The sequence below is a fragment of the Rissa tridactyla genome, chromosome 14 (assembly GCF_028500815.1).
Source record: "Rissa tridactyla isolate bRisTri1 chromosome 14, bRisTri1.patW.cur.20221130, whole genome shotgun sequence".
Classification (NCBI taxonomy): domain Eukaryota; kingdom Metazoa; phylum Chordata; class Aves; order Charadriiformes; family Laridae; genus Rissa; species Rissa tridactyla.
In genome coordinates this window covers 14,923,759-14,995,255 of record NC_071479.1, presented here as the reverse complement: position 1 = coordinate 14,995,255, position 71,497 = coordinate 14,923,759, and the positions used below count along the sequence as shown (strand labels likewise).

At 52.1% G+C, this 71,497-nt stretch overlaps 1 protein-coding gene across 1 annotated transcript; it reads right to left on the bottom strand.

Annotated features, from left to right (window-relative positions):
- Nucleotides 1-22,033: 22,033 nt before the first annotated feature.
- LOC128917660 (adenylate cyclase type 10-like) lies at nt 22,034-39,032 on the bottom strand (the record flags this gene model as incomplete). Its single annotated transcript, XM_054221008.1, has 8 exons — nt 38,999-39,032; nt 27,292-27,429; nt 26,897-27,001; nt 25,980-26,011; nt 23,209-23,238; nt 22,974-23,095; nt 22,306-22,382; nt 22,034-22,215 (listed from the first exon to the last, which is right to left on the bottom strand). Coding segments are annotated over exons 1-8 (720 nt in total), but the record flags the coding sequence as incomplete, so codon positions are not given.
- Between the last annotated feature and the right edge of the window lie 32,465 nt (nt 39,033-71,497).

The following is a 71,497-nucleotide window of genomic DNA, read 5'->3' as shown; positions in this document are numbered from 1 at the left end:
TGTGGTTTGGCCTCAGACGGCAACAAAGAACCATGTGCCGCTCGCTCGGGCCTTCCCAATACAGGACTCTTGGGTTGAGACAAAGGCAGTTTAACAGAACGGCAAAGGGAACAAACAAACAACAATCACACGGACAGAGGAATATACAAACACGATTACAGAACCGCCGCTCCCCGCCGCTCACCGACCGGACCCGGGACGCCCCAGCCTGCTCCAAACGGTGACTTCCTGCCCCCTCCGCCAGCAGCTCAGGGTGGGCATGGCTCACATGGCATGGAATACCAGGAAAAATTAACCCTATCCCCGCCGGAACCAGGGCATTATCCACCCCTTATTCCATACCATCTATGCCATGCCCGGATCTTACAGGTTCCAATGAATTGCCACCACTTTCCCCTGTCATATATATATATATACACATGTATATTCATGCGGATATAATGCCCTTAGTTTATGGGCCATCCCTCCAAAGCGTCCGTTGAGTTCTTTTAATCCATGGCTTTGGGCTCCACCTGTTAGAACAGTCTCTCAGGGCAGGTGAGATGCTGGGTGGTGCTGGTCTGTTGCATGCTGTATTTTCGGAGGTTGTGACTGGTGCACCCGGTGTGGCTCATGCACACAATCCGTGGGCTGAAGACGTAGATCTTGAGGAAGTTGCTGGGCGCCAGCTGCTGAGGTCAGTTCTTATCCCATCACCCCTGTGCCTTACTCATAGTACAACTGATAGCAATTATAGTAATGAGCACATACAGTGAGAGTGTTACTTAGCAATTAACAGCACACAATTTGATTCATTGGCTATTCTCACCCAAAATCAGATCCCCATGAGGTATACGTCGGACTTCCCCATGCTGCCACATCACGCACCAAGTGCACCCAGGTCCTTGGGCAAAAGCAATCCCACGGATGGGTTTGCCTTTGCCCGAGGCAGGACTAACCCAGACTGTCTTCCCTAGCGTATTCTTCATGTGCACTACGGGGACTTTATCCCCTTCTACGGTACGTGGAAGTTTTGATTGGGCAGGGCCAGCCCCATTGGTAGATCCCCTGGTGTTAACTAGCCAGGTAGCTTTTGCTAGATGTGTATCCCAATGTTTTAAAGTCCCACCACCCATTGCTCTCAGTGTAGTTTTTAACGATCCATTGTATCATTCTAGCTTCCCGGTGGCTGGTGTGTGACAGGGGATGTGATATACCCACTCAGTGCCATGCTCTTTGGCCCAGGTGTCTATGAGGCTGTTTCGGAAATGAGTCCCGTTGTCCGACTCGATTCTCTCTGGGGTACCATGTCACCACAGGAATTGCTTTTCAAGGCCCAGGATAGTGTTCCGGGCAGTGGCATGGGGCACAGGGTGTGTTTCCAGCCATCCAGTGGTTGCTTCCACCATTGTGAGCACATAGCTTATTTGTTAGCTAGGCCTCTTCTAACTCTCTGAAATTAACAGCATGTTGTGTCTGAAACGGTTCGTTCAGAGTGATAAGACAGTTTGTGCCACGGAATGGTGTGCACAGAGACTCTTGATTATACTTATTGCTATAACAACCAAGGTCAGCCGGCTGCAGAGTGTGCCTTCGCCTCTCGGGGCTGGTGGGTGGTAGAAGAGGTGACAGCTGTGTGAGATGCCACCAGGGGGATGATCTACTCAGCCTCAGTGCTTATTTTCAAACTTCAGTACCAATGTACCTTGAGAGAAGAGGCTTGAAACAGTGCCTTCCTTCCCCGATTATTTCCCCGATTATGCAGCACCCTCAGGGGGAAGAGATGGAAACCAGACCGGCAGACACTGCGGCTACTGCAACCCCTGTGACAGCCACTGCGACTACTCCAACCCCCGTAGCAGCCACTGCCACTGAACCAGGGAATGAACCCGTGCCAGTATCAGTTGCCCCCATACAGAAGAAGTACACGAAGAAATCAGTTCGCTTAGTAAGAGATGATGATGAACCAGGGTCATCACGAGAGCAGGAGGAAGAGGCAGAACCAGAGATAATTACTCGATCCCTATCCTTGAGTGATCTGCAGGATATGCAAAAAAATTTTAGCCAACTTTCAGGTGAGCACATTTTCACCTGGCTGCTCCGGTGCTGGGATAACGGGGCCAGTAGCCTGGAATTAGAAGGTAGGGAGGCCAGGCAGCTGGGATCCCTGTCTAGGGAAGGCGGCATTGACAAGGCAATTGGGAAGAAGACCCAAGCCCTCAGCCTCTGGAAACGACTCCTGTCAGGCGTGAGGGAGAGGTACCCCTTCACTGAAGATGTTGTATGTCAACCAAGCAAGTGGACTACCATGGAAAGAGGTATCCAGTAACTGAGAGAATTAGCCGTGCGGGAGATGATTTATTATGACTTGGACAATGCAGACTTACCCACAGACCCCGATGAGGTGCAATGCACAAGGCCCATGTGGCGGAAGTTTGTACGGAGCGCACCATCATCATATGCCAACTCCCTGGCAGTAATGGAATGGAAAGGTGAAGAGGGACCAACGGTGGATGAGGTGCCTGGCCGGCTCCGGCAATATGAAGAAAGTCTCTCTTCTTGTCTCAGCTGTGGAGAAACTGTCGCGGAAGGTCCAGCAACTTGAAGAGAATATCTCCTACTCCCCACCTGTACAGGCCAGTGTCTCAGCTATTAGAAGCAGGCATTTCCCCACTCAAGAGAGAGAGTACGGAGGGTACACACCACGAGGCACCCTGTGGTTCTACCTGCGTGACCACGGAGAGGACATGAGGAAGTGGGATGGACAACCTACTTCGATCCTGCGGACATGGGTAGAGGAGTTGCAAGGAAGGACAACCACAAAAGGGGATCCCTCCAGGAAAAGTGCTGTCCTAGTTTCCAGTGGGCCGTTCCCCAGACAGAGCAGAAGGCCTGATGTTGCTTCTGATCCTCTTGAAGGAAGTTCCAAGTCATTTATGCAAGAAGTGAGTAATGGATACTATGACCAGTATTAGAGGGGCCCTGCCTCCGGCCAGGTGGAGGAAAGGGACAACCGGGTTTATTGGACGGTGCGGATTCGATGGCCTGGCACATCAGACCCACAGGAGTATAAGGCTCTAGTGGACACGGGTGCGCAGTGTACTTTAATACCATCAAGCTATAGAGGGGCAGAACCCATTTGTATTTCTGGGGTGACAGGGGGATCCCAAGAGTTGACTGTACTGGAGGCGGAAGTGAGCCTAACTGGGAATGAGTGGCAAAAACATCCCATTGTGCCTGGCCCAGAGGCTCCATGCGTCCTTGGTATAGATTACCTCAGGAGAGGGTATTTTAAGGACCCAAAAGGGTACCGTTGGGCCTTTGGCATAGCTGCCTTGGAGACGGAGGAAGTTAAACAGTTGTCTGCCTTGCCTGGTCTCTCGGAGGATTCTTCTGTTGTGGGGTTGTTGAGGGTCAAAGAACAACAGGTGCCGATTGCTACCACAACGGTGCATTGGCGGCAATATCGCACTAACCGAGACTCTCTGATTCCCATCCATGAGCTGATTCGTCAACTAGAGGTTCAAGGAGTGATCAGCAAGACTCGCTCACCCTTTAACAGTCCCATGTGGCCGGTGAGAAAATCTAATGGAGAGTGGAGGCTAACTGTAGACTATCGTGGTCTGAATGAAGTCACACCACCGCTGAGTGCTGCCATGCCGGACATGGTACAACTCCAGTACGAACTGGAGTCCAAGGCAGCCAAGCGGTATGCTACGACTGATATAGTGAATGCATTCTTCTCAATCCCTTTGGCAGCAGAGTGCAGGCCACAGTTTGCTTTCACTTGGAGGGGCGTCCAATACACCTGGAATCGACTGCCCCAGGGGTGGAAACACAGCCCCACCGTTTGCCATGGGCTGATCCAGACTGCACTGGAACAGGATGAAGCTCCAGAACATCTGCAGTACATTGATGACATCATTGTATGGGGAAACACAGCAGAAGAAGTTTTTGAGAAAGGGGGTAAAATAGTCTGAATCCTCCTGAAAGCTGGTTTTGCCATAACACGAAGTAAGGTCAAGGGACCTGCGCAGGAGATCCAGTTTTTAGGAATAAAATGGCAAGATGGACGCCGTCAGATTCCAATGGATGTGATCAACAAAATAGCAGCTATGTCTCCACCAACGAGTAAAAAGGAAACACAAGCTTTCTTAGGTATTGTGGGTTTTTGGAGAATGCATATCCCAGATTACAGTCTAATTGTGAGCCCTCTGTATCAAGTAACCCGGAAGAAGAATGACTTTAAATGGGGTCCTGAGCAACGACAAGCTTTTGAACAAATCAAACAGGAAATAGTCCATGCAGTGGCCCTGGGGCCAGTCCGGGCAGGACAAGACGTTAAAAATGCGCTCTACAACGCATCCGGGGAGAACGGCCCTACCTGGAGCCTCTGGCAGAAAGCACCAGGGGAGACCCGAGGTCAGCCCCTGGGGTTTTGGAGTCGGGGATACAGAGGATCCAAAGCCTGCTACACTCCAACAGAAAAAGAGATATTGGCAGCATATGAAGGGGTTCGAGCTGCTTCGGAAGTGGTTGGCACAGAAGCGCAGCTCCTCCCAGCACCTCGACTGCCGGTGCTGCGCTGGGTGTTCAAAGAAAGGGTCCCCACCACACATCATGCAACTGATGCTACATGGAGTAAGTGGATTGCACTGGTCACACAGCGAACTCGAATGGGAAACCCCAGTTGCCCAGGAATTCTGGAAGTGACCATGGACTGGCCAGAAGGCAAGGATTTCGGAATGTCACCAGAGGAGGAGGTGACGCGTGCAGAAGAGGCCCCACCATATAATAAACTGACAGAAAATTAGAAGAAATATGCCCTGTTCACTGACGGGTCCTGCCAGATTGTGGGAAAGCATCGAAAGTGGAAGGCTGCTGTGTGGAGTCTTACACGAAAAGTTGCAGAAGCCAGTGAAGGAGAGGGTGAATCGAGCCAGTTTGCAGAGGTGAAAGCCATTCAGCTGGCTTTGGACATTGCCGAGCGAGAAAAATGGCCAGTACTTTATCTCTACACTGACTCATGGATGGTGGCAAATGCTCTGTGGGGGTGGTTACAGCAGTGGAAGGCAACTGGCGGCACAGAGGCAAACCCATCTGGGCTGCTGACCTATGGCAAGATATTTCTGCCCGGACAGAGAATCTGGTTGTGAAAGTACGCCATGTAGATGCCCATGTACCGAAGAATCGGGCCACGGAGGAACATCAGAACAACCAGCAGGTGGATCGGGCTGCTAGGATTGAAGTGGCTCAGGTGGATCTGGACTGGCAACATAAGGGTGAACTATTCACAGCTCGATGGGCCCGTGACTCCTCAGGCCATCAAGGAAGAGACGCGACATACAGATGGGATCGTGACCAAGGGGTGGACTTGACCATGGACACTATTGCACAGGTCATCCGTGAATGTGAGACATGCGCTGCAATCAAGCAAGTGGAGCGTTTGAAGCCTTTTTGGTACAGAGGACGATGGCTGAAATATAAATATGGGGAGGCCTGGCAGATTGATTATATCACACTGCCACAAACCCGTCAAGGCAAGTGCCATGTGCTCACAATGGTGGAAGCAACCACTGGATGGCTGGAAACACACCCTGTGCCCCATGCCACTGCCCGGAACACTATCCTGGGCCTTGAAAAGCAAGTCCTGTGGCGACATGGTACCCCAGAGAGAATCGAGTCGGACAACGGGACTCATTTCCGAAACAGCCTCATAGACACCTGGGCCAAAGAGCATGGCACTGAGTGGGTATATCACATCCCCTGTCACACACCAGCCACCGGGAAGCTAGAACGATACAATGGATCGTTAAAAACTACACTGAAAGCAATGGGTGGTGGGACTTTAAAACATTGGGATATACATCTAGCAAAAGCTACCTGGCTAGTTAACACCAGGGGATCTACCAATGGGGCTGGCCCTGCCCAATCAAAACTTCCACGTACCGTAGAAGGGGATAAAGTCCCCGTAGTGCACATGAAGAATACGCTAGGGAAGACAGTCTGGGTTAGTCCTGCCTCGGGCAAAGGCAAACCCATCCGTGGGATTGCTTTTGCCCAAGGACCTGGGTGCACTTGGTGCATGATGTGGCAGCATGGGGAAGTCCGACGTATACCTCATGGGGATCTGATTTTGGGTGAGAATAGCCAATGAATCAAATTGTGTGCTGTTAATTGCTAAGTAACACTCTCACTGTATGTGCTCATTACTATAATTGCTATCAGTTGTACTATGAGTAAGGCACAGGGGTGATGGGATAAGAACTGACCTCAGCAGCTGGCGCCCAGCAACTTCCTCAAGATCTACGTCTTCAGCCCACGGATTGTGTGCATGAGCCACACCGGGTGCACCAGTCACAACCTCCGAAAATACAGCATGCAACAGACCAGCGCCACCCAGCATCTCACCTGCCCTGAGAGACTGTTCTAACAGGTGGAGCCCAAAGCCATGGATTAAAAGAACTCAACGGACGCTTTGGAGGGATGGCCCATAAACTAAGGGCATTATATCCGCATGAATATACATGTGTATATATATATATATGACAGGGGAAAGTGGTGGCAATTCATTGGAACCTGTAAGATCCGGGCATGGCATAGATGGTATGGAATAAGGGGTGGATGATGTCCTGGTTCCGGCGGGGATAGGGTTAATTTTTCCTGGCATTCCATGCCATGTGAGCCATGCCCACCCTGAGCTGCTGGCGGAGGGGGCAGGAAGTCACCGTTTGGAGCAGGCTGGGGCGTCCCGGGTCCGGTCGGTGAGCGGCGGGGAGCGGCGGTTCCGTAATCGTGTTTGTATATTCCTCTGTCCGTGTGATTGTTGTTGTTTGTTTGTTCCCTTTGCCGTTCTGTTAAACTGCCTTTGTCTCAACCCAAGAGTCCTGTATTGGGAAGGCCCGAGCGAGCGGCACATGGTTCTTTGTTGCCGTCTGAGGCCAAACCACAACATTCAGGTTTCATCACTACTGTGTTATCCTGAAGAACACTTCTAGAACACTGTTAGTATCATATAACGGTTAATATCACGCAGCTCGGAATTAAGTCTTCTCACCCAGGGTCGAATTTCCTTGGGGTACACATTGAGCTTCCCCATTCTCCAGCATCACCCACCAAGTACCTCCAGGTCCTTGAGCAAAAACAGTCCCACGAATGGGTTTGCCCTTGCCTGAGGCAGGAAAAACCCAAACAGTTTTCCCTAACCTATTCCTTTCATGCTGTTCTCCTGTCCCGTAGGGATAGAAGAGACTCTTTAGAGACCCAATTCAACAGTCCCATAAAAACAAAGAATGTTTCCACATTAATTGAGATATATATATACTTTTATATGTATATATATCTATACCTTGGTAGATCACAATTTCTCTTGGGAGTTATACCGTTCTCTTCTTTATACCTTATTATATTCTTACCATAGGTAAGAATGCCTTACCTATGATCCTAAGTAACAAACCAAAACCCGCTACTTATTGACTGCCCTCTGTGTTGTGCTCTGGTTCTGTAATGAAACGGTTGGTACTAACTACGAATTCCTGTGGAGGAGGAGAACGTAGTGTGCGGCAAACAAACCATCCAGCACTGTGCCGAGAATCAGAAAGCCCAAACCCGAGGGCTGAAGGATGAGTATGTGATGATACATGCATAAATACGCGTGTTGTGTTCCTTGGGTTTTTTTTCTTCATTACTTCATTGGTAAGTAATGAAGTACTCTCCTCTACCTGTCCCCGAATGTCAACAGAGGAGACTGTATTTCTTTCTTGCTAATTGCCTTTGGCGTGAAGTCGGCAACCTTGTATTTGAGATTCTGTGTGGGATGTTCCGGGTCAGTCTCACCTCGAGGACAAAAAGCCCAATGTTTGTATCTAGGACCAAAAACAACGGAGAAGATACTCTCCTCGTCATGTCGCGTTTTTAAAAAATGAGTGTTTTTCCTTCAGAAGCCAAACAGGTGGGGATGGGTCAGCTGAGACCCATTTTTTGAAATGTCAAGTCACCAAGCATGTGGTAGCTACAAATTGGAACCACAGAGAGCTTCTCATCATTGCTTTGAGCAATGCAGTAACTTTCACAGCTTCACAGGGAGACGCTCAAGAGTACTTGAAATACTGGAAATTTAATTTCACTTGGTGCAGTGGAGGCTCAGTAAAATGAAAAACAGGGTTTAAGCCAGCAAATCTACAAGCACAGGTCACTCGCCGAGGCAAACAGCTCCGGTGCTGGCACGTCGGCAGCAGAGCCGGGCAATGGTGGCGAAAAGGGGCTTTTTCCGAGTTTTTCTGAGGCCGGGAGAAGACCGGGCAGTGGCAGGGACCCGCAGGGAGCCCGCAGCTGACAGCTGATGCGAGAGCGTCTGACGAGGCCGGGGCGGAGCCTGCAGCAGCAGCGGCAGGTTTAAAGGAGGCGTAACCGCCACCAACGGTCACTGGCTGAGGCAAGTGAGCCTGCAGCAGCAGCGGCCAGCCCCCAGCCCCTTCAAAGGCGGCCCAAGGGAGTGCGGGGAACAGGGCGGGCAGACAGGGCATGGCGCGTCAGTTCGCGTGGAAGGGCGCAGGACGCTCGGGGGGGAAGGTCAGCCATGGTCTCCAACTGAAGGACGCAGCTTCCCGCATCTGCTGCACCTGCCAGAGCAGACGTGGCCGTACCAACTGAGCTCCCCTGGAAGCACGCAGCCCCCCAGGTCGCCGGCTGCAGAGAGTGCCTTAATCTCCCAGGGCTGGTGGGTGGTAGAAGAGGTGACAGCTGCGTGAGGTGCCACCAGGGGGATGATCTGCTCAGCCTGGCAGCAGAGCTGAAAGAGGAAACAGAAGGGCTGCGGAGCATCAGGGAGAGTGAGAAAGGAATGGATTGGTGGAAGCAGACTCTGACCTCCCTGAGTCAAAAACCAGAAGAGCCCCCAAAAAAACCCCGAGCTGAAGGAGATCTGGTCCCTTCGCCCTGCCACTGAAGGCAGTGGCCAAAAGGAGGCCAGTGAATGGAGGCTAGTCCCTACGAGGGGAGGGAAGCGAACTCCCTCCTTGCCCACATCCCCCGACCAGGTGCCTCTGCACAACAGGTATGAGGCTCTTGAGGAGGGAGGCCAGCCCATGGATGGCATGGAAGATGGTTTGGCTACACCAGAAGAGATGCCGGGACCAGCAAGGCCTACCCCCAGTTTAAAAACTGCCTCTGCAAGGGAGAAGAGGCGGGTTATAGTAGTAGGCCCAATATGCCGCGCAGACCCTCTTGACAGGGAGGTATGCTGCCTCCCCGGGGCCGGGGTCAGGGACGTCACTTGAAAACTTCCCAGCCTGGTTAAATCTGGCTAGGGGCATCAAGGATAACAAGAAAAACTCCTATGAGTACGTCACGGGTACAGGCAAGACTAGGGAAGGTGTGGGCCCTCTCAGGAAGGACACAGGAGACCTGGTCACCCAGGACACGGAGAAGGCTGAGATGCTGAATGACTTTCTCGCCTCGGCCTTCACCAGCAAGGGCTCCACCCACACCACCCAAGTTGCAGGATGCAAAAGCAGGGTCTATGAGAATGAAGCAGCGCCCACTGTAGGAGAAGATCAGGTTCAGAACCATCTGAGGAACCTGAAGGTGCATAAGTCCATGGGACCAGATGAAATCCATCCACGGGTCCTGAGGGAGCTGTCAGATGAAGTCGCCAAGCCTCTTTCCATTATATTTGAGAAGTCGTGGCAGCCTGGTGAAGTTCCTGCTGATTGGAAAAGGGGAAACAGAACGCCCATTTTCAAAAAGGGAAAAAAGGAAGACCCAGGGAACTACAGGCCGGTCAGTCTCACCTCTGTGCCTGGCAAGGTCATGGAGCAGATCCTCCTGGAAACGCTACTAAGGCACATGGGAAATAGGGAGGTGATTGGTGACAGCTTCACCAGTTTGGCTTCACCAAAGGCAAACTCTGCCTGACATTGACAAATGTCTTACTCTTTGGTGTCTTTGGTGAAATTACAATAGAAACTGTGGCGGCTCTCTGTCAGTGAACGGACTTATTTCAGAGATAACTCACATAATACGTGTGCTTATTTTTGAACTTCAGTACCAATGTACCTTGACAGAAGAGGCTTGAAACACAAGGAAGCGCCTTCCTTCCCCGATTCTTTCAAAACACGCGGGATTCTTTCAAAACTGCTTGGGATGGGAAGTGGCTAATTGTACTAATATTGACTCCTCCATCCAACAAAGAAGGAACTGCAACATGCCATTACAAATTCTACTTTTGTAGCCCTCCAAAACACTGTCAAGTTGCTTTACAAATGCTAATCAATGTCTCCTGAAGTCTAGTAGGTTGAAACGCTCTGGCGATACCACTTGACTTGGTCATTGCAGAGTTGTATGGCGGAGAACAGAACTCCTGAGTTTTAATAAGAACCATTTTATTTGGAAAACAAATATACAGCTCTGGTGACAGAAGAAGTCGGTAAAGTTGTCCTGAATGGTCCCTGTTTAAGAAAAACATCTGCCACGCTAACTGCACCTGCAACAGCACCTGCAACGTGGTCTCCATCTGCGTTTCCATCTTCAATTTTATCTGCATCCGCACCGGCATCCCCAAAGATGCCTTCCTCTGAAATGGTACCTGCATCAGCAACGCTCCCTCTGTCTGCAAGGGCATCTGCAATGCTCTCTGCACTCCGGTTGTGTCTACATCTGCAGTGGCGCACGAAAGGGTATCTGGTGTGGCATCTGTCTCTCCCATGGCATCTCCGTCTGCAGTTGCATCTGAAAGACTACCTGGTTTCTGCAAGGGCGTCTGCAGCGGTATCTGTGTCTGCCACGGCCTCTACAACGGCATCTGCACCTGCAACGGAATGGGCGGTGGTATCTCTGATGGTATCAGTACGGGTGTCCCTGCCTGTATTGGTGCCGGCGTCTGTGAAGGTCTCTGTACGGTGCCTGTGTGCCCAATTGTACCTGTGTCTGCGTCTGTGCTGGCATCTGTCTGTGTCCTAAGTCTGTGCGTGGCGGGAGTTCTGCTGTCCAACAGGAGTCCAACGCCCTGTCCGTGTTGGCCTTCATGCGCGCTGCCAGGCGGGAGAACCTCCGTCCGCTGGAAGTGCCCTCCAGGCTGAAGAGGCGCTCCAGTAAGGAAAGGCAGCAGCTCTGCTGCAGCAGCCAGGCCAGCCTCTTCATCCTGCTGCACGAGAGAAACTGCTGGGCCCAGAGGCTCTCGCTGTACAGCGCTAAATCAGCCAGGGCTGGGGGAAAGCAGGGCGGCGGACAAGCCAGTCGCACCTCCTGGGAGGAAAGGGAGCTGATGGAGAGGAAGGGGGCAAACAAAGCAGTGCCGCCAGGGGAAGCTGACCGCTCGAGAGGGCGCGTTGGCGCTACAGCGCCCGGGGGCCCAAGCAAAGCTGGGAACCGGCAAGAAAAGGGTTATCGCCCTCTGAGCTTCCTCGCTCTCACACCTCACCCCCACCCACTGCTCCTTCCCAGGCTCCTGAGCCCTGCCCCTCGTCAGCCTCTACTCCCTGTTTGCAGCTCTCTGTCCCCAGCCACCACCAAGGCCCTGCCGCCGTCGACGCGTGCCGGCAGGCACAGCCCCGGCTGTGAGCTGCTTTTTACCCAGGGGGGAAGGAGCGTGCAGGGGGGAGGGAGTGTGGGGCTCTGTCGTTCCCCATTCCACCCGCATATCGCTCCTTAACCCCTCGGTCCTGTAAGGGCCGTGCGTCAGGTCACGTGTGGCCTCAAGCCCAGGCAGGTCTGGGACCAGGTAGGAAATGGCTCTTCCTCCCCTAGGTTCTCAGTTCTGCTCCTTACCGGCCCTTCTGCAGAAGGCAGGCTGCTCTTCTGACGTAAGCGACACAAGGCAACTTTTCCACCTGAGCCTTGACAAAGGCGCCAAGGAAGGTCTCGGGGAAGTTCCTTCTGAGCAAGCTCAAAGCCTGCCTCATCATTTTCTCTGCCAGCTGAAGGCGTTGCATACACCAGCAAACCTGCAGAGGAAAAGGGAAACACCCTGATCTGCTCGAGTCGGCCAAGAGACTGCCGGAGTCTGCCGGTGGCTTGTGATGCCAGGGATAGCCCCTGCAGCCGGGGAAAGCATCCAGCTCCATCCCCCAGGACACCCCTCCAGACCTCCCCATCTCTTTACCTCCCCTTTGAGGCTGAAGAAGGTGGCCTCTTCAAAGCAGGCTATCGCAGTGGCTTTCATCTTCCTCAGGACCTCCGCTTCGTTCAGCTTCATGAGGGCCTTTGCGCAAGCACAGAGAGAGCAGGCGAGCGTGATGCAGAGCCCATGGCCGGCCTCGTCCTCCCCTGTTGCCTCTGGCATCTGTCTTAAGAGGGCCCGTTTCTCCCCCTGCTGATGCCCGCCCCAACACAGTCACGCCGGCTCAGAGCACAGGCACCAGTGCTCCTTCAGATCCCCTCCCTGCTAATTCCCCTCCTGCTATGGGCACGGTGGCCTGTGTCTCCGTCCACAGAAGAGGCAAGCCGGAGGAAGAAGTCAGGCTCTGACCCCAGCATGTCCCTTCCAAGGCCCCGTCAAGGCACGCCCTATTGCAGCGGTGAAGTTGTCCTGCCCAGAGCCAGCTGACTGAGAGGACTCCGTGCACGGTGGGCACTGGCGAGCGAGGCAACTCACCATGTAGCTGTTGGAGACGTGCAGGTAGGCAGCAGCACACTCCAGAAGGTAGTAAAAGGCTCGGTCGGCATCGCCCATTGCCACGTAGTGGCGAGCCAAAGGCACAAGCACCGATTCCACGATGGCTCGGCATTCACACCAGTGTGTGCCGTTGTGCTGCCTGTCGGTCTCGTCGGGCAGCTCAGTTGTCTCTTCGCCCTCTGGCAGAAGCCGCTCCGCCACACTAGTCAGAGCACCGTTCCCAGGGGAAGAAGAGAGCAAAGAATGCACAGGCATCACCTACACTGGTCTTTTGCCCCACAGAGAGGCCATCAAAAGCCCTTTGTTCAAAAGAGAGCGCGAGCCCACGGGCAGGCATGACTCCTACAGCTGCTTTGTAGCCAGGGAGAAGAAGACAAGCTGGGCTTTCTGTCACCTCCCCCAGGCAAACCACCCGGCTCCCTGTGGTGGCTTTTCGCCTGCAGATCTTGTAGCGCTCCTCTCGAGGAACTGGAAAGCAAGGCCTGCTCCAGGGTAGTGTGACCATCACTAGGAGCCCACGGGCTTCCTCCAGCACTGTCTCACCTCCGTGGCCATCTCTTCCCCGCTCCCACCTCACAGAAAGCCTCTTCCTTAAGCTAGAGTCACAACCGGCAGGCAAATGCCAGCGCTTCCTTGGTCTCCTCTGGAGACCCCTGAGGCCCCTGCCTTTACAGAGAATCAAACCCTTGTCTGCTCACCCAGTTTCCTCCTCCATGAAAGCCTGCTGCTCTGCGGCATCTGCAAAGAAAACAGGGGGTTAGACACCTCCTCGCCTGCCCCAGGGGAAGAGCTGCTCTCGCTCTCCCACTGGGCTTCAAGGACCCTTGCGAGGGTGCCGACACGCTGAGCAAAGTCTGCGGTGGTTGTCCTCAGCTCCTGGGCTCGTCCCCGGCAGACCTCCTCCCAGCCGATCCCCAGCATACACCCCTGGGCTCCTGGAGGGCCCGGGCTGTGGAGCACGGTGCACAGCGTACCCCCAGTGGCGTGGGTCCTATCCTGCTTCAGCTCTTCTCCAGCCAGCACCAAGGCCTCCCAGCTGCATGAGTCGCCTCCGTCGGCAGGGTCCCGACAGCTGCCTCCGTCCTGGCTGCTGGTGACGGCGAAGTGGTGGAAGGCGACAAACTCCCCTTGGCCGCAGCTCCTGCATTTGTGCGCGTGCTGCTCCAGGAAGGCGGCACACTTGCCGTGCAAGGCGACTCGCTGCCTCTCGGGCCACAGCTCGTACGCAGCCTTCTGCAGCAGTGGGACGCAGAAGGCCAAGACGCCAGGCTGCTGCTCCTCGGTCCTCGTGCTGGGAGAGGGCCTCTGCACACCTGCAAGGCAAAGGGCCTTGGCATCAGCCCCAGCTCAGGGCCGTCGCAGCCGGGGCACGAGAGTCATGCCTTGGCGTGCACCCTTGCCAGCCAACCAGCACTGCTGCACACCGAGCCTTGCAGCACGGGGCAAAAGGGCCCAGCTTGCCTTGCTGACGCTAGCCCAGCCCCGCGGACACAGCGCTCAGCTGCGCTCCAGGCAGGAGCTGGGCATGTCACCACCAGCCCAAGCAAGCCCCGTCCAGCACTTTCTCCCTGCTCTTGGCAAGGCAGTCCCCAGCCTCCTGAGCTTCCTCCTGCGCCACAGGGGAGTCAAAGCTGAATAAAAGCCCGTCAAGGGCCCCGGGGCAACCTGGAGAGCATCTTTGATCAGGTGGCTGGGAGAGGATGTCAGGGACTCCACACGCCCTCCCGTGCCTGCGCTACGAGCAGCACTCGGGATGGCACTTGGTGGGAACCTCCCTCCAGCGCAAAGCTAGCGGGCTTTGAGACTGACCCGTAAGGTCTTTGAACAACCCATCGCAAAGAGCCGTGCCTGCCTGAGCCCCAGCCACCCCTCACGGCAGGGGAAGCGCACCATGCCCTGGGGAGCCCTGCCGGGACACAGCTGGGAGCTCCCTTGTCCACCTGCCCGCTACCACTTACTGCTCTCCACCTGCGAAGAGGTGGCTGGCCCCTCGGTAGGATCTTGCACATCTTCTGGCACCTCTGTGTTTTTCAGCCACCTCAGGATGTTGTCGCTCACCAGCTCGTCCAAGGAGGAATTCATATGGGTCCTGAGGCCAGTGGGAAGGATGTGCAACAGGAGCTGGGTGGTAAACACCGGCCCGATGATGGCTGCAAACTTCACAACCATCCGCGTCAGCGGCTGCATCCGATCCAGCTGAGTCAGCGCAATCTCTGTCAAGAAGAAACAACACGTCTCTCTTGCCTCTTCCCCATGCTGAGGCTGGAGAGGCTGGAAAGTTTCAACCCATGAGATGGGGTAGACTTTGGCCTCCTCTGCTTGCGGCTGCACCTACTGGGCAATCGCAACCCAGGGTAGGCATCTTCAAACTGGCTCCGCTCCTGATGGAATCGCAGGCCATGAGGCCTGGGGAAAAGCCAGATGCTCAAACAAATGCTCCCCCACCGAGGGCAGGGAGGGCAGGACCCAGCAGGTATGCGCATCCCATGATGTGCCCTACCAGATCTGGAGTAGGCTTTTGCCCAACAGCGCACACAGAGAACTTTCCCCACATCACAGGTGGACACAGAGCTCCCCACAACGCTTGCCTTAACTTGGCCAGACAATACTATTCCTTTCTCTTGGTTTTCTTTTTTTTTTTTTTTTGGACAAAGCCACTTCACAGCAGGAATACTTTAGCATGATGTTTCTTCACAATTCATAACAAATGTCTATGGCCAGAGAGGTTTGGTTTGGATTAAGTGCCTTGAGACCAGCATTAGCTGGGGAACTTAAAAAGAGAACAGCAACACAGATGCTGCGTCAAAGTTGGGACAGAGGCAAGTCAAAGCCTTTTCCCAGCAAAGTATTTGTTTTGGTGAGAAAAGGGAGCCATTTCAGTGTTGCACGGATAACCTTTTCTCTCCTACCTGCTGACGGAGAGCAGCCAGCAGGCTCACAGGAGGGGAAAGCGGCTGCCTGCAGCCCCAGGCCTGTTTCTGGTGGGACCGGAGCCCCCTTCCCAGCAGAGCCCCCACGCTGAGAGGGTGACTCTGCAGCACACGGATGCCCGGCCTCCCTCCAGCCCCTGCCCCGGGAAGGAGCCCCAGCACAGCCGACAGCCGGCAGAGCGGCGCTCGGCTCCTTACCTTTCAAGGGGATGGGCAGCGCGGTGTTCTCCAGGGTCACGCCTGGCCTGAGGAGGCAGACCCTCCCGTCATTCCCCGCCTCGGAGCTCCAGGTTGCTGCGAGGGATGAAGCCTCGGCTGCAGATGCTGGGCGGAGCAAGAGAGCACCGATAAGGCAGTTCGCAAAGCGACTCGCAGCTCGCGAGCGCTTCACGATTCACTTGGGATGGGACAAGTCGCCCCCGACATGGTCCAGTGCCTGCCCTGAATGTGGTGGTCATGAAGCAGAGCAAAACAGTTCCCACCAGTTCCCAGCCAGGGAAACTGCTGGTGCTAATGCAAGACGTGGCCTCAGTCCTGGCTCTTCCCAAGGCCGCGGCACTCTGGCTGGCATTGCTCTCTCGGATGGCATTACCACCGTTTTCTTCCGTTACCGGCACTCTTGTGGGGATTTATGGTTTGGCATTCAAGTTTCCTGGGCTCGTCCCTCACCTCAAGCTGGGGTTTGTTCTCAAGTGAGCTAGCCTTTGGCCAAGTTAAACTGCATGCCCATTGGAATGCCTAAGAAACACCACAAGCACATGTGCTTCGGAAGGATTTCCCCTGTGTTTTAGCCCCACAACCCCCGCCCCAAGAATGTAGGTCCCTCCGAGCCACCAGAACTCACTGCCCCTGCTTTGCCTGTCCCAACAGCAAGGCGCACAGGAGCCCGCACCTCCGCCAGACCAAGATCTGACTCTGCCCAGAGCCACGGGGGAACAACGGGGCAAGACTCTGCTGTGGAGAACACGCCACAGCAACTCGCTAGTCGCAGCCAAGGTGCTTACTGATCAGGCTCTCCCAGTTGTCCTTTGCTTTTCCAGACTGCCTCCGGGTGCAGAACTGGAGCATGTCGTTGGCACGAAGGCAGCGCAGCAGCTCCTCGCAGTAATATGGGATCCCTGAGCTGGTTCGGATCAGGAACCTGCACAGGAGCAGACCCGTCGGGGACCAGCACAAGGAAAGTAAGGTGAAACACAGTCCAGGTGGGCGGCCAGTCACTCAGGCATACCAGGGTAGCCAGCATCTTCATCACAGCTACACCTCACTTTGGAAAGGGATCGTCCTCCCACTGCCTTGGGATTTTGTGCCCCCTGAACCCTCCAGCCTTTGCCGAAGTCCACGGGAAAAGAATTGCGGACAATGCCCAAAGCGCAGAGCAGCGAGCCCTGCCTTTCTTCTCCTCAGGAGCCTGGAGAGGATGGACCTCTGCCCCGGGGAATCTCCCCCACAGCCCAGCCACCCAGACCAAGGCCTTTTCTGTTCACACCCAGACACAGCTGGGCTCAGGACTCTTCCTCCCTTCCTCCCTGTGCGGCAGCCAAGGCTGACACCTCCCAGGCTGGGTGTCTCGGGAGTTGCCCGCTCTCAGCGCACACCCACCAGGGTGAGGCATAACAAGCCGCCCACGCCTGGCACTCGCTAGAGTCCGGGATGCTTCTAGCGGCCCTGCGCTCCCTTGCCTGGGGGGCTGATTCCCTACCACGGTCAGCAGAGGTTCAGGCCCTCAGGAAGAGCTCCCCTGCCTCCAACTTACCTCACCAGATCCCTGGGGATGCTGACCACTCCGAGCTCCTTGCAGACTTTCTGCATCACAACTGAAGCTTTCAGCTTGTCCAGATGAAGATAAGTGATTTTCTGGGACGTGGCGTTGTCTGCTGCGGCTTTGCGAAAGCTCTCTGTTATCTCGTAGCCTGGGGCTAAGCTCATGACCATGAAGAGGGAGACCTTTTGGAGCACGGGTGACATGATGAACCAGGAGTCAGGGTCGATGAAATGGGCATTGTCGATGACAAATATGCCAAAATCTCCTGTAAGGGTCTGAAAAAAAGCAGGTTGCTCTGAGGGGAATCCAGTGGATTCTCAGCTGTCTTGCAGGGGACGAGATTTAGCCTCCGTCTCTTGAGAGGATGCTCTGAAGTCTCTCCCCAGCCACTTTCCCGCTCGGAAGCTTACTGACTCTTTGAGACTGGAGGGTCATACCTAACATCACTTGCCCTGCAGAAGGAGGGAGCTCGGGCAAGGGAACCCAGAAGACATTGTTCCTCCTCCAGGGCACACTTTACGGGAGGAAAGTCCTCGGGTGTGTTTGTGGGGCTGCGGGGGGAAGTGGGGGGGCGAGGGCTTTCTCGGGCTCTGACGGGCCATGACCCAGGTGCGCAGTCATCCCGCCTGCTCACACCTCAGTGGTACAGAGCCCGCAGACGGCAGGGTTTTTCCTTCTCTGACCCAGGGGGAAGGAAGGAGAAATGCTCACCTTCTCCAGCACTTTCAGCCGAGTCGAGTGCAATTCCAGTTTTCTTTGAGTTTCATCCATCTCGCGAACATTGTCCGAAATGGGGAACTGGCCAGAAAAGCAGAGTCAGGGAGAAACACGGCTCCGGGGCTCGGCACACCTACCCAGCACGCAAGACCGCAGAGCCCACCGTCTCTGACAGCCTCAGCACCTCACCTCTGCCCAGCACAGGGGCAGGGAGCCGCAGCGGGGACTCCACCCAGAGCCTAAAGCAAAGGCCCTCTGCTGAGGGTCTCTGCAGAGCTGGGGCTTGGGCTGAGCCGGTTCTCTGGCTGTGGGAATCATGGGCTGGCTGGGGCAGACCCCTCGCACAGCGGTGACCTCGGCACGAGGTCAGGAACAGCCTCTCTCCAGTGCCACTTCCAGGGTGCCGAACAAGGCACCGGGCACTGCGGATGCGGCGCAGGACACCAGCCCCACAGACAGGGAGCCCCCCGGGCCCAGGCATGGCAAATGCACACTGTGACCCCCGCAATGCCCACCCCGGAGCTAAGGCACTCCCAGCAGCGTGCCCACTCAAGGTCAGACCCAGACAAGCTCAGGAGAAGGCCTTCTCAACGTCCACAGGGGCCTCTGGCTCTCACCTTGACACCGAAAATGTCATTGAGGAGGCAGTAGCTGCTCTCTTCGATTGTCCCTTGCAGCTTTGTCTTCAGCACGCGCTGCCTGTCGCCGCGCGATTCACAGTCCTGGAGGCCCAGGGCCCTGGCCATCAGCATGCGGATGGCAGAGAAGGGCTGCCTCATGTCGATCTCCAGCAGTTCCAGGGCAACCACCCTGCGGTGCAAAAGCAAAAGGCACTGAGATTCCCCACAGCCCCAGCCTTCTAAGACAAGAGGGGCGGAGGTGCCCTTTGGGGGGAGCTCTTCAGCCCCCCATCTCCAAGCGCTTCCCACAGAAGGCCAAGCCTTTCCCTCCTCGTACGAGAAAGGGCACAGAGGGGCAGTTGCTGCCAAGCCAGCGGGAGAGCCGGGTCCAGAGCCTGTGTCTCTGCAGCGCCGGCCTAGGTCTCCCTACGTGCCCCCTGCAGAGGAACTCACGGGGCTGAGAGGCAAGAACGGAGCAAGTGGTGGGTTTGCCTTTGGGCTCCAGACCTTATCGGTCTGCCTGCCAGAGCACAGGCCCCCGTGCTCCTCCTGGGAAACACGCCGAGGGCGAGCAGGGCTTCTGAGACAGGCAGCCCTGCTGTCTCTGGGGTCTGGAGTGGGATGAAAAGCACTGAGCTTGGGCTCTTTCCTTCTATCTGCGCCTGACCCAGGGGGGAAGGAGGAAAGGCCGTGGCTCCAGAAGCCACCTCCAACTCCCCAAAGAGGCAGAGGCGGGAGCGGAGCACGCAGGTGCTCCCAGGCAGTGTCTCCAGGAGGCTCTGTCGGGAGGCTGCAGTCCAAGGGCCAGGTACCCTGGCAGAGGGGCTGGAGCGTTCCACAGCTGTCAGGGGATGGGCAGGGGCAGCGTCGCAAAGCTACAGGTGGAAAACCTGTACCTGTGGCCAGCATCCTGGCCTAGAGAGGCCAGTTCAGCAAGTAAGTGGCTCTTTCCACAGCCCATCGTGCCCTCAACCGCCAGGATGTTCCTTTGGCCTGAATCCCTATAGGCGTTCAAGCAGCTGACAAAGAGGTCAGTCTCCTGCTTCCGACCTGCGAAGACAAACCAGAGAACGAGCTGCTGGGGGCGTGCTGAAAAGCAAAGAGCCGTCCCTTTTGCGGGCACCCTCCACCGCAGCTTCCCTCCCCGCTACCACATCGGCCAGCCTGCCGGCACCCAGGCCTCCTTCCCACCTCCTCGTCCACGCTTGGGCACCTCTGCCTTCCTCAGAGCAGTCACGGGGCCACCTGCTTGCCTGCCCCACAGCGCAGCCCCCTCGCCCTCTCCCCTATCCCACAGGCACGGAGATTCTGCCGGCCCCATGCGACTCCCCGCAGCGATCCAGCACGAGACTGTAAGGGATGACTGCAGCCAGTTCAGGCAGCTGCGTCCCAAACAGACTCAAAGCATCTCCTCGCTGTGCCGTGAGCTGCACAGCACCTCCCAGTAGCTAAGGCAGCGTCGTCAGTCCCGTTCTGGTTTGGTCCGGGCTAGAGTTAATTTTATTCAGCAATAGCCTGTACAGGTCTATGTTTTGTATTTGTGACCAAACATCGCTGTTGATAACACAACCAGGTTTTAGTTATGGCTGAAGAGCGCCTGCGCAGCGTCGAGGCCTTTTCCATTGCTCACGCTGCCCCGCTGGCGAACAGTCTGGGGGTGCACAAGAAGCTGGGAGGCGGCACAGCCGCCACAGCCGCCACAGCTGACCCCAACTGCCCAAAGGCCTATTCCAGACCATACAACGCCGTGCTCAGCAAGAAAATCCGGCGGAAAGGAGGAAGGGGGGACATTCGGAGTGATGGCATTTGTCTTCCCAAGTCACCGTCACACGTGATGAAACCTTGCTTTCCTCGAAATGGCAAGACGCCTGCCCGCCCATGGGAAGCAGTGGATGAATGCCTGATTTTGCTTTGGGCGTGTGTGCAGCTTTTGCTTTCCCTATTAAGCTGTCTGTATCTCAGCGCACCAGTGCTCTCACTTTAACCCTTCCGATTCTCTTCCCCATCCCACTGTGGGGAGCAAGTGGCTCTGTGGGGCTGAGCTGCCAAGCGGGGTTAACCCACAACAGGGCCCAAAACATTCGGCAAGACCCCGAGTGAATACAGGCATCCCCTGCCTCCTGACATTTCCGTGTCTTCGCCCAGATGCTGCCAAGAAAGCAGCTCTGAGGAGTAGAAGGAGGAGAACCCACCGTCAAAACTCTCCATCGATTTGGCAGAAGGAATCTCTTTCCTGACCCCAAAGACAGGGATCAGTTTAGCCCCCAGGCTGTGAGCAGCTCCACAGTTGAAAGCAACCTTCCTACCAGCTCTGGAAGACAGCAGGGAGCAGCAGGCGCCCCACCTCGTTTTCCACCCAAAGATATCAAGCAAGCAGAGACCAAGACAGGCGGCGCTTTCTTAGGGCTGCTGCAGGCAACACCATCCCTGGTAAAAGCCTCTCCCTTCCCAGCAAGGCACTAAAAGTTACCAAGGGGAAGAACCTGGGCTTCAGAAGAGCAAGGCGTTCTCCACCTACCCAGCAAGGGGACGTACTCCGACCTCTTCTTGGTAAGACCCACGCCAAAGATGCTAGAAGCAGGGGAAAAGACAACACAAGTCAATGAGATGGTGAGAAGCCAGGGGACCTAGAGAAGCAGCCTGGCGTGGTAGGGAAGGAGGTGCTCCTCGGGTACCGGCTTTTCTCTGGAGCAGGCTGTTATCCCCTGCACGCTTTCCCAGCCAAAGTTCAAGCTGACACGCTACGACAGCTTCAAGCGTAAAGAAGCCCAGCGGCCACGGTGGGACAGAAGAACATATCAAGAGTCCATCCCCAGAGGCCAAACCCAGAGAAACAGGAGAAGACACGTGAAAGAAGCCAGGGCGTGCTGTTGGCTGGGAGACAGCTTTACCACTTTGGCCAAGAACACCAAGCGTCTTTGAAAGGGGGACTTGTGTCCCTGAAGGGCTTGGGACGCCAAGCACCTGGCACCTTTGGCTCAAGTCTTCCCGCAGTCTCAAAGAGACGGCAGTGGTAACCTTCAAACCGTCCTCTAAAGGGAAGGTGAAATCCTGGCCCAGAAGAGCTGAGATTTCTGCAGGAAGACCTGAGGAAGAGTGTCCCGATGGTCCACGTTTCCCCATGGGGACTAGACTGGCCCAAAGCTTCCTGCTCGGAGCAGCTGGGACAGAAAACTCCTTGGGTCAGCATTCCCAGGGCACGTGGTGGAGCAAGCACAGCCCGGAAAGCACAGCCCAAAGCCCTTTAGACCCAGCCCACAAGGCCAGGTTGTGTCTACCAAGACAGACAAACCTTCCCCATCCCTGTGGTTTCACTCCTGCTCTCTCAGCAGCTGGAGACAGCAGGGGAGAGGGGCAAAAAGCCTGCCACGCCAGGGCTTCCGACCGTCTCAGAGGACACTCACCTCTCCTCGGTGACCCCCACGTATTGATAGACAGGGCCAGGCTGCCTGAGGCCTTTCATCTCTCTCTCCGGCAGCTCCTTGAAGTAGGAAGCGGGCAGCCGGGAGGCGGCGTAGGTCACTGCATCACAGGACACCAGCCCAGGGTAGTGCACCATCATCCGGGCAGCCAAGTTCACCTTCTGGCCAAGGACTGCCAGAGGGAGAGCACGCGTTAGAGAGAGAGAGCATGCGTCGGTGTGGCCCGTGCCGCCAGCCCCGCGGCACCCTTCCAGGCCAATACCTGTGTATTCGTGTCTCAGCAGGTGGCCAGTGACTCCGCAGAACATCGTCCCTCTGGTAACTGCCACAGACATTGTCCTGGCACACAGAGAAACAGCAGGGCTTGAGCAGCGCCCCAGGCGCAGTCCTGCCCGCCTGGCTTCATCCCTTCCCACACCTCCCCTCGGTGCCAGCCTGGGCCACCGGCTGTGCTGCCCTGCCAGCGTGGGTCTCGGGGACGTGGAGAGCTCAGGGGTGCAACATCTGCAGGTTGCAAGGGACAAGGGGCAGGGGCAGAGCACGGGCAGGGCCACAGCCCTCTTGTGAGCAAAGAGAGAGGGAAGAAGGCGCCCGCCATGTCACCGCCTGGCGATGACAGCCACTTGGGATCAGGTGGCTGGGCCCCATCCCCGTTCATGGGGCAGTGGCCCAGAAGGGCCTGCCTCTGGCCGCAGCGGCCTCTGGCCCTCACGAGGGCTCTTTCCAGCACGGTGGCCAGCAGAGTGTGCTTGGAGGGACTCCGTCTGGCTGCCGTGGGCTGAGCCCAGGGGTTGCCTGCACCTCGCAGGGCACTGCCTCCTTCCTGCCAGGGACAAGGGAGAGCAAGCTAGAAGGCACATCTCTTTCTGGGAAGCCCCCTTGCGCCGTCCCAGGCAGCATGCACCCCGCCGACCCCCGCCACACACTCACTCTGTTTCCTTGAGCATGGTGGAGCACGAGTTGAAGATCTCCAGAGCACTCTGCAGGGCGTGAAGGCTCTCGCAGGGCAGCTTGTTTCCAGGGAGTCCCAGCACGCAGAGGAACGTGCAGCCCTGCCCAGGACAGATGTGGAACATGTTGCTACAGCGCCTAAGAGGGAGTCTCTCCCTCGCGCTCACTGCCCACCCTCTGGCGCTGGGGGAGGCCACCGTTCCCCCCCACTCACTTTATCACACAGGAGGACTTTGTTGATGTGGCCCTTGTGAGGAGAGAGGATTTCTAGCATCACCCTGCTGGCCTCCTTGAGGACGGTGCTGAGATGCTCTGAGCTGGTACCTGCAGCAAGCTGCAGCTGGACAAAGATGCAGGTGACTGGCCGTAGCTCAGAGAGGAGGTCCATGGGCAGTCCTGCATCGAGCTGGAAGACAAGAGCACGACGGCTTCACCAGCCTGCTCTCCCGGGCTCTTACTGCCCACACCAGTACCGAGGGAGAGCAGGCGTGCTGGCGATAGCGGGTAATAGCAGAGGAAGGGATAAATCCTCCTCTCAGTGCAAAAGGGCGGGCAGGCCGCCCAGCCTGCGGCAGGCAGACGCCGAGTCATAACACAAATGACAAAGGAGAGAAGGCTGCTCCGCTAACACGCCATCTGGGGACCGGTACGGACATGAGGGGAGACCCTCAGGGATGCTCCAGGGACTTCAGGGGAATCTCCCCTTTATCCCACCATCGTGTCCACGGCACACCCAGAACCATAGCCACGGAAAAGACAGAGGGACAGGAGTCCTCCTCCTGCCACCCATGTCTCTCTGAGGACAACGCAGACAATGGTGCAGCACCGGTGCCCCCGGGCTCAGTTTCCCTGCGTTGTCATCGCAGGGCGCATTTTCTTTGATTGGTCTGTTCCCATAAGAGCTCCATCTCTGCAAGGCACCACTTCTTCTGCCCTCCGAAAATGCAGCCCCCAGCAGCGGTGGCCTTGCCGTACCTTCCCGAGAGCAGCGACTGGTATGTACTTCCTAAGCACATCCTTGGCGTTCAGGTCACTGGGCAAGAGAAGAGCAGGCCTCATGGCACCTGAGGAGAGAAAAGGCAGGTGGTCGCTGGGTGGACGGGACTACGAGCCGTTGCAAAGCAGGGCCTGGCCCTGGAACCGGGGGAGAAAGAGTCTTCTGCGCTTGCTCATGTTGCCACCTCCAGATGCTGAGGGCAGAGCTCTCCCCTGGAAGGAGGAGGCGGCAGCAGCCACCGCCCTGGGAGGCCCAACAGCCTGAGTGCTAACGGACAGAGGGAAGAGGGAGGAGGTGGTTCCTCTCTGGCCCCTGAAGCAGCAAAGCCCCACCTTTCGGGACAATCACAGAGCAAGGGGAAGTGGGCACTCACCTTCCCTTTTTGAGCGGTGTCTCACTGGGTCTTGTACGAGCTTGCGTAAGGCGTCTTGGCATTCGGACCAAGGCATCGGATCCATGCCCATCACCTGAAGACACACAGAATGAAAGCACTGCCACTGGCCTCCCCAGGACTCCCAGGGGACAGAGCCTGCCCTCCACCGTCACTGCCCAGAGAAGGGGAGAAGTAGCCCACCTGGCTGGATGGGACAGCAGTGCTTCCTCAGAAGCACCGGAGCTGGACAGCCATTCTCCAAGCATGCCCATCTCCAAGCAACCACAGCTCCATGGCCCACAGAGGACATTGCTGCTGGGGCTCAAACCCTCCCAGCGCCTCCTGACCCCTCAAAGCAAGAAAGCCCAGCCCACGGTTACCCTTGAGATGGAAGGACAAGACCTTCCCCTGCCTGCCCGCTTTCCCACCTACAACTCTCTCCACATTCATCTCCTCAGCCTTCCGACACCTCCCTCCTTCATGGCCAGGCCCAGGCCCTCAGAATGGCTCTCGAGGCCGTCCCATCCACCTGCCTGCACAGCTCTTGTGCCTGCGAGATGCTTGGTCCTCAGCCGGTGCTGCTCACAGAGCTCCCAGCAGGTGGCTGAGAGGACAACTTCACCTGCACCCGCAACCTCTTCGGCGTCACGAACTTCAGCCAGGCACGGGCCAAAAATGCAGAAGTGTTGCCAGCTCTCATCTCCGAAAACCGGGAGGCTCATGGTCCCTGCAGAGATCCCTGGGGAGAAGGAGAAGCAGAACTGACACAGGAACATTTGGAACTCCACAGCCCCCAGCATCTCGGCTGCTCAGAAGCTCCTCTGAAGCCCAGCGGGGAGACGGGCATTACGGAGGGGTAGAGCATCCTCCCTCCTCCTGGGGGAGACGCTGACACGAGTCCCTAAAACAGGCGTCTAGAAATAGACGAACCGAGTTGACATTGAGAATGTGTTGAGTGCGCCAGGCGTCATCCCCAGCTGCCTGCCCCAGAAGCCCAGCAAACCAGAAGCACCCTGTGGCATGGCAGAGTGCCACACAGCTGCGTCTGGCACAGCGCCCGTACCTATCTTCAGTTGGATCTTCTGCCCCACATCTGTGTCACGCCTTCCGTACTTCTTCTGGATCTGCTGGCTACAGTGCAGCACCAGGCTGATGGTCCTGGCCACCTCCTGGGGTGGTGTTCTCCACAGCACCAGCACAGCATCTCCTGGGGAAAGGGAGGGAAAGTAAAGGCTCTGCCGAGACCTGACTCTCCCCGACCTACGGTCTGGTTCTGCAGAGACAGCAGAAACCAGCTGCTGTGCAGAGGAAGATGGGCTTGTGGGAGGCCATCGTCCTGGAGGACCATGTCCTGGGCACCGGGACACCTCTCCTATCCCGGGCCAGCCACAGCAGCAGACGGCTGGCAGCGGTGACACCCCCTGTCCCGAGCGCTCCTCTGCAGCTGCAGCACTGGAGAGAGGGCACTGCTGGAGGGGTGCGTGCGTGGCCAAAGAGCTGGCTCAAGGCGCTGCACAGAGCCTCTTGAGAAGGAGCGCAGAGCAAACGGCCGCCACAGGAGTTAAATGTTACAGCTCAGTGCCCGAGGTCATCGTCCCAAGAACCTACCAGCAAACTTCAAGATGTCTCCTCCAAAAATCAGGAACTCTGTGGACAGAGGGAAGAAAAGGCAGAGTCATGTGGACACCTTCTTCCAGAAGCCACCGAGCAAGGCCCTCTGCCTGAGGGGAGCACCGGGGCAAGGGTGCACTGTGGGGCACAGCTCAGGAAAGCACCGCTCCGGCCTCTCTCCCAGGCTCATGGTGGTCACAGCCCTTGTACCCGCACAGCAGGCAGGGAGGCAGGGCCTCCAGATGCCACCAGACCTCAGAAAGGTGAAGGCTGGAAGGTACCTCTGGGGTCCATCTGGTCCAACCCCGCTGCTCAAGCCCGGCTGCACAGAGCCAGCTGACCAGGACGGTGGCTGATGGTTTCAGAATAGCTCTAAGGAGGGAGACTTCACAAGCTCCCTGGGCAACCTCTGCCAGTGCTAAGTCACCCTCACAGTCGAAAAGTGTTTCCTGATGCACAGAGGGAACCTCCTGTTCCACTCTGGGCACCACTGGGGAGAACCTGGCTCTGTCCTCTTTGCACCCTCTCTTCAGGTTGTAGGCACGTTTCTAAGGTCCCCCCCGCAAGCCTTCTGTTCTCCAGGCAAACCAGGCCCAGCTCTCTCAGACTTTCCTCATAGCACAGACGCTCCAGACCCTGGAGCACTTGCTGGATGCCCTCAGCCTGCTCTGGGCCCTGACGCAGCACTGAGACGGCTGTTCACGCCAGAGGCACTGAGGTGGCTGCTGAGAAAGTGGGTGCCTCCTCGGCCGCAGCGGGGAGCAGAAAGGACCCGTGCTGGTGCTGACCCGCCAGCAGACCCTGGCTGCGCTCACTGTTCCTCACAGAAAGCCCCAGCCCTTCCAAGGAGGCAGGACCAGGCTGCCTCCACCCTCCACCATCACGGCCCGATGCCACACAGTCCTGCAGCACGGCTCCTACCCTCCAAAATGTCGCACAGGTACTCATTGAGCGTTTGCGCCAGCTCATCAGTGCCTCTGTCCACGCCGCTCCTCTGCACGAATTTCTCGGTCAACGCAGTGAAACCTGGAACAGGGACATCCAGAAATCAGGAAATGCCCATGTGGGCCAAAAGACCTGGCAGCTGTTTCCACGATGCCCGGCCCGAGAGCCTGTAGGGGACACCTTCCCGTGCCAGCTCCGCACTGGTGGCAGCCATGATGGACCGCCCAAGGTCACCCATCCCGCTCTCTGTGGGCGTCCCAACAGAAGACCTCAGCAGTGACAAGATGACCACTCTGTCTGAGGGGCTCCAAAGGGCCTGCTGTGTCCCCACATGGCTCATGTCCGTGGCTGCTCCTCCCTGCTCCCCCCACCTGAGATATCCGCAAAGAGCAGCACTCCGTGGACACTCTGAGCGGTGTCGTTGCTCCTGAGGGAGCTATCAGCAAGGAGCGAGGGGAGGAAAGCGACTGCTTTCTGCAGGTCCCCGTAGTGACGATTCCTCTCCCAGGCAGAAGCCATCGTCAGCGCCCTGCGGCACACGGGGTACCTCAGGAGAAGACGGCCGTGCCCAGCCGGGAGGAGGACGAGGACCTCACTGCACAGTGCAAGCTGCACACTGGGCCCGGGGCCTCTGTGCGGGGCGACTAGCCCTCCGCCTTCCCGGGGTGGTCACAGTCACCAGGCGGCGGCCTCCTCTGCAGGTCATCGCTTGCCCGGCAACTCACCTCACGCATCACAATCGGCTCGCAGTGACATCTTCCGTCTGTCACCGCCATTACCCGGTGTCCTGCTGTGAGCGACACAGCACTAACTTCTCTTGTAATGCTGGGGAAAACTGCACTTCTAGAACTCTCTTGTCTGAATTTGGGAAAATATGTACTTCATAGCCAGCTAGCCTATGGGGGATTAGCGGTCTCGGTGCTTTTAAGCCTTCCCAGGTGTAGAAATGAGGACTTGAGGCACTTGACCCAGGCTGGCCCACAGCATTATTTCATACCACGAAATAATTTCATACCATGAAATAATTTCATCCTTAGAGAGAGAGCTTTTTATTTTCGTCTCCTTCTAGATACAGAAATTAATATTATTTTTCAATAGCTATCAAAAGAAGAGCTTGTTCTCTATTTCAGTGCCTCACACCCAGAGTTACAGGTTTGAACGTTTTTTAAACACTGCGACCCCCGCCCAACTTCCAGACATTTTGGGGCTGTGACCCACCTCTTTTGGGGGGAACTCAGCATAACCCGCACTTCCCCCCTCGCCTGCTCCTCCGCCATGTGGGCCGGGGGACGGAGAGACAGGGAGAGACGAGGTGGGCGGAGGGGGAATGGTGGGGGTGGCAGAGCCGGCAGTACCTGGCCATCCCGGCCACCGCCGTCTCGCCCCAGCAGGCCTTTGCCACCGGCCAGAGCGGCCTGGAGCATCTGCGAGCCGTCCTGGCGCCGGAGAACATGGGCCACATTCTCTCGGCACTCGCTTTCCCACCCCGCCTCCAGAGCCAAACTGCTCAAAACTCATCCCTTTCTATGGAATTTAAAAAATCACTCAGTGCTGCAACATCCCACTTCTTTTTCTTTGTTGAAAAGGAAACAGCCTCCAGGTTTTCTGCTGAAAAACTCCCAGTCCTCCCAGCTGGCAGGGCTGCCGCTGACTCCAGCCTTACTGGGAGGCCCGTCTTGGTTTCTGGAAGGCAGCCGGTTTCCCTTTGGAATCGTTAAGGGCTAGATAAAAACGTTCCTTTGAGGTTTATTTTGAAAAATACAAGCCTTGAGAAGCCCAAGGAGAACGTTCCCACACGCCTTCTGCTTTGGGGACAGGAGTTTATCGAGGCCCAGACCTGAGGATTGGTCCTTTCAAGAGAAAAACAGAACCAAAATATAGATTATTTTTCTTTCCACTGGACATGAATATTCAGCAAAAATTAAACAAAGTTATCAAAATCTGGTGGCTCGGAAACAAAAAAATCAGCCTTTTTTATACTGTTGGGAGAGACAAGATGCCTTTCTTTCCATTTCCTTCCTTCAACTAATCAAACCCTCCATGTTCCCTCCCAAATGCCATGTTAATTTATGCAAATAAGCACCAATTAATAAAATAAACATGCAACGGGTGCTTTAAATACGACCGAGATGCCTTGCCCAGAGCAAGGACTAGTCCCTGCAGAGAGCGAGCAACCAGTGCTCCCCCAAACTGACCGTCGAGTCACAAGGTCTCGCTTGTGTCTAGAGATCCAGCCGTGGTTGCTACCCGGTCGAAGGCTGCTGTTAAAAAAACTGTGGGCACCCAGACAGAGGCCCCACGCAAACATATGGGCAGCCAGGCCTCTGGCTGCAAAGAGTGCCGGAGCCTGGCACTCGCCATGGAGGGCAGCAGAGACAACACTTGTGTCAGATGTGAACAGGTAAATGATCTGCTCATTCTGGTGGCTGAGCTGAAGGAAGAAGTGGAGAGGTTGAGGAGTATGAGAGAATGCGAGAGGGAGAGTGACTGGTGGACCCGCTCCCTGAGAGAAAGGGAAGAGGGTGAGGCCCCACACAAGTCAGAGGACCCCCTCCCCTCTCGTCACCAGGCAATAGGAGGGGATCGCAGAGACGAGGGGGAATGGAAACCGGTCCCTGCGCGGGGAAGCAGGAGAATGCCCTCCCGGCCCCTCCCACCTTCCCAGTTACCTTTGCAGAACAGGCATGGAGTCCTGCAGGAGGAACTGGCTGTTGGAGAGGAGGATGATACACCCAGGCCAGGAACGTCAGAAAGACCAAGTCGCCATGGACCCAGCATCACAGCTGGCTCCAAAAGGAAAAGCAGACGGGTCATTGTGGTGGGTGACTCTCTATTGAGGGGGGCGGAGGGGCCAATATGCCGTCCAGACCCACTTCACAGGGAAGTCTGCTGCCTCCCTGGGGCACGGGTCAGGGATGCGTTAGGCAAACTTCCGGCCCTAGTAAACTCCTCTGACTACTACCCCCTCTTAGTATTTCAGGTGGGTAGTGACGAAGTGGGTAGGAGGAGCCCAAAATCGATTAAAAGAGATTTTAGAGCCTTGGGGCGACGGCTTAAGGGGTCAGGAACACAAGTTGTATTCTCCTCTATCCCTTCAGTGGCAATCATGAATGAGGAAATTAACAGGAAGAGGCAACAGGTCAACCCGCGGCTCCGGGACTGGTGTTATTGGCAGGGCTTTGGGTTTTTTGATCACAGGCTGCTATATGAGTCACCTGGCCTGCTGGTGGCAGGTGGGACGCACCTGTCCCAGAAGGGGAAAAGAATTTTGGGGCAGGAGTTAGCAAGGCTCATTGACAGGGCTTTAAACTAGATATGAGGGGGGAAGGGGAGACAACTGGGCCTGTCAGGAATAAATCCAAGGGAGGCATGCCAGGGCTTGAAGGATGGTGGGCTAGCGAGGACTCTCACTCTGACATTTCATTGGAGAGAAGGGATAGACGCTTAGAAATCATGGAAGCACCTGAAAGGGGTCTGGTGGGAAATGGGGCCCACACTCACAAAAAGGTGCTGGAGTCATTAGCACATCTGAAGTGCATCTATACCAATGCACGCAGTATGCGCAACAAACAGGGGGAGCTTGAAGCCATGATGCACCAGGGAAACTATGACACAGTGGCTATCACAGAAACGTGGTGGGATGCCTCACATGACTGGAGTGCCACAATCGATGGCTACAAGCTCTTCAGGAGGGACAGACAGGAAAGGAGAGGTGGAGGAGTGGCCCTGTATATTAGAGAATGCTACGAGAGCTCAGAAATCGAGTATAGTGATGACGGGGTGGAGAGCGTTTGGATTAGGTTAAGGGCCGATAAAGCTGCTATCGCTGTGCGAGTCTGCTATAGACCTCCCAACCAAAGCAGTGAGGCGGACGAAGCTTTCTATAAGCAGCTGGGGGAAATCTCGCGATCACTTGCCGTTGTTCTTGTGGGGGACTTTGACCTCCCGGATATCTGCTGGCAATACAGCACAGCTGAGAGGGAACAATCCGGGAGGCTCCCGGAATGTGTGGAAGATAACTTCCTCACACAGCTGGTAAGTGAGCCCACCAGGGAAGGTGCCCTCCTGGACCTGCTTCTTGTGAAGAGGGAAGAACTTGTAGGGGAAGTAAAGGTTGGTGGCCGTCTAGGGCACAGTGATCGTGAGATGATTGAGTTTCTCATTCTTGAGGAAACAAGGCGAGGGGTTAGTAAAACTGCCACCTTAGACTTCCGGAGGGCAAATTTTGACCTGTTCAGAAGACTGCTGGACAAAGTCCCTTGGGAGGCTGCCCTGAAGGATATAGGAGCCCAGGAAGGCCGGACGTACTTCAAGAGAGAAGTCTTAAAGGCACAGGAGGAGGCTGTCCCTGTGTGCCGAAAAACAAGTAGGCGGGGAAGGAGACGGGCCTGGCTAAATAGGGACCTTTGGCTGGACCTCAAGAACAAAAGGAGAGTCTATGACCTCTGGAAGAGGGGGCAGGTCTCTCATGAAGACTGTAAGGATATAGCGAAGCTATGCAGGGAGAAAATTAGGAGAGCCAAAGCGCAGCTCGAGCTCAACCTCGCTACAGCTGTTAAGGATAACAAAAAATGTTTCTATAAATTCATTAACAACGAAGGGAGGATTAGGGAAAATCTCCCTCCCTTACTGGATGCAGAGGGAAACATAGTCACAAAGGCTGAGGAAAAGGCTGAGGTGCTCAATGCGTACTTTGCCTCAGTCTTTAGCAGTGGAACTAACTGTTCCCTGGGCACCCAGCCTCGTGAGCTGGGAGACAGGGAGGGGAAGCTGCACGAGGCCATCGCAATGAAAGAGGAAGTGATCTACGACCTGCTACGCCGCTTGGATGCGCACAAGTCTATGGGACCGGATGGGTTACATCCAAGAGTGCTGAAAGAGCTGGCAGACGTGCTCGCCAAGCCACTTTCCGTGATCTACCTGAAGTCATGGCTAACTGGGGAGGTCCCAACGTGTGGGAGGATTTTTAGTACAAAGGGGTCATCCTGTGAACACTCCAAGCACCGAAGAATTGTTAACAACTGTGTAGGCCTTGTAAGTTTGAAGGTTATGTGAAAACATTGTAGCGGTGTTAGAAATGCTGAGACAAACAAGATAGGAGAAAGTGTGCTGAACTCAGCGTGCAAAATGCAGAACTTCGCCCAGGATATAGGAGGGGTGATTGTTCGCGTGGACAGATGTTTTAAGGCAATTATAATACGTTGCTTACTGCATGTACAGCTCATGCAACCAATCAGCAAATTGTCGGCGCGTGATGCGGAATCAGAATGTCTATAATAACTGAGCTATCTGTGCAATAAAGTGGCATTAACCTGATCATATTGGTCGTGGTGTTACTGTCCGAGCCTTCTGCGTCGACAAGTGGCGCCCGAACAGGGACCCTCAAATCGGTGTTGGGATCAGCGAATACCCGATGAGCAACCAACGGACGGAAGGGGCAGAAGAAGCCGGTCGATAGGTGAGTGCTGCCCCGGCACTCGGGAAGACGCTAGCGCATCAAGTTAGGGAATCTCACTCTGGCCAAGCGAGCGGCCGGGGAGGAGATGTGGTCTATGCACTCCAAAGAAGAAGAGGCGGTAGTTAAGCTCCTCCAACATATACTCTCTACGAGAGGACTGAAGTATGATACGCCTACCTTGAAGGCGCTCTTAGCATGGGCGCGGGATAAAGGACTTATCCCCACTGTTGCTGCCGCTTTTGCTCAAGATACGTGGGCTAAAATAGGAGCGGTGTTGTGGGATGAAGTAAGTAAAGGATCCAAGGAGGCACAGAAACTCTCCACCGTGTGGAGGTTAGTATCAGAGACTTTGAAAACAATGCAGGCAGAACGTGCTGCGGCCACCTCTGCCTTTGCAGCATTAACACCCAGAGTTAAGGATGTTTCCCCCACGAGCCTTTCTTTTGGGGGATCGCCAGAAGCTGTCGTCCCTCAACCCCGGGGCTGCAGAATAACACAGGGGAATGTAGTGAGTCATGCCGTTACTGCCCCGAGCCAGCCTACTCCCGCTACAGACCCTCTTGAGACGCCTGTTTATGAAAGTGGAAAAGAGGAAGAAACTACGTTTCCTCCTCCCCCTCCCAAAGACACTGTTGTCGAAAGTACCGAAGGAGACCGCCCTGAGGATTCCAGGGATCAGCCAACGCCGTACCCTCCTCTGCCGCCCTCTACTCCGCCATCACCTGGCAGCAGCACTAGAGTACCACCTGGTGGACTGACAGACCTTCAATTCTGGGAGTTGTTAAAAAAGTTGGAAGCGTTGGAAGCTCGTCTAGACGATCAATCCAGTTCACGAGCTCCTCCAGCTTACCCTGCTCCTTTGCCACTGCCTCATCATGCCTTGTCGTGGCCGCCATTGTCGGGATTTGAGGGGCATGGGGGAGCGGTAGGAGGGGAGGAAGGATTGAAAAACCGATGGAGGGGAGAAATTAGAGACGCGGCAATTGAGGGCGTGTTTCTTGAGCCTATGGCGTTTCCGGTGTTTGCTAATGCTGGGGGTGGAAAGGATTGGGAACCGTTTGATTGGAAATTGTTAAAGGAGGCGAAACAGGCTGTTAGTTAATATGGACTAGGCTCTCCCTATACTAGGGCTATAGTGGAGCATTTATTTACTGCAAATTTACTCACACCACATGATTCAAAGCAGATTTCTCAAATGTTGCTCACCCCTTCTCAGCAGTTGCAGTTTTTCAGTGTGTGGCAGAACCTATGTGATCAGGCTGCTGCCACCCGGCGTCCTCAAGGTGATCCTTTGTATGGGGTACAGACACAGATGTTAATGGGGACGGGACCTTACGTTCGAACTGACTGGCAAGCTAATTTTGCTGTGGAGGTTTTGCAACTCAGTCAACAGCTAGCTCACAGGGCTTTGTTGGGGATTAGAGGGGAAAAAAACCCTCCTGCTTTTACAAATGTTCGCCGAGGACCTACGGAGCCTTATTCTGGGTTTGTTGATAGATTGCATGCAGCTATTTCTGCTCACCCTGACCTTGATGAGACCATGAAAGCTAAGTTTTTAGACTTACTTGCTTTTGATAATGCGAACGATAAAACCAAGAAAGCTCTTAGTACCCTACCTCGAGGCAGTACCACTGCTCAGCTGCTGGAAACAGCAGAACGGGTGCTTTCCCAAGAACAGGCTACCGTTATGGCTGCTGCTGTTGGAGCGGCGGTACGTCCGTTGGTGCAACAGCAATCAAAAGGAAAATGTAATAATAATGATAAGAAATGTTATAATTGCGGAAAATCAGGTCATTTTCGTAAAGAGTGCAGAAACGCAAGTAAGGGACAAGCGAGCGGGCAAGTAAGCTCCCCACGTCAGAGTGGAGGTAGATGGTGTGTGAATTGTCGAAGCGCCACCCATCATTCTGCGGAGTGTAGGCGATCGGGAAACCGGGTACCAAGCGCGATGCGTCCTCCTCGCACTATGACACAAGTACAGGAGGCGGTATAGGGTGCCTGGACCGTTGCGCCAGCGCCACTGCAGGAAGCATGGGAATGGACCTGGCAACAGCAGTAGATACCACTTTAGTCACAACGGCGGTCACTCTAATTGATTCAGATCAACGAGGACTGCTGGGCCATGGACTGAGTGCTCTGTTAATTGGGCGCTCCTCCGTGTCCCGTCAGGGCATTTTTATTGTATCGAGCCTTATTAACACTGATTATACAGGGATTATAAAGATTATGGTATATACGCTGACCCCCCCGATTACCATTCCTCAGGGGTCAAAAATTGCACAATTGATATTATTTCGATTAATGGTCCCGAGGTCGCTGCCAAAACAGAGGGGTGCCGGAGGTTTTGGCTCAACAGGGTCTCCTGACGTCTTGTTAGCTATTGATATTGCACGAGGCAAGCCTGAAGAAAAGGTGGTTGTGACGCATCCTTCAGGATCGTCTATTACCCTGACTATGTTGATAGACACAGGTGCTGATGTTACGATTGTGCCTATTTCTAGCTGGCCATCAGCGTGGCCCCTTGTTCCTGCTGCGACGAGTGTAGTCGGGGTAGGGGGTCCACAAAGGACAATGATCAGCCAAACTTTAGTTTCTTTTACATTTATGGATGGAACCGTAGTCTCAGTCAAGACATACGTGATGCAGCTACCTGTCACCTTGATAGGTAGAGATGTGCTTTCTCAGCTTGGGGCTCGACTTGTGACATCGCCTTTTTAGGAGCGGTCACGGTCGAGCAGCCAACATTGAAGCTCACCTGGACCACTACAAGTCCTGTGTGGGTGGACCAGTGGCCGCTAAAAGAGGATCGGCTGCATATTGTTCAAATGTTAGTACAGGAACAGTTGGAGGCAGGTCATATTGTACCCTCAACGAGCCCTTGGAATACCCCTATTTTTACTATTCCAAAAAAAAATCAGGAAAATGGCGCCTATTACATGATCTCCGAGCCATTAATGCGGTAATGCAGGATATGGGGGCATTACAGCCAGGTTTACTATCACCTGCGATGATACCAAAAGAATGGAACTTGTTTATTGTAGATTTAAAAGACTGTTTCTTTACTATACCGTTGCATCCGGAAGATGCAGAAAAATTTGCCTCTTCCGTGCCATCAACAAATAAGAAAGAACCAGCTAAGCGGTATCATTGGGTTGTTCTGCCACAAGGAATGAAGAATTCTCCCACCTTGTGTCGAATGTTTGTGGCCTGGGCCTTACGTCCGTTTAGGGAAAATAATCCATTTTTGCTTGTATATCATTATATGGACGATATTTTAGTGGCAGGCCCAAATTTGGATGTTGAAGCAACCTTGAAGGAGTTAACTGAAACCATAGAGCAAAAGGGTCTGAAAATTGCTCCTGAAAAGGTACAAAAGAATGCACCATGGCACTATTTGGGTTGGATTATTACTCAAAGTACTGTTAAGCCTCAAAAGATTCAGCTAACGACCAAAATTAAAACTTTAATGGACGTACAGAAATTAATAGGAGATATTCAATGGGTGCGATCCGTATCCGGTATCACCAATGATGACCTGGCTCCTCTGATGGCATTGCTAGGCACCTCTACACAGGCTGAAATTTGTCGGCAACTCTCACCAACTCAAGAAAAGGCTTTAGATTTCATTGTTCAAAAAATCATGACTGGGTGCGTGCAACGCTTAACAGGAGTTCCCCTACAATTGATTGTGATAAATTCTGGGTCTGGCAGAGAACATTTGATAGGTTTGTTAGTACAACAGGTCAATTGTACGGTGTCTATAATAGAATGGGGTTTTCTATCTTACCAACCTAAGAATACTGTCTGCACTCGTATATAAATGTTTGCAAACCTTATTATAAAGGGCAGATGTCGTATCGTTGACTTAACTGGACATGAGCCAGAGGTTATATACGTTCCAATTACCCAGAGTTATCTGGATTGGCTTCTCTCTTCCTCAGAGGTTTTACAATATGCATTAACGGATTTTTCCAGACAGATAACTAATGCCTACCCACTAATGAAATTTTTGCCATTAATTCGAAATCAAACTTTTGAAGAGACTCCACGACGTTCGAATTCTCCGGTGTCTGGACTCACGGTATTTACAGATGCCGGAAAGAAATCAAAAAGGGCGGTGGTTACCTGGTGCCTTAACGGACAATGGCACTCCAAAGTACTAAATGGTGTTTTACAAGATTCTTTACAGACTTTAGAACTACGGGCAGTGGTGTGGGCTTTTCAAAACTGGCAGAATGAACCGATTAATGTTGTTTCAGATTCTATGTATGTGGTCGGTACTGTTATGAGACTGGAACGATCGATGCTTCGATCTCTTCGAAATTCTGTCTTATATCAGTTATTGTTACAATTGTTACATTTGTTAAATCAGAGAACGTATCCTTATTTTATAGTGCACATACGTAGCCATCAGCCTGATTATGGCCTGGCCATTGGTAATAATCGTGCTGACCATTTGGTTGCAGCAACCTGGGAGAACCGTCAAACCGACTTATTTGAACAAGCTCGAGTGTCTCATGAATTTTTTCATCAATCGGCTAGAGTATTAGCAAGGCAGTTTAATTTACCTATTTCTGAGACATGTGGTATTGTGCAATCCTGTCCGGATTGCCAAGGAACTGGTTTTGGGCTTGGCCTAGGCGTGAACCCACGTGGGTTGCATTCCTTGCAATTATGGCAAACGGATGTTACCCATGTTCCTGAGTTTGGAGGGCTCAAATATGTCCATGTAAGCATTGACACCTATTCGCACGCCATCTGGGCCACAGCACAAACTGGAGAAATGGCCAAACATGTTATTAAGCATATGTGTGCAGCTATAGCAGTTTTGGGGGTACCCCAGGAAATTAAAACCAATAACGGACCTGCCTATGTTTCTCAACGATTTGCTAAATTCTGTACTCTATGGGGTATACGTAAACATACTGGAATTCCTCATTCTCCCACGGGACAGGCCATAGTCGAGCGTGCACACACTACGCTGAAGGCGCTTTTGCAAAAACAGAAAGGGGGAGAAATTACCTCTTCTTCTGCAGAACGCCTTGCAAAAGCTTTAGATGTATTGAACTGTTTGCGGTTAACTGGAGAACGTGACTCACCTCCAATAGTGATTCATCACATGTCATTACGGTCTGGTTTGCAAGCAACCACACCAGGACGGGTACAGTATAAGGACTGGCAATCAGGGCAATGGAAGGGTCCAGTGGAGATAAAAATGATTGGTCGCAGATATGCTTGTGTTTTGACAGATCAAGGTCCAAGATGGGTACCAGCACGTTGGATTAAGCCGTGGAGGGAACCTAAAATGCAAGAGAGTGGAACGCGAGACGGTGATATGACCACGTGAACTCACCACTCTGGCTCTCGCAGGCTTGGCAACTGTCATATGTCCAGCTTGTAGAGGGTGTGAACCGTGCGTTCTTTGCGAGTGTAACGAGTGCAAGAAGCAGCTCTATCAACGTGCCGGATTAGCAGGGTTTTGGTGTTCGGCTTGCCTGGAAGTTCAGTATGCAAGGATACAACAGGCTGTTCGTATAGCCATTTTAACAGGGCATGACGTCGACGAGAATCATAATCGTCGGTTAGCTTGGGAAACACATTGTTGTGTGAGAGCAATTTGGAAGTATCAGGATAACTATGATCCTTTAGTAGTCAAGTGTAGCAAAGATGTTTTAATACCCCGCATTTGGAAGGTAAAACCGGAAGAGTGGGAGAAAACGAAGAAAAAGTGTGCAAGGCGATTTGGTTGGAAGCAAAAGGGAAAACCATAACGGCAACATGGGTTGGATAATTGGGATAATGATTATTGGTTTAGTGGGACCGGGAGTGGAAGGTATTACAAACATATCCCCTAGGCAGAACGTATGGGTAACATGGGCAAATCAGACAGGCAACTCGGCCTTTTGCTTATCCATGGCCACTCCATCAGATCCTTTCCGAACATGTTTGATTGGTTTTCCATTCCTGCGATTGGAGGATTTTGAAGGCTATGTATCCCAAGTCAATTTAACAAATAGTTTGCTGTTAGAATCAGAGCAGGTTAACGTCACTTGTAACCTGTTGTGAGGATCTGCAGACAGCTATTGGTGTCCAGAAGGAGTAGGACCCCTATTTCAAGGTCATCTCATTAATCATTTAAACCGATCATTTCCTCTCCCTTTGCAGGAATTGGATCTTTTGGGGTCACTTCCAGCAGTGGGACATCATGCTGGAAATAATACTGGCAGGCATATTGGCAACTTTAGCTTAGGATGTATCGAATTGGGAGGGCAAAATCCAGTATTATATAGAGGTTATGGGTTTAATATGACAGGTGCTCTCACTGGTATGCAAAATGTTACTCCCACTGTTTCATTTATTAAGAGTAATTATTGTCAAAACGGAGGTGCTGACCTAGGACTGTCGTATGGAGGGATTTGGAATAATGCATCTTTTCCTAAGCTACTTCCACCTGGGTATTTTTTGATATGTGGTGACCGAGCTTGGGGAGGCATCCCTAGTCGTTCAGTAGGAGGACCGTGTTATTTAGGCGGACTTACCTTGTTTGCTCCTGACAGGATTAGTCTTATTAGTCTTAGGAACCAGTCACGGCGATCGCGACGAACGATTACCGATTTTACCCCTGAGTGCAGTGACCGCATCGAGTTTTGGCATCGCCCGTCAAAAATTTTTGCAGGCTTGTTAGCTCCAGGTGTGGCTGCAGCCAAGGCTTTAACGGATCTAGAAAAGCTAGCCTGTTGGAGTATAAAACAGTTTAACCTGACTTCTGAGATGATTTCTGCTTTATTAACAGATGCTGAGAGTATACGACATGCTGTGCTGCAGAATCGTGCTGCTATTGATTTTTTGTTAGCACAAGGCCATGGTTGTGAGGATTTTGAAGGGATGTGTTGTATGAATTTGTCTGATCGCTCACGCTCCATTCATGACCACTTAGCCCAGTTACAGCACAATATGCATAAGCTCACTCAGGGTCATTCGTGGTTGGAGCAATTGTTTAATTCTTGGGGACTGGCTGGCTGGGTACAAGATTTGTTGAAACAGGGCCTTGTAATTTTGATTGTTGTAATAATATTGCTGATCATTTTACCTTGTTTGTTTTCTTGTCTACAAAGATCTTTAGAAGTGTCTATAGAAAAAATGTTTTCAGGTGCTTGGATTGTTCAAAAACAAAAAGGGGGGTCTGTGGGAGGATTTTTAGTACAAAGGGGTCATCCTGTGAACACTCCAAGCACCGAAGAATTGTTAACAACTGTGTAGGCCTTGTAAGTTTGAAGGTTATGTGAAAACATTGTAGCGGTGTTAGAAATGCTGAGACAAACAAGATAGGAGAAAGTGTGCTGAACTCAGCGTGCAAAATGCAGAACTTCGCCCAGGATATAGGAGGGGTGATTGTTCGCGTGGACAGATGTTTTAAGGCAATTATAATACGTTGCTTACTGCATGTACAGCTCATGCAACCAATCAGCAAATTGTCGGCGCGTGATGCGGAATCAGAACATCTGTAATTACTGAGCTATCTGTGCAATAAAGTGGCATTAACCTGATCATATTGGTCGTTGTGTTATTGTCCGAGCCTTCCGCGTCGACACCAATGGACTGGAGGGTAGCAAATGTAGCGCCCATCTACAAAAAAGGCAGAAAGGAGGATCCGGGAAACTATAGGCCTGTCAGTCTGACCTTGGTAGCAGGGAAGGTCATGGAGCAGATCATCTTGAGTGCCATTACAACTCATCTAATGGACAAGCAGGGGATCGGGCCTAGTCAGCATGGGTTTAGGAAAGGCAGGACCTGCCTGACAAACCTGATCTCCTTCTATGACAAGATGACCCGATTATTGAATGAGGAAAAGGCTGTGGACATTGTCTACCTAAACTTTCGAAAAGCATTTGACACTGTCCCCCATAGAAATCTCATGGAAAAACTGGCGGCTCATGGCCTGGATGAGCATACGATCTGCTGGGTCAAGCACTGGCTGGATGGGCGGTCCCAAAGAGTGGTGGTCAATGGAGTTAAATCCAGCTGGCGGCCGGTCACAAGTGGTGTCCCTCGGGGCTCAGTGTTGGGACCGTTTCTGCTCAACGTCTTTATTGATGACCTTGATAAGGACATAGAGTGTATCATCAGCAAGTTTGCAGCTGACACGAAGCTAAGCGGGAGTGTTGATCTACATGAGGATAGGGAGGCTCTACAGAGAGACTTGGATAGATTGGACCGATGGGCCAATGCTAACGGTATGAGCTTCAACAAGGCCAAGTGCCGGGTCCTGCACTTGGGCCACAACAACCCCATGCATCGCTACAGGCTTGGGGAAGTGTGACTGGAGAGCTGCCTGGCAGAAAAGGACCTGGGGGTTCTAATTGACAAGCGGCTGAACATGAGCCAGCAGTGTGCCCAGGTGGCCAAGAGGGCCAAAGGCATCCTGGCTTGTATTAGAAATAGTGTGAGCAGCAGAAGGAGGGAGGTGATTGTCCCCCTGTACTCAGCACTGGTGAGGCCGCACCTTGAGTATTGTGTCCAGTTCTGGGCACCTCAATACAAGAGAGATATCGAGGTGCTGGAGCGAGTGCAGAGGAGGGCAACGAAGCTGGTGAAGGGCCTGGAGAATAAATCTGATGAGGAGCGATTGAAGGAGCTGGGACTGTTTAGTTTGAGGAAGAGGAGCCTGAGGGGAGACCTCATCGCTCTCTACAACTGCTTGAAAGGCCATTGCAGAGAGGTTGGTGCTGGTCTCTTCTCACAGGTAATTAGCGATAGAACAAGAGGGAATGGCTTCAAGCTGCAACAGGGTAGGTTTAGGCTGGATATAAGGAAAAAATTCTTCACGGAAAGAGTGGTCAGACACTGGAATAGGCTGCCCAGGGAGGTGGTGGAGTCACCATCCCTGGATGTGTTTAAGGCTCGTTTAGATGTGGTGTTAAGGGATATGGTGTAAGGGAGAACTTTGTAGAGTGGAGATGATGGTTGGATTCAATGATCCCAAGGGTCTTTTCCAACCTAAATGATTCTATGATTCTATTCTATGACCCGGGGGTTTGGGGGGGACACGGGTGTTTGGGGAGTCGCGTTTTGGGGGGACGCAGGGGGTTGGGGACAGGGGTGGTTGGGGGGACTGAGGTGTTCAGGGGGGACTCAGGAGGTTTGGGAGGACCGAGGAGATCGGTGAGTTGGATTGTGGCCCCTCACGCACCATCCCCCACCCATCTCCACGCCGTACACCCCACCTCTGCCCCCGCGCCCCCCCCCAATCTTCCAGCCCCCCACAAACCCTCGTGCAAGACCTCACGTGAATCTTCATGTGAGTCTCTGTGCGAGCCCTCGTGCAAACACCCTCGTGCACTACCACCCGTCCCCTCCGCACTCCCCCACCCCCAAGCCCAACCCTCGACCCCTCCCCAAAACCCCAACCACCCCCAGGGACCCTTGTGTGAATCCTTGTGGAAATCCTCGTGTGAATCCTCGTTCAGGACCCCCGCACGCACACCCCCCGGCACTCCCCCTCCCTCCAAATCCCCCTTCAACCCCCTCCTTCATCCCCCAAATCACTGCTCCCCCCCAGCACCCTACAACAAGCCCTCGTGGAAGTCCTTGTTGAAGGCCTCGTGCAAAAATGCCTTGCACAACATCCATTCCCTTCCCCACCCCCAAATACCCCCTCAAACCCATCCCCCACCCACAAATCCTTGTGCAAACCCTTGTGTGAATCCTTGTGTGAGGCCTCGTGCGAATCCTCCTGCAAAATCCCCTCATGGGCCACCGTCCATCCCACTCCCCCCTCCCCCACGCCCTAAGTCCCCCCTCAACCCCCTCCCCAGCCCCTACAAACCCTCGTGCGAATCTTTGTGCGAGCCCCCTCGTGCCTCACCCCCAGCTCCCACACCCCTCCCCCACCCCCAAAGCCACCCCACCCCGTCCCAATCCCCTCTAAGCCCCTCCCCCAACCCCCCCAGTCCCCTAGGAACTGCCATGTGAGTCCTTGTGCGAGGCCTCGAGCAGAATCCCAATCCCACGCCACCAGTCCTGCTACGAACCCTAGTGCAGGGTCTCGTGCGAGCCCCCCCGTACCCCACGTCCTACCCCTCCCACCCCAAATCTCCCCTTCCACCCTCTCCCCCACCCTTGAAACACCCCCAGCCCTACAAACCCTACAAACTCTTGTGCGAGTCCATGTGCAAAATACCCTAAATGCCACCATCCCCCATCCCCCCTCCCCAGCCTCTGAACCCCCCCAAACCCTTGTGCAAACCCACCACCCACACCCCCCAAATTCCATCCAAAAACCCCCCCCAGCCCCCTACAAACCCTCGTGAAAATCCTCCTGCGACCCCCTCATGTGCCAACCCCCAACCTCTGCCCCCACCCCCCGAATCCACAGTGAACCCCCTGCCCCACCCCTTCAAGCGCCTTACAAAGCCTCGTACAAATCCTCGTGCAAACGCTCATCTACCATCAGACTCCCCCACCCCCTCAAAATCCCCCTCAAATCCCTCCCTCACCCCTCAACCCCCCCAGCCCCCATGAACTCTTGTGCAAACACTCGTGTGAGACCCCTGCCCTACCCCCCAATCTTCCAGCTCCCCACAAAACCTTGTGCAAACCCTCGTGCGAACCCTTGTGCAAGCCCCTCCTGTGCCACCCTCCCCAAATCCCCCCTCACCCCCTCCCCCCCCACCACGAACGCTTGTGCAAACCCTCGTGCAAACCCTCGTGCAAACGCTCCTGGGAATGCTCCCCCAGCCTCTCAACCCGCCCGAACCTTCGTGTGAACTCACCACCCCCCTCACACGTGTCCCCCCTCAACCCCCTCCCCCACCCTCTACAAACACTTGTGTGAATCCTGCAAGGGCTTGTGTGAATCCTCGTGCGAGCCCCCCTCACGCGCTTCCCCCCCTACTCACCCCCACCCCCCGCCCCCTCCCAACCCCCCAAACCCCTCCCCCACCCCATCAAGTGTCCCCTCAGCCCCCGACGCACCCTCGTGCAAACCTTTGTGCAATACCCACCACGCATCAACGCCCACCCCACCCTGTGCCCCGATCCCCCTCCACCCACCTCCCCCGCCCCCTCATTTCCCCCCAGCCCCTGAAGAGCCCTCGAACAAACCCTGGTGTGAGGCCTTGTGCAAATCCTCGTGCCAAGTCCTGGGGTAAGAAAGGCAGGTATTGCTTTTGCAGAGGAGAAAAGCCGTTGCCATCAGAGGTGACACGATAAGGGAATGACTAAGACAACGAGGCTCCAGCAAAGGCTTGTAGAACATCTCTTATCACACAGACAAAAGGACAAACTCATTCCTACTGCATTAGTGTCTAGAAGGGCAGTCAAACATTCAACCAGGGCTAATGACATTGAGCAAGTTTTTTGTTACCAAAAAGGAAGGAAATAAACTAGTCAGATAATCCCTTTGGGTGTAGCATAGAGGGAAGTAAACAGAGGCAGGACACCCAGGAAGAATTTTAGGCGCCTTGGACAGACTGTGAACCCTGCAGTACCCAACCAAGGGGAAACAGGGGAGGGAAAAATTCGGCCGGGATTAGGAAATAAAAAGGTGTGTTTCAAGAACTGAAAGTGTGCCTACTTGCTAGGTCACCCGCTCTTGCAAGAACGTGAATAAAAACGTGCTTCACAGAGGATTCTGCCTGAGCCTATTTCATTCGGACCAGAACTTATTTCTCACAATCTGGGGGCTCATCCGGGAGCAGAAGTCATCTTCTTGGGAGTCCCTGTCGCCGAAGGATGGGAAGACGCGCCCCGTTGATTTCAATGGTCTCATGGATCGTCGGCGGGGATTCCGGGAGGAATCGACTAAGATCTCAAGACCCAGTTGGACGGCAGACTCTGTGAAGCACAGGGGCAAAAGGGATAGGTGCAGTAGGCACAGAGAGTATGACCATGACCAGGCAACTCCGTGCACGGACCAAGGTAAGGAAAATCGGACTGTTAAAGTATTGCCTTGGTGGTCGGGACATTCTAAGAGACTTGTGTGTGAGTGACTGAGACGTACTGCGGTACGAAGCGGGTGTGGAGTCCGGATCCGCGGTTCTGTAGTCCCGCGAGGGGCGCAGCCGGAGAAGGACGAAGCGAAAGGAAGGGGTGTAAGAAAAGTCTCTGTTCAGAATGGGAAATAAGGGTTCTAGGCCTAGGGATGAAAAAGGGGATACTAAGAAAGACCCCGGGAACATTCCCCCAGACAGTCCTTTAGGGGAGAATGTTGAGGTTTCAAAATGATTCTTCTTGTACAAGGGATAAAGATAAAAAGAAAATGATTTGTTCTGTTTGGACCGCATCGTGGAGGGGCCAGGGGTGGATGGGGGGGCCGTGGACATCCTGGGAAGGGTCTCAGGGGTGTCCTAGGGGTCCTGTGTCTGTCTTCGAGGATCCCAGAGGTGTCCCAGGGGGGACATGTTTGCATTTGCATTTGAATTTGTTTGGACCAAAGAACCCATAAGATCTCCTAGTGTATTTTGGCCCAAATTTGGATCTGATGAAGACTGGGTCTGTCAGACTTTAAACATGTATGTGAATAATAAGGAATAATAAGGAATTAGAAGAAGGTGAATATGCTTTTTGCCGGGTCAAGATGAATAGATTCAGGATTCAGGGACGCCCAAATCCATTTTATATGTTCCCAGCCCAGGCTGTCGCTGATGTTTCAATCGACAAAGAAATTGAATCCCCGAAGTGGGACCCCTTAGACTATTACTTGGGGGCGAGGAAGAGGGGTGAATAACAGGGGACGAGGACTGCCCCGACCACTCCTACCAGCAGCTCGGGGTTCACCGGCAGGGTGTTATCATTGTGGGAAAATAGGCCATTTGAGGCGGGAGTGCCCTGACTTGAGAAGGGAGGAACGAGTGTTGTCGTTGATGGATTTCGATTATGTAGCATAGGGAAGTCAGGGGTTCCCCAGCTCGAGGTCCCACCGGGAACCCTTGATAAATTTAAAGGTGGGACCTCGGGAAGAGGAAGCAGTCGTCTTAGTCGATACTGGAGCTTCTAGAACTTCTTTGAATTTTATACCCCAAGGGGCAAAATTGTCTAATCAATGAATAGTTGTGTCAGGAATAAAGGGTGAAGGTCTCTCAGTCCCTGTTTTTGAACCCATGATTGTGGGAAGCGAAACTGAAAAAGTGATGGGAACTCTGCTATACATACTGGAAGCTGGGAGTAACCTCCTAGGTAGGGATCTTATCACTGGTTTAGAATTAAAGATAGAAACTTTAAGAGAACAGATAATGGTACCTATGAAGTTGCTAACAGAACAGGATGAGCAAAAGATAAGTCCCGAGGTATGGGTGAGTGAAGGGAACCGAGGAGGGTTAAAAATAGAACCCCTCAGGGTAAAACTCATTCTGCATTCAAATGTGATTCGACAAAAGCAGTACCCAATTCCCCTTGAGGGAAGGCGAGGGCTGCAACCAGTAATACAAGCACTAGCCAAAGATGGGTTAATAGAACCCTGTATGTCCCCTTTTAACACTCCGATCCTGCCAGTACGAAAAACGGATGGTTCATATGGCTTAGCGCAAGACTTGAGAAAGATTAATGAAATAGTGCAGGCACGACATCCGGTGGTCCCGAATCCCTATACGCTAATGAGTAAAATTCCTCCTCATCATAAATGGTTTAGTGTAGTGGATTTAAAAGATGCTTTTTGGGCTTGTCCTCTAGATGAAGGGAGCAGAGATCTATTTGCATTTGAATGGGAAGATCCAGATACAGGGAGAAAGCAACAATATAGATGGACAGTGCTACCACAGGGATTTACAGAATCTCCTAATTTGTTTGGGCAAGTGTTAGAACAAGCGCTTGAACAATTCAAACATCCATCGGGAATAGCCCTGCTTCAGTATGTGGATGATTTGTTAATCTCGGGAGAAGAAGAAAACAAAGTAAAAGAAGCTACCAATGAGTTATTAAATTTTTTAGGTCAGCAGGGGTTAAGAGTCTCAAAACCAAAATTACAGTATGTAGAATCAGAAGTGAAATATTTAGGAGATTTGATTAGTGAAGGAAGCCACAAGATAAATCCTGAAAGGATTAAAGGAATAGTGGAATTACCCTTGCCTGAGACCAAAAAGGAATTGAGAAAGTTTTTAGGATTAACCGGGTACTGCAGGCTGTGGATAGAAGGGTATGCACAAAGGACTGAAGGACTGTATTCTAAATTATTAGTAGATGAACCAAATATATTAAGATGGACAGAGGAAGAGAAAAATTTGATATGCGAATTAAAGCAAAGCCTAATAACTGCTCCAGTTTTAGCTTTACCATCCTTGGAGAAACCATTTCAGTTGTTTGTGACTGTAGAAAAAGGGGCTGCACTGGGAATATTAACTCAAGAACGGGGGGATAAACGACAGCCAGTAGCATATTTGTCAAAGCTTCTAGACCCAGTTTCTCGAGGATGGCCCGAATGTGTGCAGGCAGTAGCCGCTACTGCTTTATTAGTAGAAGAAAGCAGGAAGCTTACCTTTGGGGGAATGATAGAAGTTAGCACCCCCCACCAAGTCAAAACCATTTTAGCCCAAACTGTGGGAAAATGGCTAACTGATTCAAGAATACTGAAGTATGAAGGAATTTTAATTGAAAAGGATGATTTGATTTTAACTACCAGCCCTTGCCTTAACCCAGCGAGCTTTTTGTGAAAAAAAAAAGAGGCAAAGGATGAAGAACTTACACACGAATGCATAGATGTAATTGAGTACCAGACTAGGATACGGCCTGACTTAAGGGAAGAACCCCTATCTGGGGGTCTTCATTTGTTCGTAGACGGTTCTTCAAGAGTGAAAGAAGGAAAGAGGTGTAATGGATATGGGGTGGTGCATGGAGTGAGTTAACTGTGGAATTTGGATAATGAGGTGAAGTGTCTGTGCTCAAAGAGAAATTAAGACTGACTGGCTTTGCTATCTCTTGTGCAGCCCAGGGGAGTGAAGGCCTGTCCGGCTATCACAGGATACATAAATGGTAGTCTTGGGGAGCCAGGACAGCCCTGCTTTTCGTCAGCAGAGACAGTAAAATCAAGATAACAGAGCCACCCCTGTCCCCACTACGAACCCTCGTGCAAACACCCACCATCATCCATCCCATCCCGCAACCCCCAAATTCCCCTCAAATCCCTCCCGCAACCCCCATCCCCCATGAACCCTTGTGCAAACACTCGTGTGAGCCCCCTCCCCAGCCCAACACTCCCAGCCCCTGACTCTTTGCACGAGGGTTTGCACGAACCCTGATGTGAATCCTCGTGTGAGTCTCCTCACCCACCCCACCCCCAAATCCTCTGCAATTCCCCCCTGAAACCCCTCCCCCACCCTTTCAAACCCCCTGCGAACCCTCGTGCAAATCCTCCCGCAAAAGCTCCTCATGTGCCACCCCCTCCCCACCTCCAAAATCCCAAATCCCCCTTCAAAACCCTCCCCCACCCTTCAATCTCCCAGCCCCCCACAAACCCTTGTGCAAGCCCTTGTGCAAGGTCTCGTGCGAATCCCTGAGTGAATCTTTGTGCGAGCCCTCCTGTAAATCCTTGTGCGAACTCCTGTGCAAGTCCTCGTGAAGGCCCTTCATGTGCCACCCCCAAATCCCCCCTTTTCCCACACCTCCAACCTCCCCCACCTGTACGAGCCCCTGTGCAAACCCTCGTGCAAATGCTCGCATACCACCCTCCACTCCCTCCCCAACCCCTAAGTCCCGCCTAACCCCTCCCCAGCCCCCTGCAAATCCTTGTGCAAATCCTCGTGTGAGCCCCCTTGTTCCCAACCCCCAGCTCCCCCACCCCGAAATCCTGTATCTCTCCAACCTGCCACCCCCCCAGCCCCCTACAAACTCTTGTGCGAGTTGTCGTGCAAGACCTTGCACAAATTCTCATGCGAATCCTTGGGAAAGTCCCCTCATGTCCTGCCGTCCACCCCCATTCCCACCCCCGGAGCCCCCTTAACCCCTCTACCACATCCCCCCACCCCCCATGAATCCTCGTGCAAATCCTTGTGCGAGCCCCCTCCTGTGCCACCACTCACCCTGTCCCCCCTCTTCCTCCCCTCGAACCCACCCTCAAACCTCTCCCCCACACCCCCTGAAAAACCCTCATGCGAACCCCCATGCAAAACCTGCTCGTACGCTCTCCACACCCCTCCCCCACCCCTAAAATCCCCCCCAAACCCCTACCCACCCCCAAAACCCCCTCATTCCTCTACGAACCCTTGTTTGAAGCCTCATGCGAATCCTTGTGCAAAATGCCCTAAAGTCTCACCACCCCCTTCCCCCCTCCCCAGCCTCTCAACCCCCCCAAACCCTTGTTTGAACCCACCACCCACCCCCCCATTCCCCAAATCCCCCCAAAGCCCCTCCCCCACCTCCAACCCCCCCGACCCCCTACAGACCCTTCTGTGAACCCTCCTGCAAATCCTTGTGCGAGGACACCTTGCGACAACACACTTTAATAATGTCAATTACAAATGGAGCAGGCTCGCTAGGGTGATAGCAATAGTACTCGGGTTTAATACCCCATGCAAATATCTCCCGCCATTCACTAGATTGCTCCTGGATTTCACCATTAAATATTTTTATGTCTAGAGCCAATTTGGTGAGCTCACGCTCTTTGTCCCCACAAGGTTGGCAAACCCCTCGAGGGGGTATCCCGTAACGGCAATGGGTCCCCCTCCGTTCTCGACACCCTTTACAAATAAAACAAATAAAAAGGATAACAGTTACAGCTCAGAATGTCACACTTGATTCTTATGTCCCCTGTATCACCATAACCGTACCCCACCGATATGCTGTAGTCGCTCACTTGTACCACAGTTATACGTGTGTCCATTTACAACCTCCGGAAGGCAATCTTCAGATCTCCAGGCGGGCTTGTCACTTCCCAAGAATAGTCTTTTAATGGTCCTTTTACGCGGCTCGCATGGGTCCAGCCTCTCTCTGCTGTCCGGATGGCTGTTTCTGTGGTGAGTAAAACGAGATAGGGCCCTTCCCAACGGGGGGGGGGGGTTAATGAGGACTCTTTCCATGATTTGATTAGCACTTTGTCTGCTGGCTTTATGTTATGCATGGCTACATCCAAGGGGGGTCTCTGTACTACTAAGCCCTTATTCCGCAGCTTTACTCTCCTAGCCATGAGTTGAATTATATAAGGTCTAATTTGTGAATTTTCAAGTTGGGGGTGGTCCTGCGGAATTTCTAAATTGTATGGCATCCCATATAACATTTCAAAGGGGGAAATTCCTACATCAGTTCGGGGCTGTGTTCTTATATTCAATAGTGCTAAGGGGAGGCACTTTACCCATGACATCTTAGTTTCTAACATCAATTTTGTGAGCTGTTTCTTTATTTCCCCATTTACTCTTTCTACCTTTCCCGAGCTTTGTGGATGCCAGGGAGTATGATATTTCCATTTTGTCCCCAAAGAGGAGAGAGCTTCCCTTGCTATTTTTGAAACAAAATGGGAGCCCCTATCAGAGTCTATTACCTCAATGGATCCATACCTAGGGATTATATTTTCCAGCAAAGTCTTCACTACGGTTTGAGCGGTGGCTCTAGCTGTCGGGAATGCTTCCACAAAATGGGTTAGGTGATCTATGATTACTAATAAGTATTTATATCGTCCCACCTTTGGAAGTTCAGTGAAGTCTAGCTGGATTTTAGCAAATGGTCTGTGAGCCAGTTCTCTTCGCCCCAGGGCTTTTTCCCGTAACTGATGTTTATTGACCTTTTGCATGTCATACATTCGCTAACTATTCTCTTTGCTATATTGTATACACCAATGCACATATACTTTGTGGCAAACTGATCCACTAACGCCTGAGTTCCCCAATGGGTGTTCTCATGAAATTTTTGCATGATTTTCAAAGCCAGAGGCTTTGGGAGAACTTCCCGGCCATCCGGGAGTTTCCGCTTTCCTTTTTCTGTCTCCCTGATTCCCATCTGAGTCAGCTTATCTTTTTCCTGCACTGTAAAACTGCTTGAAGGCAGGTAGGCCAACCCCTACTTACGGGGTCCAGGAGTTTAGATAAGTATCCCACAGGTTTCTTTCTTCCTGCCCATTCTTGTGCTAATACCCCAAATGCGGTCCCTTCATCAACACTGATAAATAGATAAAATGGTTTCTTTACATCTGGCAGGCTCAAAACTGGGGCATTTACTAAATCAGTTTTTAGTGTTTCTAATTGTTTATCATCATCCTCCGACCATTTCAATAATCCATCCTTAGTTAATTTGGTATAGAGGAACTTCACCTTTTTGCTATAGTTCTCAATCCATTGCCTGCAATAGCCAAAGAGACCTAATAATTGCCTAACCTGTCTTTTAGTTCTAGGGGCCGGTAATGACAATATGCCATTCACCCTTTCGGGGTCTAATTTCTTAGTTCCCTCGCTTAATCTGTGTCCCAGATATTTTACTTCTTTCTCAACAAATTGTAGTTTTGATTTTGATACCTTCAATCCTTGTAAACTCAAAAAATTTAGTAACTTAATACTCTCCTGCCTCACTTTTTCTTTGCTATCACCAGCTAGGAGCAAATCATCCACATATTGGACCAGTGTGACTCCTTCACTTAACTCATACCCCTTCAGGATTTGTTCTAAGGCTTGTCCGAAGAAGTTCGGAGATTCGGTAAACCCTTGGGGCAATACCGTCCACCGTAATGGTTGTTTCCGATGGTTATCTGGGTCTTCCCATTCAAAAGCAAAGTAATCTCGGCAATCTTCTTTGAGAGGGCATGCCCAGAATGCATCCTTCAGATCTACTACACTATACCATTGATTATCGGGCCCTATTTGACTCAGGAGGGTGTGTGGATTCGCCAGCACCGGGAATCTAGCTATTGTTCTCTGGTTAATTTCTCGTAAGTCATGTACTAACCTATATTTTCCATCCGGCTTTTTTTTTTTACAGGCAGGATGGGAGTATTAAAAGGAGACATACAGGGTTCTAGCAAGCCCTTTTCAAGTAATCTTTGGATCTCAGGTTTCAAACCTAGCCTCCCTTCTCTAGGAAGGGGGTATTGTTTTATCCTGACTGGTATTTCTGGGTTCCTTATTGTTACTGAAAAGGGTTCAATATCTAACTTACCTACTGTTTCCGGGGTGTACCAGACTTCAGGATTTATTTTCTCTTCATCTATTACTCGTAAGGGACACAGTTTAATTCTTAGTGTTTCATTTTTTACTTCTAAGCCAATTCCTAATTCAATCATCAAATCTCGGCCCAATAAATTATAGTCTGCTTCAGGCATGAGTAGCAGGGACCCCATCCCTTCCTTAGAATGGGTTTCAAAAAACACATTGTAATAAGTAACTAAAGGTGATTTGCTGATCGAACAAGTTAAGCAAGAGGAACGAACCCATTGTGGCAGTCTTGAGAACTCCCTGTTTAACCAGAAGAGACATGTCCACAATGTTATCTTGCTACACCAACATGGGAACTCCTGTTTGACAAAAAGCTTAACCACAATGTTATCAGAATGTATTGTTTTAAGCTGATTCTGTGACCAACATTTTATCTAAACTACCTCAAGCAAGAAGCTACAGAGGGGCGTACCGAAGATGTCGAAACCGAAACCGACCTCCGTGAAGATAAAAAGAGCTGCTCAGCTTGCTTGAATTTGCGAGCCTTTGGTGGAGCTGCGACTCCCCGGCCGCCCAGCGCTGCTTTTGCCTTCCTACCTCAATAAATATTTATTGAATCTATTTCGGACTTGATTTATTTTAAATTCAACTATAACAACATCCTTTATTACGGGTACTCCAAAAGGTTCTCCTTTTGCTCCAATAACCTGTATAGTCGCCGAGGATATTTTACATCCTTGGGGCAATTTTTGAACGGTAGATCTTTCTGCTCCCGAGTCCACTAGGAACTCAATTTCTTGTTGCTGGGGACCCACTTTTAGTTTTATCAAGGGCTCTGTTTTTTCTCGGGTTCCCAGCAAATAGAGCCCCTGACACCCCTAGTCTTCTTTGAACATTTTCTCATCCATCATTCCCTTTCTGCAGTCCTTTTTAACATGCCCTTTTCCTCCACAATAAAAACAAACCACAGTTCCCCATTCTCTCCCTCTTAAAGGTTTTCGGGTCTCCTGTCTTATCTGGCGAGCTTCAAACCCTTTTCCAGGGGTTGACGTCCTTTGCCCTTCTCTGACTGCAGCTACCAACATTCTGGCTTGTTTCTTATGTATTTCCTCCTCCCTGCGGACATACACTTTCCGGGCTTCCCTTAACAATTCATCCAAACCTCTATCCTGCCAATCCTCCATTTTCTCCAGCTTCTTTCTAATGTCCGTCCATGATTTAGCTACAAATTGGGTTTTTAACAAGGCTTGCCCTACCGGTGTACTAGGGTCCAGCCCTGAATACAATTGGAGGTTCTTTCTCAATCTCTCTAACCATTCTGTAGGGGTTTCATCTTTCTTTTGATGTTCACTAAAGGCGTTGTTTGTATTCTGTCCCCTAGGGACAGATTCCCTTATCCCCTGGACAATTATGGTCCTCAGATCTTGCATATGGCCTCTGTCTATTTCGTTTTGGTTATTCCAATTAGGTCTCTGAAGAGGCCATTTGATATCTGCCGCAGGACCCTGCTGGTGTTGTTGGTCCCAAATCCTCATCCCAGCTCTCCTGATCATTTCCCTTTCTTCTGCAGCGAACAATATGCCCAATAGGGCCTGCAGTTCATCCCAGGTATAAATGTTGGGTCCTAGGAACTGGTCTACCCGTTCTGAAACTCCTAGGGGATCCTCTAACAAGTTTCCCATTTCTTTCTTAAATTCCCTAACGTCCCCGGAGTTCAGAGGGACAGAAACATATCCCATGCCAGGTTGCGCTCCCCCCAATGCAACTTCTCTAAGCGGATATAAGTTACTTTTATCCTCCCCCATCCTAGTTTGACTTCGAGTTACTCGTCTAGTTTCAGAAGAACCAGAGGGAGAATCTGTATTGAAAAAGTCTGGTGCTGTTGGGGGCGGTGAAGGCTGTGGCGGTGGTGCTGGTGGTACATAAGAGGGGGGTGAGGTAGGGATTTCATCCTCATCCCGGGGTTTTTTCCTACCCCCCTGTTTCTTCTCTCTCAAGTGATATAGATTTACTCTAGTCTCTGACCTTATCCACAAGTGTGCATATTCACTCTCCTCCAGGCTAAAGGGTTCCTTAGAATTAACATTAATATGCGAAGCCTGGCATATCCAATCTTCAAAGGACCCAAAAACGGGCCAATACAGGTGGTCACTTCTAATTTGTTTCCCACCCCAAACTTCCATACAATAATGTATCATTTTTGCTTTATCCTTACCCTGCCTAGAAGGGTAATCATCCCAATATTTAATCATTAATCCTAACGGACTGTCTGGCGGTATCTGGGGTAACCTAACCTCAGGCACCAACCCACCCATGGGATCAGAAGGCTTGCTTTTCTTCTGTCCCATCTTCCGGAGTGCCTTCACACACACACACAATCTTTTCCCCCTGTTCGTGGCCCAGTCCCTCGCGGGAGATGGGAACCGCACTACTAAGGGGTCCGCACTTGCTTCGTCCTCAAGTGGACGTCTCACACAGGCACACTCCGGGATACCCAACCCCAACCGAACGGATCACCGGCCCATACTTACTCACTCCTGAGTCTTCATTCGGTGCACAAAGTTTACGGGGTTGCCGGCTTTTATTTGCTTGCTGCTGAATTTCGAGTTCGTCGGTAGAGGTTTTGGGTGTAAAAACCCCCAACAGGGGCCGCTTACTCAGCGGTTTACAGCCAAATTGCCTCTATCCGAGTCACGGCACCAAATTTGTTATAGATTGTGGCCCAATAATTGAGAGGAACCAGTCCAATTAATCAAATTAGTTTATTAAGCAAACGGCAGCAAGCAAAACAGCGCTGGGCGGCCGGGGAGTCTTTGCTCCGCCAACGGCGCGCACCCACTTCCCGAAAGTAGCTGATTCTATACTCTTCTGGTTCCCGTATATGTGTCAATCCTGGTATATTCTGTGTCTGAGCGACGTGTTGCTAGGGGGTCGGTCTTGTCCGCCTCCTGGTGGTCGTGAGGCTGAAGGCTCCTCATCTTTATCGGTGTCCTTTGGGTGACTCTTTTCAGCTTATCGCACAACTTAGCTCTTCCCTTTGAAGTGGTAAAGCACACCAGATGCCTGCGATTTAGGTATTGAGGTGTCAAAGCGCACCAGATAGCACAGCGGATGCCTGTGATTTAAGTATGTGAAGGGTCAAAACATTGTAATTTTTCACCAGCCTTTAAGAAAGCCTGGTTTGATTAACAAACATGATTTTATTTATTACAGGGGGGTCATACGAGGGGGTTTTGCGCGAGGGTTTACACGAGGATCTCCACGATGACTTGTTGCAGGGGGCTGGGGGGACGGGAGTGGGCATGTGGGGTGGTGGGGGAGGGGGTTGAGGGGGGATTTGGGGAGTGGGGTGGGGGGTTGTGCGTGGTGACAGGGGGGTTTGGGGAGGAGTTGGGGGGGTTTTGGGGGGCGTGACCTTAGAGGAGGACAGGCTGTGGTGCACTACGATTTACACATGAGGATTTGCACAAAGATTCACACGAGGATTCGCACGAGGCCTTGCAGGGGGCTGGGGGAGGGGTTTGAGGGCGATTTGGAGGGTGGGGGGAAGGGGCAGGGCTGCGGATGATGGTGTGCGGGGGTTCACACAAGGCCTTCCACCATGGTTTGCACGAGGGTTGATGGGGGTTGGGCGAGGGGCTGTGGGGGGAGGGGGCAGGGAGGCTGGTGGGGTGGGGGCTGGGCCGGGGGTTTGCAGGAGGGTTCATGGGGAGGTGGAGGGGGGGAGGGGCTGGCAGGGATTTGAGGGTGGGGGAAGGGGTGGATGATGGTACGTGAGGGTTTGCAGGAGGGTTCGCACAAGGCTTCACAGGGGGCTTGAAGGGGTGGGGGAGGGGTTTCACGGGGGATTTGGGGGTGGGGAGGGGGAGAGGTCAGGTGTTGGCACATGAGGGGGCTCGCACAAGGATTTGCAGGAGGGTTCACAGAAGGGTCTGTAGGGGGTCGGGGGGGTTGGAGGTGGGGGAGGGGCTTTGGGGGGATTTGGGGAATGGGGGGGTGGGTGGTGGGTTCAAACAAGGGTTTGGGGGGGTTGAGAGGCTGGGGAGGGGGGAAGGGGGTGGTGAGACTTTAGGGCATTTTGCACAAGGATTCGCATGAGGCTTCAAACAAGGGTTCGTAGAGGAATGAGGGGGTTTTGGGGGTGGGTAGGGGTTTGGGGGGGATTTTAGGGGTGGGGGAGGGGTGTGGAGAGCGTACGAGCAGGTTTTGCATGGGGGTTCGCATGAGGGTTTTTCAGGGGGTGTGGGGGAGAGGTTTGAGGGTGGGTTCGAGGGGAGGAAGAGGGGGGACAGGGTGAGTGGTGGCACAGGAGGGGGCTCGCACAAGGATTTGCACGAGGATTCATGGGGGGTGGGGGGATGTGGTAGAGGGGTTAAGGGGGCTCCGGGGGTGGGAATGGGGGTGGACGGCAGGACATGAGGGGACTTTCCCAAGGATTCGCATGAGAATTTGTGCAAGGTCTTGCACGACAACTCGCACAAGAGTTTGTAGGGGGCTGGGGGGGTGGCAGGTTGGAGAGATACAGGATTTCGGGGTGGGGGAGCTGGGGGTTGGGAACAAGGGGGCTCACACGAGGATTTGCACAAGGATTTGCAGGGGGCTGGGGAGGGGTTAGGCGGGACTTAGGGGTTGGGGAGGGAGTGGAGGGTGGTACGCGAGCATTTGCACGAGGGTTTGCACAGGGGCTCGTACAGGTGGGGGAGGTTGGAGGTGTGGGAAAAGGGGGGATTTGGGGGTGGCACATGAAGGGCCTTCACGAGGACTTGCACAGGAGTTCGCACAAGGATTTACAGGAGGGCTCGCACAAAGATTCACTCAGGGATTCGCACGAGACCTTGCACAAGGGCTTGCACAAGGGTTTGTGGGGGGCTGGGAGATTGAAGGGTGGGGGAGGGTTTTGAAGGGGGATTTGGGATTTTGGAGGTGGGGAGGGGGTGGCACATGAGGAGCTTTTGCGGGAGGATTTGCACGAGGGTTCGCAGGGGGTTTGAAAGGGTGGGGGAGGGGTTTCAGGGGGGAATTGCAGAGGATTTGGGGGTGGGGTGGGTGAGGAGACTCACACGAGGATTCACATCAGGGTTCGTGCAAACCCTCGTGCAAAGAGTCAGGGGCTGGGAGTGTTGGGCTGGGGAGGGGGCTCACACGAGTGTTTGCACAAGGGTTCATGGGGGATGGGGGTTGCGGGAGGGATTTGAGGGGAATTTGGGGGTTGCGGGATGGGATGGATGATGGTGGGTGTTTGCACGAGGGTTCGTAGTGGGGACAGGGGTGGCTCTGTTATCTTGATTTTACTGTCTCTGCTGACGAAAAGCAGGGCTGTCCTGGCTCCCCAAGACTACCATTTATGTATCCTGTGATAGCCGGACAGGCCTTCACTCCCCTGGGCTGCACAAGAGATAGCAAAGCCAGTCAGTCTTAATTTCTCTTTGAGCACAGACACTTCACCTCATTATCCAAATTCCACAGTTAACTCACTCCATGCACCACCCCATATCCATTACACCTCTTTCCTTCTTTCACTCTTGAAGAACCGTCTACGAACAAATGAAGACCCCCAGATAGGGGTTCTTCCCTTAAGTCAGGCCGTATCCTAGTCTGGTACTCAATTACATCTATGCATTCGTGTGTAAGTTCTTCATCCTTTGCCTCTTTTTTTTTTCACAAAAAGCTCGCTGGGTTAAGGCAAGGGCTGGTAGTTAAAATCAAATCATCCTTTTCAATTAAAATTCCTTCATACTTCAGTATTCTTGAATCAGTTAGCCATTTTCCCACAGTTTGGGCTAAAATGGTTTTGACTTGGTGGGGGGTGCTAACTTCTATCATTCCCCCAAAGGTAAGCTTCCTGCTTTCTTCTACTAATAAAGCAGTAGCGGCTACTGCCTGCACACATTCGGGCCATCCTCGAGAAACTGGGTCTAGAAGCTTTGACAAATATGCTACTGGCTGTCGTTTATCCCCCCGTTCTTGAGTTAATATTCCCAGTGCAGCCCCTTTTTCTACAGTCACAAACAACTGAAATGGTTTCTCCAAGGATGGTAAAGCTAAAACTGGAGCAGTTATTAGGCTTTGCTTTAATTCGCATATCAAATTTTTCTCTTCCTCTGTCCATCTTAATATATTTGGTTCATCTACTAATAATTTAGAATACAGTCCTTCAGTCCTTTGTGCATACCCTTCTATCCACAGCCTGCAGTACCCGGTTAATCCTAAAAACTTTCTCAATTCCTTTTTGGTCTCAGGCAAGGGTAATTCCACTATTCCTTTAATCCTTTCAGGATTTATCTTGTGGCTTCCTTCACTAATCAAATCTCCTAAATATTTCACTTCTGATTCTACATACTGTAATTTTGGTTTTGAGACTCTTAACCCCTGCTGACCTAAAAAATTTAATAACTCATTGGTAGCTTCTTTTACTTTGTTTTCTTCTTCTCCCGAGATTAACAAATCATCCACATACTGAAGCAGGGCTATTCCCGATGGATGTTTGAATTGTTCAAGCGCTTGTTCTAACACTTGCCCAAACAAATTAGGAGATTCTGTAAATCCCTGTGGTAGCACTGTCCATCTATATTGTTGCTTTCTCCCTGTATCTGGATCTTCCCATTCAAATGCAAATAGATCTCTGCTCCCTTCATCTAGAGGACAAGCCCAAAAAGCATCTTTTAAATCCACTACACTAAACCATTTATGATGAGGAGGAATTTTACTCATTAGCGTATAGGGATTCGGGACCACCGGATGTCGTGCCTGCACTATTTCATTAATCTTTCTCAAGTCTTGCGCTAAGCCATATGAACCATCCGTTTTTCGTACTGGCAGGATCGGAGTGTTAAAAGGGGACATACAGGGTTCTATTAACCCATCTTTGGCTAGTGCTTGTATTACTGGTTGCAGCCCTCGCCTTCCCTCAAGGGGAATTGGGTACTGCTTTTGTCGAATCACATTTGAATGCAGAATGAGTTTTACCCTGAGGGGTTCTATTTTTAACCCTCCTCGGTTCCCTTCACTCACCCATACCTCGGGACTTATCTTTTGCTCATCCTGTTCTGTTAGCAACTTCATAGGTACCATTATCTGTTCTCTTAAAGTTTCTATCTTTAATTCTAAACCAGTGATAAGATCCCTACCTAGGAGGTTACTCCCAGCTTCCAGTATGTATAGCAGAGTTCCCATCACTTTTTCAGTTTCGCTTCCCACAATCATGGGTTCAAAAACAGGGACTGAGAGACCTTCACCCTTTATTCCTGACACAACTATTCATTGATTAGACAATTTTGCCCCTTGGGGTATAAAATTCAAAGAAGTTCTAGAAGCTCCAGTATCGACTAAGACGACTGCTTCCTCTTCCCGAGGTCCCACCTTTAAATTTATCAAGGGTTCCCGGTGGGACCTCGAGCTGGGGAACCCCTGACTTCCCTATGCTACATAATCGAAATCCATCAACGACAACACTCGTTCCTCCCTTCTCAAGTCAGGGCACTCCCGCCTCAAATGGCCTATTTTCCCACAATGATAACACCCTGCCGGTGAACCCCGAGCTGCTGGTAGGAGTGGTCGGGGCAGTCCTCGTCCCCTGTTATTCACCCCTCTTCCTCGCCCCCAAGTAACAGTCTAAGGGGTCCCACTTCGGGGATTCAATTTCTTTGTCGATTGAAACATCAGCGACAGCCCGGGCTGGGAACATATAAAATGGATTTGGGCGTCCCTGAATCCTGAATCTATTCATCTTGACCCGGCAAAAAGCATATTCACCTTCTTCTAATTCCTTATTATTCCTTATTATTCACATACATGTTTAAAGTCTGACAGACCCAGTCTTCATCAGATCCAAATTTGGGCCAAAATACACTAGGAGATCTTATGGGTTCTTTGGTCCAAACAAATTCAAATGCAAATGCAAACATGTCCCCCCTGGGACACCTCTGGGATCCTCGAAGACAGACACAGGACCCCTAGGACACCCCTGAGACCCTTCCCAGGATGTCCACGGCCCCCCCATCCACCCCTGGCCCCTCCACGATGCGGTCCAAACAGAACAAATCATTTTCTTTTTATCTTTATCCCTTGTACAAGAAGAATCATTTTGAAACCTCAACATTCTCCCCTAAAGGACTGTCTGGGGGAATGTTCCCGGGGTCTTTCTTAGTATCCCCTTTTTCATCCCTAGGCCTAGAACCCTTATTTCCCATTCTGAACAGAGACTTTTCTTACACCCCTTCCTTTCGCTTCGTCCTTCTCCGGCTGCGCCCCTCGCGGGACTACAGAACCGCGGATCCGGACTCCACACCCGCTTCGTACCGCAGTACGTCTCAGTCACTCACACACAAGTCTCTTAGAATGTCCCGACCACCAAGGCAATACTTTAACAGTCCGATTTTCCTTACCTTGGTTCGTGCACGGAGTTGCCTGGTCATGGTCATACTCTCTGTGCCTACTGCACCTATCCCTTTTGCCCCTGTGCTTCACAGAGTCTGCCGTCCAACTGGGTCTTGAGATCTTAGTCGATTCCTCCCGGAATCCCCGCCGACGATCCATGAGACCATTGAAATCAACGGGGCGCGTCTTCCCATCCTTCGGCGACAGGGACTCCCAAGAAGATGACTTCTGCTCCCGGATGAGCCCCCAGATTGTGAGAAATAAGTTCTGGTCCGAATGAAATAGGCTCAGGCAGAATCCTCTGTGAAGCACGTTTTTATTCACGTTCTTGCAAGAGCGGGTGACCTAGCAAGTAGGCACACTTTCAGTTCTTGAAACACACCTTTTTATTTCCTAATCCCGGCCGAATTTTTCCCTCCCCTGTTTCCCCTTGGTTGGGTACTGCAGGGTTCACAGTCTGTCCAAGGCGCCTAAAATTCTTCCCGGGTGTCCTGCCTCTGTTTACTTCCCTCTATGCTACACCCAAAGGGATTATCTGACTAGTTTATTTCCTTCCTTTTTGGTAACAAAAAACTTGCTCAATGTCATTAGCCCTGGTTGAATGTTTGACTGCCCTTCTAGACACTAATGCAGTAGGAATGAGTTTGTCCTTTTGTCTGTGTGATAAGAGATGTTCTACAAGCCTTTGCTGGAGCCTCGTTGTCTTAGTCATTCCCTTATCGTGTCACCTCTGATGGCAACGGCTTTTCTCCTCTGCAAAAGCAATACCTGCCTTTCTTACCCCAGGACTTGGCACGAGGATTTGCACAAGGCCTCACACCAGGGTTTGTTCGAGGGCTCTTCAGGGGCTGGGGGGAAATGAGGGGGCGGGGGAGGTGGGTGGAGGGGGATCGGGGCACAGGGTGGGGTGGGCGTTGATGCGTGGTGGGTATTGCACAAAGGTTTGCACGAGGGTGCGTCGGGGGCTGAGGGGACACTTGATGGGGTGGGGGAGGGGTTTGGGGGGTTGGGAGGGGGCGGGGGGTGGGGGTGGGTAGGGGGGGAAGCGCGTGAGGGGGGCTCGCACGAGGATTCACACAAGCCCTTGCAGGATTCACACAAGTGTTTGTAGAGGGTGGGGGAGGGGGTTGAGGGGGGACACGTGTGAGGGGGGTGGTGAGTTCACACGAAGGTTCGGGCGGGTTGAGAGGCTGGGGGAGCATTCCCAGGAGCGTTTGCACGAGGGTTTGCACGAGGGTTTGCACAAGTGTTCGTGGTGGGGGGGGAGGGGGTGAGGGGGGATTTGGGGAGGGTGGCACAGGAGGGGCTTGCACAAGGGTTCGCACGAGGGTTTGCACAAGGTTTTGTGGGGAGCTGGAAGATTGGGGGGTAGGGCAGGGGTCTCACACGAGTGTTTGCACAAGAGTTCATGGGGGCTGGGGGGGTTGAGGGGTGAGGGAGGGATTTGAGGGGGATTTTGAGGGGGTGGGGGAGTCTGATGGTAGATGAGCGTTTGCACGAGGATTTGTACGAGGCTTTGTAAGGCGCTTGAAGGGGTGGGGCAGGGGGTTCACTGTGGATTCGGGGGGTGGGGGCAGAGGTTGGGGGTTGGCACATGAGGGGGTCGCAGGAGGATTTTCACGAGGGTTTGTAGGGGGCTGGGGGGGGTTTTTGGATGGAATTTGGGGGGTGTGGGTGGTGGGTTTGCACAAGGGTTTGGGGGGGTTCAGAGGCTGGGGAGGGGGGATGGGGGATGGTGGCATTTAGGGTATTTTGCACATGGACTCGCACAAGAGTTTGTAGGGTTTGTAGGGCTGGGGGTGTTTCAAGGGTGGGGGAGAGGGTGGAAGGGGAGATTTGGGGTGGGAGGGGTAGGACGTGGGGTACGGGGGGGCTCGCACGAGACCCTGCACTAGGGTTCGTAGCAGGACTGGTGGCGTGGGATTGGGATTCTGCTCGAGGCCTCGCACAAGGACTCACATGGCAGTTCCTAGGGGACTGGGGGGGTTGGGGGAGGGGCTTAGAGGGGATTGGGATGGGGTGGGGTGGCTTTGGGGGTGGGGGAGGGGTGTGGGAGCTGGGGGTGAGGCACGAGGGGGCTCGCACAAAGATTCGCACGAGGGTTTGTAGGGGCTGGGGAGGGGGTTGAGGGGGGACTTAGGGCGTGGGGGAGGGGGGAGTGGGATGGACGGTGGCCCATGAGGGGGTTTTGCAGGAGGATTCGCACGAGGCCTCACACAAGGATTCACACAAGGGTTTGCACAAGGATTTGTGGGTGGGGGATGGGTTTGAGGGGGTATTTGGGGGTGGGGAAGGGAATGGATGTTGTGCAAGGCATTTTTGCACGAGGCCTTCAACAAGGACTTCCACGAGGGCTTGTTGTAGGGTGCTGGGGGGGAGCAGTGATTTGGGGGATGAAGGAGGGGGTTGAAGGGGGATTTGGAGGGAGGGGGAGTGCCGGGGGGTGTGCGTGCGGGGGTCCTGAACGAGGATTCACACGAGGATTTCCACAAGGATTCACACAAGGGTCCCTGGGGGTGGTTGGGGTTTTGGGGAGGGGTCGAGGGTTGGGCTTGGGGGTGGGGGAGTGCGGAGGGGACGGGTGGTAGTGCACGAGGGTGTTTGCACGAGGGCTCGCACAGAGACTCACATGAAGATTCACGTGAGGTCTTGCACGAGGGTTTGTGGGGGGCTGGAAGATTGGGGGGGGGCGCGGGGGCAGAGGTGGGGTGTACGGCGTGGAGATGGGTGGGGGATGGTGCGTGAGGGGCCACAATCCAACTCACCGATCTCCTCGGTCCTCCCAAACCTCCTGAGTCCCCCCTGAACACCTCAGTCCCCCCAACCACCCCTGTCCCCAACCCCCTGCGTCCCCCCAAAACGCGACTCCCCAAACACCCGTGTCCCCCCCAAACCCCCGGGTCATAGAATAGAATCATAGAATCATTTAGGTTGGAAAAGACCCTTGGGATCATTGAATCCAACCATCATCTCCACTCTACAAAGTTCTCCCTTACACCATATCCCTTAACACCACATCTAAACGAGCCTTAAACACATCCAGGGATGGTGACTCCACCACCTCCCTGGGCAGCCTATTCCAGTGTCTGACCACTCTTTCCGTGAAGAATTTTTTCCTTATATCCAGCCTAAACCTACCCTGTTGCAGCTTGAAGCCATTCCCTCTTGTTCTATCGCTAATTACCTGTGAGAAGAGACCAGCACCAACCTCTCTGCAATGGCCTTTCAAGCAGTTGTAGAGAGCGATGAGGTCTCCCCTCAGGCTCCTCTTCCTCAAACTAAACAGTCCCAGCTCCTTCAATCGCTCCTCATCAGATTTATTCTCCAGGCCCTTCACCAGCTTCGTTGCCCTCCTCTGCACTCGCTCCAGCACCTCGATATCTCTCTTGTATTGAGGTGCCCAGAACTGGACACAATACTCAAGGTGCGGCCTCACCAGTGCTGAGTACAGGGGGACAATCACCTCCCTCCTTCTGCTGCTCACACTATTTCTAATACAAGCCAGGATGCCTTTGGCCCTCTTGGCCACCTGGGCACACTGCTGGCTCATGTTCAGCCGCTTGTCAATTAGAACCCCCAGGTCCTTTTCTGCCAGGCAGCTCTCCAGTCACACTTCCCCAAGCTTGTAGCGATGCATGGGGTTGTTGTGGCCCAAGTGCAGGACCCGGCACTTGGCCTTGTTGAAGCTCATACCGTTAGCATTGGCCCATCGGTCCAATCTATCCAAGTCTCTCTGTAGAGCCTCCCTATCCTCATGTAGATCAACACTCCCGCTTAGCTTCGTGTCAGCTGCAAACTTGCTGATGATACACTCTATGTCCTTATCAAGGTCATCAATAAAGACGTTGAGCAGAAACGGTCCCAACACTGAGCCCCGAGGGACACCACTTGTGACCGGCCGCCAGCTGGATTTAACTCCATTGACCACCACTCTTTGGGACCGCCCATCCAGCCAGTGCTTGACCCAGCAGATCGTATGCTCATCCAGGCCATGAGCCGCCAGTTTTTCCATGAGATTTCTATGGGGGACAGTGTCAAATGCTTTTCGAAAGTTTAGGTAGACAATGTCCACAGCCTTTTCCTCATTCAATAATCGGGTCATCTTGTCATAGAAGGAGATCAGGTTTGTCAGGCAGGTCCTGCCTTTCCTAAACCCATGCTGACTAGGCCTGATCCCCTGCTTGTCCATTAGATGAGTTGTAATGGCACTCAAGATGATCTGCTCCATGACCTTCCCTGCTACCAAGGTCAGACTGACAGGCCTATAGTTTCCCGGATCCTCCTTTCTGCCTTTTTTGTAGATGGGCGCTACATTTGCTACCCTCCAGTCCATTGGTGTCGACGCGGAAGGCTCGGACAATAACACAACGGCCAATATGATCAGGTTAATGCCACTTTATTGCACAGATAGCTCAGTAATTACAGATGTTCTGATTCCGCATCACGCACCGACAATTTGCTGATTGGTTGCATGAGCTGTACATGCAGTAAGCAACATATTATAATTGCCTTAAAACATCTGTCCACGCGAACAATCACCCCTCCTATATCCTGGGCGAAGTTCTGCATTTTGCACGCTGAGTTCAGCACACTTTCTCCTATCTTGTTTGTCTCAGCATTTCTAACACCGCTACAATGTTTTCACATAACCTTCAAACTTACAAGGCCTACACAGTTGTTAACAATTCTTCGGTGCTTGGAGTGTTCACAGGATGACCCCTTTGTACTAAAAATCCTCCCACAGACCCCCCTTTTTGTTTTTGAACAATCCAAGCACCTGAAAACATTTTTTCTATAGACACTTCTAAAGATCTTTGTAGACAAGAAAACAAACAAGGTAAAATGATCAGCAATATTATTACAACAATCAAAATTACAAGGCCCTGTTTCAACAAATCTTGTACCCAGCCAGCCAGTCCCCAAGAATTAAACAATTGCTCCAACCACGAATGACCCTGAGTGAGCTTATGCATATTGTGCTGTAACTGGGCTAAGTGGTCATGAATGGAGCGTGAGCGATCAGACAAATTCATACAACACATCCCTTCAAAATCCTCACAACCATGGCCTTGTGCTAACAAAAAATCAATAGCAGCACGATTCTGCAGCACAGCATGTCGTATACTCTCAGCATCTGTTAATAAAGCAGAAATCATCTCAGAAGTCAGGTTAAACTGTTTTATACTCCAACAGGCTAGCTTTTCTAGATCCGTTAAAGCCTTGGCTGCAGCCACACCTGGAGCTAAAAAGCCTGCAAAAATTTTTGACGGGCGATGCCAAAACTCGATGCGGTCACTGCACTCAGGGGTAAAATCGGTAATCGTTCGTCGCGATCGCCGTGACTGGTTCCTAAGACTAATAAGACTAATCCTGTCAGGAGCAAACAAGGTAAGTCCGCCTAAATAACACGGTCCTCCTACTGAACGACTAGGGATGCCTCCCCAAGCTCGGTCACCACATATCAAAAAATACCCAGGTGGAAGTAGCTTAGGAAAAGATGCATTATTCCAAATCCCTCCATACGACAGTCCTAGGTCAGCACCTCCGTTTTGACAATAATTACTCTTAATAAATGAAACAGTGGGAGTAACATTTTGCATACCAGTGAGAGCACCTGTCATATTAAACCCATAACCTCTATATAATACTGGATTTTGCCCTCCCAATTCGATACATCCTAAGCTAAAGTTGCCAATATGCCTGCCAGTATTATTTCCAGCATGATGTCCCACTGCTGGAAGTGACCCCAAAAGATCCAATTCCTGCAAAGGGAGAGGAAATGATCGGTTTAAATGATTAATGAGATGACCTTGAAATAGGGGTCCTACTCCTTCTGGACACCAATAGCTGTCTGCAGATCCTCACAACAGGTTACAAGTGACGTTAACCTGCTCTGATTCTAACAGCAAACTATTTGTTAAATTGACTTGGGATACATAGCCTTCAAAATCCTCCAATCGCAGGAATGGAAAACCAATCAAACATGTTCGGAAAGGATCTGATGGAGTGGCCATGGATAAGCAAAAGGCCGAGTTGCCTGTCTGATTTGCCCATGTTACCCATACGTTCTGCCTAGGGGATATGTTTGTAATACCTTCCACTCCCGGTCCCACTAAACCAATAATCATTATCCCAATTATCCAACCCATGTTGCCGTTATGGTTTTCCCTTTTGCTTCCAACCAAATCGCCTTGCACACTTTTTCTTCGTTTTCTCCCACTCTTCCGGTTTTACCTTCCAAATGCGGGGTATTAAAACATCTTTGCTACACTTGACTACTAAAGGATCATAGTTATCCTGATACTTCCAAATTGCTCTCACACAACAATGTGTTTCCCAAGCTAACCGACGATTATGATTCTCGTCGACGTCATGCCCTGTTAAAATGGCTATACGAACAGCCTGTTGTATCCTTGCATACTGAACTTCCAGGCAAGCCGAACACCAAAACCCTGCTAATCCGGCACGTTGATAGAGCTGCTTCTTGCACTCGTTACACTCGCAAAGAACGCACGGTTCACACCCTCTACAAGCTGGACATATGACAGTTGCCAAGCCTGCGAGAGCCAGAGTGGTGAGTTCACGTGGTCATATCACCGTCTCGCGTTCCACTCTCTTGCATTTTAGGTTCCCTCCACGGCTTAATCCAACGTGCTGGTACCCATCTTGGACCTTGATCTGTCAAAACACAAGCATATCTGCGACCAATCATTTTTATCTCCACTGGACCCTTCCATTGCCCTGATTGCCAGTCCTTATACTGTACCCGTCCTGGTGTGGTTGCTTGCAAACCAGACCGTAATGACATGTGATGAATCACTATTGGAGGTGAGTCACGTTCTCCAGTTAACCGCAAACAGTTCAATACATCTAAAGCTTTTGCAAGGCGTTCTGCAGAAGAAGAGGTAATTTCTCCCCCTTTCTGTTTTTGCAAAAGCGCCTTCAGCGTAGTGTGTGCACGCTCGACTATGGCCTGTCCCGTGGGAGAATGAGGAATTCCAGTATGTTTACGTATACCCCATAGAGTACAGAATTTAGCAAATCGTTGAGAAACATAGGCAGGTCCGTTATTGGTTTTAATTTCCTGGGGTACCCCCAAAACTGCTATAGCTGCACACATATGCTTAATAACATGTTTGGCCATTTCTCCAGTTTGTGCTGTGGCCCAGATGGCGTGCGAATAGGTGTCAATGCTTACATGGACATATTTGAGCCCTCCAAACTCAGGAACATGGGTAACATCCGTTTGCCATAATTGCAAGGAATGCAACCCACGTGGGTTCACGCCCAGGCCAAGCCCAAAACCAGTTCCTTGGCAATCCGGACAGGATTGCACAATACCACATGTCTCAGAAATAGGTAAATTAAACTGCCTTGCTAATACTCTAGCCGATTGATGAAAAAATTCATGAGACACTCGAGCTTGTTCAAATAAGTCGGTTTGACGGTTCTCCCAGGTTGCTGCAACCAAATGGTCAGCACGATTATTACCAATGGCCAGGCCATAATCAGGCTGATGGCTACGTATGTGCACTATAAAATAAGGATACGTTCTCTGATTTAACAAATGTAACAATTGTAACAATAACTGATATAAGACAGAATTTCGAAGAGATCGAAGCATCGATCGTTCCAGTCTCATAACAGTACCGACCACATACATAGAATCTGAAACAACATTAATCGGTTCATTCTGCCAGTTTTGAAAAGCCCACACCACTGCCCGTAGTTCTAAAGTCTGTAAAGAATCTTGTAAAACACCATTTAGTACTTTGGAGTGCCATTGTCCGTTAAGGCACCAGGTAACCACCGCCCTTTTTGATTTCTTTCCGGCATCTGTAAATACCGTGAGTCCAGACACCGGAGAATTCGAACGTCGTGGAGTCTCTTCAAAAGTTTGATTTCGAATTAATGGCAAAAATTTCATTAGTGGGTAGGCATTAGTTATCTGTCTGGAAAAATCCGTTAATGCATATTGTAAAACCTCTGAGGAAGAGAGAAGCCAATCCAGATAACTCTGGGTAATTGGAACGTATATAACCTCTGGCTCATGTCCAGTTAAGTCAACGATACGACATCTGCCCTTTATAATAAGGTTTGCAAACATTTATATACGAGTGCAGACAGTATTCTTAGGTTGGTAAGATAGAAAACCCCATTCTATTATAGACACCGTACAATTGACCTGTTGTACTAACAAACCTATCAAATGTTCTCTGCCAGACCCAGAATTTATCACAATCAATTGTAGGGGAACTCCTGTTAAGCGTTGCACGCACCCAGTCATGATTTTTTGAACAATGAAATCTAAAGCCTTTTCTTGAGTTGGTGAGAGTTGCCGACAAATTTCAGCCTGTGTAGAGGTGCCTAGCAATGCCATCAGAGGAGCCAGGTCATCATTGGTGATACCGGATACGGATCGCACCCATTGAATATCTCCTATTAATTTCTGTACATCCATTAAAGTTTTAATTTTGGTCGTTAGCTGAATCTTTTGAGGCTTAACAGTACTTTGAGTAATAATCCAACCCAAATAGTGCCATGGTGCATTCTTTTGTACCTTTTCAGGAGCAATTTTCAGACCCTTTTGCTCTATGGTTTCAGTTAACTCCTTCAAGGTTGCTTCAACATCCAAATTTGGGCCTGCCACTAAAATATCGTCCATATAATGATATACAAGCAAAAATGGATTATTTTCCCTAAACGGACGTAAGGCCCAGGCCACAAACATTCGACACAAGGTGGGAGAATTCTTCATTCCTTGTGGCAGAACAACCCAATGATACCGCTTAGCTGGTTCTTTCTTATTTGTTGATGGCACGGAAGAGGCAAATTTTTCTGCATCTTCCGGATGCAACGGTATAGTAAAGAAACAGTCTTTTAAATCTACAATAAACAAGTTCCATTCTTTTGGTATCATCGCAGGTGATAGTAAACCTGGCTGTAATGCCCCCATATCCTGCATTACCGCATTAATGGCTCGGAGATCATGTAATAGGCGCCATTTTCCTGATTTTTTTTTGGAATAGTAAAAATAGGGGTATTCCAAGGGCTCGTTGAGGGTACAATATGACCTGCCTCCAACTGTTCCTGTACTAACATTTGAACAATATGCAGCCGATCCTCTTTTAGCGGCCACTGGTCCACCCACACAGGACTTGTAGTGGTCCAGGTGAGCTTCAATGTTGGCTGCTCGACCGTGACCGCTCCTAAAAAGGCGATGTCACAAGTCGAGCCCCAAGCTGAGAAAGCACATCTCTACCTATCAAGGTGACAGGTAGCTGCATCACGTATGTCTTGACTGAGACTACGGTTCCATCCATAAATGTAAAAGAAACTAAAGTTTGGCTGATCATTGTCCTTTGTGGACCCCCTACCCCGACTACACTCGTCGCAGCAGGAACAAGGGGCCACGCTGATGGCCAGCTAGAAATAGGCACAATCGTAACATCAGCACCTGTGTCTATCAACATAGTCAGGGTAATAGACGATCCTGAAGGATGCGTCACAACCACCTTTTCTTCAGGCTTGCCTCGTGCAATATCAATAGCTAACAAGACGTCAGGAGACCCTGTTGAGCCAAAACCTCCGGCACCCCTCTGTTTTGGCAGCGACCTCGGGACCATTAATCGAAATAATATCAATTGTGCAATTTTTGACCCCTGAGGAATGGTAATCGGGGGGGTCAGCGTATATACCATAATCTTTATAATCCCTGTATAATCAGTGTTAATAAGGCTCGATACAATAAAAATGCCCTGACGGGACACGGAGGAGCGCCCAATTAACAGAGCACTCAGTCCATGGCCCAGCAGTCCTCGTTGATCTGAATCAATTAGAGTGACCGCCGTTGTGACTAAAGTGGTATCTACTGCTGTTGCCAGGTCCATTCCCATGCTTCCTGCAGTGGCGCTGGCGCAACGGTCCAGGCACCCTATACCGCCTCCTGTACTTGTGTCATAGTGCGAGGAGGACGCATCGCGCTTGGTACCCGGTTTCCCGATCGCCTACACTCCGCAGAATGATGGGTGGCGCTTCGACAATTCACACACCATCTACCTCCACTCTGACGTGGGGAGCTTACTTGCCCGCTCGCTTGTCCCTTACTTGCGTTTCTGCACTCTTTACGAAAATGACCTGATTTTCCGCAATTATAACATTTCTTATCATTATTATTACATTTTCCTTTTGATTGCTGTTGCACCAACGGACGTACCGCCGCTCCAACAGCAGCAGCCATAACGGTAGCCTGTTCTTGGGAAAGCACCCGTTCTGCTGTTTCCAGCAGCTGAGCAGTGGTACTGCCTCGAGGTAGGGTACTAAGAGCTTTCTTGGTTTTATCGTTCGCATTATCAAAAGCAAGTAAGTCTAAAAACTTAGCTTTCATGGTCTCATCAAGGTCAGGGTGAGCAGAAATAGCTGCATGCAATCTATCAACAAACCCAGAATAAGGCTCCGTAGGTCCTCGGCGAACATTTGTAAAAGCAGGAGGGTTTTTTTCCCCTCTAATCCCCAACAAAGCCCTGTGAGCTAGCTGTTGACTGAGTTGCAAAACCTCCACAGCAAAATTAGCTTGCCAGTCAGTTCGAACGTAAGGTCCCGTCCCCATTAACATCTGTGTCTGTACCCCATACAAAGGATCACCTTGAGGACGCCGGGTGGCAGCAGCCTGATCACATAGGTTCTGCCACACACTGAAAAACTGCAACTGCTGAGAAGGGGTGAGCAACATTTGAGAAATCTGCTTTGAATCATGTGGTGTGAGTAAATTTGCAGTAAATAAATGCTCCACTATAGCCCTAGTATAGGGAGAGCCTAGTCCATATTAACTAACAGCCTGTTTCGCCTCCTTTAACAATTTCCAATCAAACGGTTCCCAATCCTTTCCACCCCCAGCATTAGCAAACACCGGAAACGCCATAGGCTCAAGAAACACGCCCTCAATTGCCGCGTCTCTAATTTCTCCCCTCCATCGGTTTTTCAATCCTTCCTCCCCTCCTACCGCTCCCCCATGCCCCTCAAATCCCGACAATGGCGGCCACGACAAGGCATGATGAGGCAGTGGCAAAGGAGCAGGGTAAGCTGGAGGAGCTCGTGAACTGGATTGATCGTCTAGACGAGCTTCCAACGCTTCCAACTTTTTTAACAACTCCCAGAATTGAAGGTCTGTCAGTCCACCAGGTGGTACTCTAGTGCTGCTGCCAGGTGATGGCGGAGTAGAGGGCGGCAGAGGAGGGTACGGCGTTGGCTGATCCCTGGAATCCTCAGGGCGGTCTCCTTCGGTACTTTCGACAACAGTGTCTTTGGGAGGGGGAGGAGGAAACGTAGTTTCTTCCTCTTTTCCACTTTCATAAACAGGCGTCTCAAGAGGGTCTGTAGCGGGAGTAGGCTGGCTCGGGGCAGTAACGGCATGACTCACTACATTCCCCTGTGTTATTCTGCAGCCCCGGGGTTGAGGGACGACAGCTTCTGGCGATCCCCCAAAAGAAAGGCTCGTGGGGGAAACATCCTTAACTCTGGGTGTTAATGCTGCAAAGGCAGAGGCGGCCGCAGCACGTTCTGCCTGCATTGTTTTCAAAGTCTCTGATACTAACCTCCACACGGTGGAGAGTTTCTGTGCCTCCTTGGATCCTTTACTTACTTCATCCCACAACACCGCTCCTATTTTAGCCCACGTAT